The sequence below is a fragment of the Henckelia pumila genome, chromosome 1 (genome assembly GCF_033568475.1).
Source record: "Henckelia pumila isolate YLH828 chromosome 1, ASM3356847v2, whole genome shotgun sequence".
Lineage (NCBI taxonomy): Eukaryota > Viridiplantae > Streptophyta > Magnoliopsida > Lamiales > Gesneriaceae > Henckelia > Henckelia pumila.
The window spans coordinates 118,890,513-118,962,601 of NC_133120.1; the positions used below are offsets into that span (position 1 = coordinate 118,890,513).

General features: G+C 36.8%; 2 protein-coding genes and 1 long non-coding RNA gene across 3 annotated transcripts; 1 reads left to right on the forward strand and 2 right to left on the reverse strand.

The window, feature by feature from the left end:
* The first annotated feature begins 30,606 nt into the window (after positions 1 to 30,606).
* LOC140876424 (uncharacterized) lies at positions 30,607 to 31,526 on the forward strand. Its single transcript, XR_012148787.1, has 3 exons — positions 30,607 to 31,131; positions 31,264 to 31,364; positions 31,464 to 31,526. It is a non-coding gene; the product is annotated as an uncharacterized lncRNA (long non-coding RNA).
* Positions 31,527 to 31,666: 140 nt separating this feature from the next.
* Positions 31,667 to 33,732, reverse strand: LOC140875305 (uncharacterized). Its single transcript, XM_073278967.1, has 2 exons — positions 33,489 to 33,732; positions 31,667 to 33,057 (listed from the first exon to the last, which is right to left on the reverse strand). Exon 2 carries the CDS (start codon positions 33,031 to 33,033, stop codon positions 32,023 to 32,025), a length of 1,011 nt encoding a protein of 336 aa, XP_073135068.1. The 5' UTR covers positions 33,034 to 33,057; positions 33,489 to 33,732; the 3' UTR covers positions 31,667 to 32,022.
* Positions 33,733 to 34,262: 530 nt separating this feature from the next.
* On the reverse strand, positions 34,263 to 47,682 carry LOC140882904 (alpha-xylosidase 1-like). The gene is made up of 3 exons (XM_073289154.1): positions 47,344 to 47,682; positions 46,445 to 47,142; positions 34,263 to 36,344 (listed from the first exon to the last, which is right to left on the reverse strand). The coding sequence occupies exons 1-3, from the start codon at positions 47,583 to 47,585 to the stop codon at positions 34,468 to 34,470; spliced, it is 2,817 nt and encodes a 938-aa protein (XP_073145255.1). The 5' UTR covers positions 47,586 to 47,682; the 3' UTR covers positions 34,263 to 34,467.
* Positions 47,683 to 72,089: the final 24,407 nt, after the last annotated feature.

Here is a 72,089-nt window from a genome sequence, read left to right on the forward strand (position 1 = left end):
TGGGCTACCTTGTGGTTATTAAATATCTAATTGGCTAACTTAGCTTTACTAGTAAAAGTAACTGCGTTGCACGTGGAAATGCTTTCTATTATCGATAAACGTTGTTAAATAAATGAGTTGAGAAGAGAAGAGATAAATATGCAGTTAGTTAATAATTTTCATGATATTTAGTAAATATTAAATTCAATGTAATATGATATTTACAACATGTATTATGCCATGAAATTTCCTGACAGTGGTGATTGTGTATATTCTGTTGATATTATGGATTACTTGGAACAAGATTATTGTGAGCATGCAGGAAAAGATGAGATAGAGGTGGCTATTGTTGCACCCATTCAGCAGGATGATGGACTTGGATTCAGTGAATAAGTGAAAGAGATTGAGAGTATTCTGAACAATGCTCCTGAGCTACCTCAGTCAGGTAATGTCTCTTATTTATCTTTACCAATCTCTAATACTCGGTGCCTTCCATTTGTTTTGCAGGCACCAGTGGTCGAACTGAAGACGCTTCCAAAACATCTCAAGTTTGTTTTCCTTGGAGAAGGAGAAACATTATCAGTCATCATCTCCAATAGTTTGGAAGTCGGCCAAGAGGAACAATTAGTCAAAATACTACAGGAGCACAAGACTGCTATTGGGTGGACCATAGCAGACATAAATGGAATTAGCCCTTACACATGCATGCACAGGATTTTGATGGAGGAAGGAGCGAATCCCTCACGTCAGCCGCAAAGAAAGTTGAACCCACCGATGATGGAGGTGGTGAAGGCTGAAATTTTGAAACTCCTTGAAGTTGGAGTCATCTACCCAATTTCTGACAGTCAATGGGTCAGTCCAGTCCAAGTGGTACCCAAGAAAACCGGGATAACTGTGGTGAAGAACAAGGATGACGAATTGGTTCCCACCCGAATTCAAAATGGGTGGAGGGTTTGTATAGATTATAGGAAGTTAAATGTTGGAACCCGAAAGGACCATTTTTCTTTGCCCTTTATTGATCAAATGATTGAACGCTTAGCATGGCATCCTTATTATTGTTTTCTTGATGGCTATTTTGGTTATTTTCAGATTGCTATTGCGCTAGAAGATCAAGAAAAGACGACGTTTACTTGCCTGTTTGGCACCTTTGCATATCGACGGATGCCCTTTGGACTTTGCAATGCACCGGCCACTTTTTCCAACGGTGTATGGTTAGTATCTTTTCGGATTTCATTGAGCATATCTTAGAAGTTTTTATGGATTATTTCAGTGTCTATGGTGATTCATTCAAAAACTGTTTGTCTAACCTTGCTCTTGTCCTTAAGAGATGTGTCGAAACCAACCTAGTCCTAAATTCTAAAAAGTGTCATTTTATGGTTGGGAAGGTGTTGTGTTGGGTCATGTCGTCTCATCTAAGGGAATAGAGGTAGACAAAGCTAAAATTGATATTATTCAGTCTCTCCCTTATCCCACATGTGTGCGGGAAGTGCATTCTTTTCTTGGCCATGCAGGTTTTTACAGGAGATACATTCAGGATTTTGCCAAGATTACATCCCTCATGTGCAAACTATTGCAGAAATATGTCTCATTTGAGTTTGATGAACCATGCAAAAAGTCTTTTGACAAACTCAAGGACTCATTGACATCTGCACCAATAATCCAACCGCCTGACTGGAGCAAACCATTTGATATTATGTGTGATGCCAGCGACTATGCTGTGGGCGCGGTTTTGGGTCAAAAAGTTGGAAAAGCATCGCATGTTATCTATTACGCTTCGCGTATTCTGAACGATGCCCAATGAAATTATTCTACCACTGAAAAAAAAACTTTTGGCTGTTGTTTTTGCATTAAAAAAATTTCGCTCTTATTTACTTGGTGCTAAAGTCATTGTTTATTCTAACCATGCAGCTCTTCGCTTTCTGATGGCGAAGAAGGAGGCAAAACCAAGACTAATACGATGGATACTACTCTTGAGCAAATTCGATGTGGAGATCAAGGACAAAAGAGGAACCAAGAATCGAGTCGCAGACCACTTGAGCTGTCTAGTTCACATCGATGAGGAGCTGAGCTTGCGTGAAGAATTTCCTAATGAGCAACTGTTTTTAGCGAGCACATAACTACCCTGGTATGCAAATATTATAAATTATTTAGTTACTAAAGGGTTTCCCTCTGAATTTTCAAAGGAGCAAAAGGACAAAGTGAGAAGCGATGCTAATTATTTTGTGTGGGATGATCCATACTTGTGGAAACACTGTGCTGATCAAGTCATACGACGATGTATACCAGCAAGCAAGGTAATCCCTATTCTCACGTTTTGTAATTCATATGCTTGTGGTGGCCATTTTGGAGCGAAAAGTACAGCAAGAAAGGTGTTGGATTGCGGATTTTTCTGGCTATCCTTATTTCGAGACGCTTACGTTTTCTGTAAGTCGTGCGCTCAATGCCAGAAGACAGGTAATATATCTAAGTGCAAGGAGATGCCCCAGAGGAACGCACTTCTGCAACCGAACTATAGCGAGTTTGCTAAAAAAGTACCATGTGACGCACAGGATCTTAACCGCATACCATCCACAATCCAATGGTCAAGCTGAGTTTTCAAACAGAGAAATCAAGTCCATCCTAGAAAAGACCGTGAATCCTACAAGAAAAGACTGGAGCTTGCGTTTGGATGACGCTTTGTGGGCTTACCGAACCGCATTCAAGACGCCAATTGGAATGTCCCCATATCGGCTGATATTTGGGAAACCATGCCATCTGCTAGTGGAATTGGAGCATAAAGCCTATTGGGCTATCAAAAACTTTAACATGCAGATGGATGAGAGTGGCAAGCACCGAAAGCTGCAATACAAGAATTAGAGGAGTTACGCAATGATGCATATGCCAGTTCAAAGATTTACAAAGACAAGACAAAGGCCTTCCACGACAAGATGATTTCTAGACGGGAATTCTAAGTTGGTCAGAAAGTGTTGCTCTATCACTCACGACTTCAGTTATTTCCAGGTAAGTTGCGTTTCCATTGAAATGGTCCGTTTATTTTCACTAATGTCTTTCCCCATGGTGCAGTCGAAATTCAGAGCTTGAACACATCCAAAACATTCAAGGTGAATGAGCACCAACTTAAACACTACTATGAAGGGGTCCAAGCAAATGTAGGAGGGGACGAGCATGATCTCACTCTAGATGCTTCGCCAAATGTCGAGTAAATCGCGGCATGCATTCGAGCTATAGACTGACTGTAAATTTAGCGTTGGCTGAAAGGCAACCCAGTGTTCTTCATTTTTCCTTTCCCTCGTTGTTTGTTTATTCTCTTGTTTATTTTTGTTTTTCAGAAAATAGAAAAATCCAAAAATATTTTGATTTTTTTTATCTCGCTCGATCGGCAACATCTTACCGATCGAGAGAGTGCTGTTTTTGTGCAGGCAGAAAGTTGTTATTTTTTGGCTCGCTTGATCGGTCACATCCTACCGATCGAGCAAGAACACTTTTATACGGAAGCAGTAAGTTTGGATTTTTTGTCTCGCTCGATCGGTCACATCTTACCGATCGAGCGAGAGCACTCATAGTGCGGGACAGTAAGTTGGGTTCTTTGTGTCGTTCGATCGATCACATCTTACCGATCGAGCGACACCCCTTTTACACGATTTAAATCGTGATTCCCCTTCTCCCCCTCTCATTTTCTATCTTATCACTCTCCTCTTGTCTCTAAATCCCTAAATCCCCAGAACCTTGCAAGATAAATTTCTCACAAAATCTTCATCTTCTATCGCAGGGAATTACTAGGCGGTCGCACCTCTACACTCCGGTCACCATCATCTCCGATCATCTTCTCTGGCCTTCTCCTTTATCGGAAAACTCGTTATAGCCGCCCCATCATCTCACTATCTACTCCACTTTGGTCATCATCTCAGTTTTCTCTTTTGCACAGATATCTACCGTCACATCATCAATCTTGGCTCTGTTTCACTGCCTCAGTTCTAGAGCTTCACCGCACTGTTGTTTGCACGCCAAGTGTTTGCCGAATTTCCTCCACTACTATTTGTGTCATCTTTATACTTCTACGTAGGGCCTAAACGAGCTCGAGTTACAGGCGAGTCATCTTCTCAAGGTGCGGTCATGGCTCATTCTTCCGCCAACCTCGCCGGACACTTTTTCAATGAAGCGGCTCGTGATCGCTACGTGATTGCTAAGGTAACCCGCTCTCCCATTCCCGAGCATGGATTCGAATTGGAATTTGGCGATAGTGAAATTTTTTGGTTTATTCAAGAACGTGGATGGACAAAAGTTTGCACGCAACCTCCTCCCGCTGTCGTACCCATTGTCCTTGAATTTTATGCTAATGCAGCGGAGAGGACGGATATTAAGGCGTTTGTCAGGGGGAAATTGGTTTCTTTTCTGCCCCAGGAGTTGAATTCCTTGTTTGAAATATTGGAGGTCGATGATTCTCTATATCAAAGCATAAAACTCGACCCGGATTTGGACGAGTTGCTTGGAAAACTGGCCTATCCTGGAGTTGCGTGGGTTGACCCAGTGTCTTCATTGAATTTTAAGGAGCGCTATTTGCATGTGGTTCCTGCCACATGGTATGCTTTTCTGACTCGGTGTCTGATGCCGATATTACATTCTAGCGAAGTCAGTCTTGAGCGTGCTCTCCTCCTTTACGCTCTTGATATAGGTTAGCCAGTTAACGTGGGACGCGTCCATAGCGAGATTCGTCGGTCGATTACTTCTACCGCCGTGGGTCTCTACTTTTCGATGGTCATCACTACCTTGTGCATACGCGCCGGGGTTTCCGTTCGTAACGATGAAGAATGGTTGCAGCCTAAATGACCTATAGACTCAGCTGCTATCGAGGCTAAGAGGGCTTATCGCATTAAGAACTTTTTGCGAGACGGCCGGTTTTATCATCCTCCGATACCCCAAAGACCACCTCAGCCTCCTCGTCTCTCTCAAGCCGATGCTATCCGTGAGCTTACCGCCTTCACCCATCACCAAGATGCTTATAATACTGTGGAGGCTCACAACGCTCAAGCTATGGACTCTCTAATCTGAGGTATATCTATGCATCTGGGCATTGACACCTCCATCGTTCCTGCTGCTCTTCCTGTAGCGACCCTACCCAGATCCGCTACCTAATCAGAGTTAAGAGCATAATTAAACATGCATTAAATAAGTCGCTTCAGAAGACTTAAGTAAAAATAGACCGGCAGAATACAACCGGTTAAATAAATTCGATTTATACAACCAAATCGAATAAATAGCCTAAAGGCAAAATCTACAGCTAATCCTGCTGTCTTCAATGGTCACTGGCGACTCCAATCTCCAGGTGCTCAATCCTGCACCTACACCTGCTCCGTCGAATGGTGTGTCCAAATACATAGAAAATACTGGACGTGAGCTCTAAGCTCAATACGAAAGCACTGGGTAAAACATACAAATATGATGCATGCAAATGATAGGGTATCCATATCTGGGATAACTGTATATAACTGCTCAGTAATGGCGCCTAGGACATGAGTGGTACGACCCGGGGAGCAAACCCTGTGTACACTGCTCATTCCTATAGGACGTGGACTGTGTCCCCAGATGCTAATCACCCATGACCCGTCAGTCACTGAGCACTAGACATCAACCGTCCAGACAGGGCTGAGCGGCCCTACATGGCTCATCTCACAAGATGGATAGGCACAATATGATATGCACATGCTGCATAATAAATGACATACAAAATGCAACATATAAGCATGCAAAACCCGCTGGCCATCTCCGTCTGTACTTACGTACCTTACTACAGGCAGTTCCTAGCAGTCCTACTCTAGGTTCCAAGCCTATATCAGCTCTACAATGCAAATACCCATACATCAATAATTAAGCTCTAAAAGCATTAACTAAGCTATTGCATACTCCTAAATAATTTAAGGAGACCATAGCTATACCTGCGTCCGTCGTCAGCCCGCTGATGACAATTGCCTCAAAACTAGGCCACAGCTCCGCTACGACGCCTGGATCGCTATGCCACTTCCGGATTCCCAATAGGATGCCTAGAATTCCCTAGATCTGAGTTAGAAGGCCTAGGAATTGAGAGAGGAAAAGGAGAGGTGCGAGTTGAAAATGAAATTTCGGACCTCTATTTATAGGCAAAGTTCGGGCCGTCCGAACTCGACTTCTGATCCTCCGAACTGGTTCGGATCCCCCGTTCCTGACTTCGGAGCCTCCGTTCCTGTTCGGAGCCTCCGATCCTGACTTCGGATCCTCCGAAGTCCCATCAATGATGTCATCCATGACGCATTATCTTCGGAGCCTCCGATCCGAGTTCGGATCCTCCGATCTTTGGTTCGGATCCTCCGATCCAGTTCCTGGTCGGAGCCTCCTAACCCGGTTCGGAGCCTCCTAACCATCCGAACCCTCGGAACCTTCCCGACCATTTCCGAGTGTCCTGAATCCATTTTTGGACTCCGTTAACCCATTTGAAATTTCCTTAATCATGTTTTACTTAATCTAAATATGATTACACAATTAATATACTCATTAATCGCTAATTCTGGATACGGGTCACTACATTCTCTCCCCCTTAAAAGATTTCGTCCTCAAAATCTAGGGTAAAACCTCGAGAATGTACAAGAAACCCTTGCTCATGCGTCTGGTCGAAATATCCTCCGACACACTCAAACTCCCGTCGAATTCTTTGCAAACTTCATTAATGCTGAACCGCATTAACATTTTCCCAGCTGAAAATTACTGCGCTACTGGTCGACAATCGAACTTTCCTAGCGCTAGCGTATTGTAACACTGATACATCTTTCACTCGGACCACGATCTTCCTGACCACGAAGGATACAATACCCGCTTGATCAATATCATCGTCCCAAAGTAATTTTAGACTAACGAAGACCAATTCATAACCTGACTGGTTTACGACATTTGTAGAATTACTTATCGAATCCAACCATCTAATGGTTTCAAAATTTCTCGGTGCTCAACACCTCTAGTCAGGAAACACTATTTCCAACACTGTGCCGACACAACAAAGTCCAAATTCTCCTCAAGAGAATCTAGTTGTTCAAGTCTATACTTCAACGTAACTGCTCACAATGTTCCCTAGACTGGTTATCCTCCCCACTCTCCCAGAAAGACAACCGGCTTCCCAAGGAATACTGGGAACTTAAACCATCATGTCTAGTACATTCTGCTGTCCACGTTTCTTAGTATAACTTCAACACTGTGCCCTGATGATAATTATCATTACTTGCAATTTATGACGCTACGTCATCTCCTAGCCATTGGCCAGCGAAATCACGCATACATTGCAATAGAAGTCATCATGCCTATGATGATCTACATCATCTCGATCATAGGTTATTCACCTCATGAATTCCAATCGTTGGACATCCTCCTGATAGTTATACATACTCGCAATCACTGTACGCTCATCAAGACTAAGGCAAGCTCCCACCAATATGCTCGACTGGGACATTCCATAGTGCACAGACATATGGAAACGCTTCCTATTCCGTCTCGAAACTCGACAGTCATTGCACCTGGTATAACTCAACTCAGATTCTCTGATAATACCATCAGCTCATACCAACCTCCCAAGGTTGAACATATTGATCCTGGAACTAAATCCCAACGAATTCTCAATAGTCAAATCGCTCCCTTGCCGAACGTATCAGTCTCAGCACTGAACGATCTAATTCGTTGATTCCCTAGTCAATCCTGGGAAACACTTGTACTTGAAGTAACTTGCCACACAATGCGTCTCTGATTGTCGTTTATTTCTACAACGCAATATCTTTGACAAACAGTCTGCATAGATGTGACTCACTGACTCGAAAGAACAAACTCGATCCATCACGATCTTGCGAAATCTTCGACCCCAAAGGCAAACCTCGTTGGCTACTAAGTCGTTCCCTGACTATCTCTGTCATTTTAGAGACATCGTTATTCACGCTAGAAGACTAGTTACACATCTTGCTAGATCTCGAGGATCAGATCCTAGCTAATGTCACACAGATCAGATAACTGATGTTTTCTTGCTAATGTCCATTAGCATTTCCAACTATTCGTCGGATCCAACCACAACGGTACACATAGATGTCCTCACAGGAACACTTCATCGAAATGTCCGGTTGACACTCTTCACTATTGTTTGTTCAATGTAAAACTCTTACATGAAACAACAACATGATCCTTTCCTGATCTATCGCTATCACTAAGCAATTGATTGAATCAATATCAGCTTCTTTCTTAACAAGAATGCACCATACTGGAAACTACCAACTCCCTGGTTTGTCTCCACTGTCAAGTTATCACCTAACTTGATCATACAAGTCAATTGGAATCTTTCAATAGATTCGTCTCTGGCAAACCTAGAGATCCTAAATCATCCGAATTGTCAAATACTCTGAGATGGTATCCAGTACTCATCCCATAAGCACTATTCAAAAAATATTACTCCAAGTATTTCTTAATTGCTACATCCTGATCAACCCTGATTGGCTCAACCAATCGAATTCATCGATCTACTTAAGCTCGTACTTATCAGATCAGACCACTACTGATCATCCAACCTACATGGCTCGGTCAATAACCATGACTCAACTGCCACAAAGAACTATTTCCAAACGGTGTCAGATCACGGTACATAAGTAGTTTACTTGGCACAAGTCCTGCGCCTTTTCAGCACTACTAACCGCTGCTTCGTATTCTGAACTTAATCATCCTAACTCTGTCAGAGTTATCCAATAACCACTAGTAGTCACTAGCACAGATCCCGTGCCACCTTAGCACTACTAATCGTTGTCTTGTTCACCTAAGGCAAACATCAAGAGAAACTAAGCCCATTTCCATTCCATGGAAAAATCCTACGCTCAATCTCTGAAAATATCAGACAGTACTTAGCGAAACCACTGCACTAACTATCCTTGCTTCGTTCATTCAAGATGAATATCACGACTCGTCAAGTCCAAGAAGAATAACTAAAGAATCTCAAAGATTTCCACAATCTTCGGACACAATCTTGATTATATCCCTCGCTTTAAGATTGTTCAACAAATTAAGACTGAGGTAACTTACCACGATAACCCACCTGGACAACCACCAAGGTTTACTGGTATCACGCTTCCCTCATGCCTCAATTAGTTTTATACAATCCTTAGCATACGGTATAAACCATCACAGATGAAGTCCATCATCATGAAGTAATTCTCCTATTCGATTCTAAGTCTTGAATCAGTATCCCATCCAAGTTCTTGGATAATTCCTATCACAGGAAAATTCTAACCACAACTCTGATGACAACCCCTATTCGTCGCTGGTAGAAATCCGTCCACCTACTAGATCCACACGTCTAGCAGTAACTCAAAGGTTAAGACCTAACTGCTCAAAATACACACTCGTCAAGGAAATCCCTCCAAGACTGGTTCCCACAGCAGAACATAAACAATATCTCTGGCACACCAGACGATATCGAACCATCGATGTCAAACCTGATATCTAATCCAAGGTCATACCCTGTCATGACTGCTACCAAATCCCTAGACTGAATAGCCTTTCCACCGCCAATCCTGAAGCACCAAGGCTCCCAGATAACCTCTGAAGTACAAGGACTCCCAGAGTAACACTGGCATAGGGTCGCGCCCCATCACGTCTGGTCATGGTCATAGTCCACAACTCTCGGCATATACTGGACCTGTTATCCCTGATGAAAAACCCATCATCACAAGTCTACACCTACAAAAGGTCAGAAAACCTACTATTCTAAGGAGAAAACTTAGAATAAAGCCCAAATGTTCTAAACCGAACAATACCCTTAATGCCTCTAGATGAGTCCACTCATCGCTGGCACTAACATAGTCTACTGACTAACTAGAAAAATCCTAGGAAAATGCCTAGACTAACCGCATGTCACACTGTCACAGTTGGCCCACTCAAATCCCATGATCTGCAATAGTTGAACGCTAATCAACTAAATCCAATCCAAACTTCTGCACAATCATGCAATTATCCACGAATTGCTGGTTAAATACAACATGTATCACTTATTTCAAGTTATGTACAATTTTCTTTATTACAATCTCATGTAATAATACAGTATTCAAAATACAATGAAATGTACAATCGACTTGAAATGATACAACCAAAGTATGATGATTCATTACAACTGAAATACTGTTTACAACTACATCAATACAGTATTTAAATCATCGTACTGGTCTTCGTTTCTTGAGCATGAAGCTTTTAATCGACACATGCATCGATACAAGCATACTCCCGACCAAGTCTCTCTACACGTCCTCCTATGAAGAACTCCGGAGAAATGGCTCGTGATAGCTATCCAGCTATGCTCTGTGTTAGTGCATGTCAGTCGACCCCTTCTGCTCACGATCTACCATCAGCGTTCTTCTTGTAACAAAATCATGCTTCTGAACATGAAGTTTCCCGTGTGCCTATCGAAAGCATCGATATCAGCATACCGGCAAAACCATGTTCTGCATGAGGTTAAAGACCTCACGCTCGAAACCTGTCATGCTTTAGGCACTCGAGACATTCTCTGGTGAAGGGACAATCTCTCCAACTACTAGTGGAGAATCTTCAGAGTAGTGTCATCATGGTAATGACTGTACAGATGCAAGCATCAAGTAAGTCCCCACCAATCCTCTGCCACTTCCTCTGGCATCCGGTACTCGATCCAAAGCTAGGATCCACTTGAGTAGAAATCCTGAAAACTCGGACACGATCCATCACTCCTGCCCGCACTTGCTGGTATCCCATAAGCCAAATCTTCAGAAATCCTGTCGATGATGATAGTCTCTGGGCAAACTAATTGCCGCATCATCACCTCTTCCAAGGTCTCATCAATCCTATAAGGATAACCCAAAGTCTTATTACTATATCCCAAGTCTCTTGCATGCATATGCTCTGATACCAATAAATGTAGCGACCCTACCCGGATCCGCTACCTAATCAGAGTTAAGAGCATAATTAAACATGCATTAAATAAATCGCTGCAAAAGACTTAAGTAAAAACAGACCGGCAGAATACAACCGGTTAAATAAATTTGATTTATACAACCAAATCGAATAAATAGCCTAAAGGCAAAACCTACAGCTAATCCTGCTGTCTTCACTGATCACTGGCGACTCCAATCTCCGGGTGCTCAATCCTGCACCTACACCTGCCCCGTCGAATGGGGTGTCCAAATACACAGAAAAGACTGGACGTGAGCTCTAAGTTCAATACGAAAGCACTGGATAAAACATACAAATATGATGCATGCAAATGATAGGGTATCCATATCTGGGATAACTGTATATAACTGCTCAGTAATGGCGCCAAGGACATGAGTAGTACGACCCGGGGAGCAAACCCTGTGTACACTGCTCATTCCTATAGGACGTGGACTGTGTCCCCAGATGCTAATCACCCATGACCCGTCAGTCACTGAGCACTAGAAATCAACCGTCCAGACAGGGCTGAGCGGCCCTACATGGCTCATCTCACAAGATGGATAGGCACAATATGATATGCACATGCTGCATAATAAATGACATACAAAATGCAACATATAAGCATGCAAAACCCTCTGGCCATCTCAGTCTGTACTTACGTACCTTACTACAGGCAGTTCCTAACAGTCCCACTCTAGGTTCCAAGCCTATATCAGCTCTACAATGCAAATACCCATGCATCAATAATTAAGCTCTAAAAGCATTAACTAAGCTATTGCATACTCCTAAATAATTTAAGGAGACCATAGCTATACCTACGTCCGTCGTCAGCCCGCTGATGACAATTGCCTCAAAACTAGGCCACAGCTTCGCTACGACACCTGGATCGCTATGCCACTTCCGGATTCCCAATAGGATGCCTAGAACTCCTTAGATCTGAGTTAGAAGGCCTAGGAATTGAGAGAGGAAAAGGAGAGGTGCGAGTTGAAAATGAAATTTTGGACCTCTATTTATAGGCGAAGTTCGGGCCGTCTGAACTCGACTTTGGATCCTCCGAACTGGTTCGGATCCCCCGTTCCTGACTTCGGAACCTTCGTTCCTATTCGGAGCCTCCGATCCTGACTTCGGATCCTCCGAAGTCCCATTAATGATGTCATCCATGACGCATTATCTTCGGAGCCTCCGATCCGAGTTTGGATCCTCCGAACCCGTTGGGATCCTCCGAACCCGTTCGGATCCTCCGATCTTTGGTTCGGATCCTTCGATCCAGTTCCTGTTCGGAGCCTCCTAACCCGGTTCGGAGCCTCCGAACCATCCGAACCCTCGGAACCTTCCCGACCATTTCCGAGTGTCCTGAATCCATTTCTGGACTCCGTTAACCCATTTGGAATTTCCTTAATCATGTTTTACTTAATCTAAACATGATTACACGATTAATATACTCAGTAATCGCTAATTCTGAATATGGGTCACTACACTTCCATTACCGCCGCCATTCCCATTCCAGTATGTCGCTCCTGTTCCTCCGCCCGAGCTTGAGGAGGAGGAAGCAGCCGACCACTAGACCAGGGGAGTTCTGTTTTTAAATTTTTGCATTACATTTTTTTTCGTTGTTGTTTATGTCGTGTGTTTTGAAGCATTGAGGCCAATGCTTCATTTAAGTGTGGGGGGGGGGGGGGTGTATTGCATTTGCATGCATGAAAAAAAAAATTAAATAAAGATAATACCAATTCCATCCGGGCTTGGAATGTGAATGAAATCTTATCACTATTTCATAGCTAAGTTTGCGGGTTTCATGTGATTGAAGTTACATTTGAGCTATAGACAAGGGGATTGAAATTCGAATCCTATCTAGTTATAGCTATGTATGTAGTTAATTATTGGAATTTTATTTCAAGAGAGTCTGTGTTTTGTTAATTAACTGGGGTAACATATCACACACACACGTTCGCATTCGACTGAAGGTGTATCATTGATGATCGAGCGTACATGTGCACTTGTTTTTATGGGAAGAATTTTCTGAGGCTATATTATGCATGCTCGTCCTTGCTTATGTGTTTGTTCTGTTTCATTTTGTTTTGCATGACTTACTCGAGGGCGAGTAAGGAGTAAGTGTGGGGGAATTTGATAGTTGTGTTTTTTTTGCATTTTTAATGTCATTTTGCTGTTGTTTTGCATTCATTTATGTGTTTTAATTATGTATTTTGTTCATATTTCATATTCTGTGTTTGCATGATGTGTTTCCGCATTTTGTGGTTAGGTTGTGTGTTTTGACGGATAAATGGATGGAACTTTGGAGCATTGGAAATGCTGGAATTTTTATGAAGAAAAGTGCTCGATCGATCTGCGATATTTAACCGATCGAGCGGAGGATGTGAAGTTGAAACCAGTAGGCTAAGGAATTTTCGGCCTATCGATCTGCAAGATCTAGCCGATCGAGCGGCTGCCGTATTTTGGAAACAGTAGGATGCCATATTTTGGAAACTCTTTTATTTTGGACTTTAGCTTTTATTAGGCTTTTATTCCATTTTTCAGAGAGTTTTTTATCAGACTGGGATATTCTCTTTGGCGGCTAGGTTTTTTATTACAACTCTCTCTCAAGATTTCTTCCTTTCTTTTAATTTTTCTTGAGTTTTTCATGAATCGTTGTAGCTAAACTTTTATACTTGGTTGAGGAAGACAAGCCCTTGATTTTGTTTATTCATGAGATTCGATTTTCATGCTTTAATCCTTGTTGAGTATCAATAGTTGATCCGTTTTATTTCATGATTGTATGTGAGATTTTCGGATTGGCCATCTTAGGATTTCACTATATAATCTATAGCTAAATTAGAATTCAAATCCGTAATTGTTTGAATCAACTAATTTGCGAAGCAACTACATTTTATATTTTCTGCTGTTGAATTTATTAAATTGTAGGAACAACTTTTGACTAGATTAAATACAATCGCTGGTATTTGTGTTGTCTAGATTCATCAGTTTTACTCATTTGAATGCTACCTTAAATTTAAATCTAGATCGCTGGAATCTGAGTTAATTTATTGGTAAGGGTTAATCTAGAACGCTGGTGTCTAATTAACTAAGATTAAGGTGAAACAGGAATTTAATTTTCAATGATGAATATTTGATAGGATTAATTATTTTTAGGGAATCGATGATTGAATGAATGAATATCAAGGGTGTAATCGACCGATACCAATGCTTGTCTCTTATTGATTTCTTCAGTTTAATTCTCAATCTTGCATGCTAGTGATAATATTTCTCTTTAATTGCTTAAATTTTCTGTAGTTAATCCAAAAACTCAAAAACCCCCTTTGTTTTATTTAGAACGCATTAAATTTCCATTTCCTTGTGGGAACGATTCCTACTCACACTACTACGTATTCTTGGTTATCTGATTGAGTTGGATAATTTTGGCGTGATGCAACTTAGCGCTACCACCCAGTGATCGGAAGTACCGAGTAGTTTGGAAGCACCGAACTGGAGATCGGAAGTTCCGATCTTGTGACAGTCTCACAGGGTATGGATTTTGATTGGGTGATTAGACTGAATAGAGTTCGGAAGTTCCGAACTAGAGTTTGGTAGGTCCGAACTGTGTCGACAGTAGTGTGTTTTCCAATCAGAGATACGCATTAGGTAGAGAGAGTTCGGAAGGATGATCGGTAGTTCTGAAGTGCGTTTTACTTTTGATCCTGGTCTATAAATAGGGGCCGAGAGCTTCACTTTTATTCACTCATTCCCTCAACTTTCCTATCGTTTTCTAGCTAAATTTTGGGTTTTCAGGCAATGTATTCAAGGGCCATATGATAGTGAGGCGCTATCGAGATCGTAGCGGAGTTTTTCCTAAGTTTTAAGGCCATCGCCATCAAAGAGATGGCTACGGGCGCAGGTATATCGCTAGACTCAGTTTAGCTTCAGTGAGTAACTATTACTCTAGTTAAGGCTTTTATTAGACGTTTAGTGATACGGTGATTGCCTGCTTATAGGCTTGGACTAGGAGCCAGTATCGCTTGATTGTTTTTCTGAGGTACGGATGTACTATCCGAGATACCCTGGTTGAGTATGCATGTTCTATGTTTACTTGGTTTATTTGGCATGACTTATGCACATTTATTATATCACGACTATTACGTTGCATGCATTATCACGTTGAGCATATACCTTGATATTACCTATAGAAGGGTCGTTCAGCCACATGATATCTTTTGTGGATAGAGTCATGGTTTTGGATCCGTATATGTCCACGGTTGATGGTATGGGAGCCACCTCATCATGCGACGACTCAGCGTGCTACATACCATGACTCCTATAGACTGAGCAGGTTTCCTTTACCATGATAGATTTTCGTTATCCGATCATTTGCATTTAGCATTCATAGCATGTGTATACTCATATTTTTGTAATGAGAATTTTTAGCTCACGTCCTCGGTTTTGGTTCTGAACACCTCATTCCACAGGGTATGACGTAGGTTGGATGAACCGGGTGGTAGCGGTCTTTGAGCAGCAGCAGGGTGGATTGTACTGTACCAGGTTTCTTTTGTGGTGTTCTAGTACTGATTCGATTGGGATGTACAAACATTTATCAGTATTTGTTTTGGGACCGATTGTATTTCATGCCGGTAGTTTTTAGTTGAATTGATTAAGTTTTCGTTGGTTTATCTGATTATTGCTTATTAATATATTTTTATGCACAAGCTTTGTATACTTAGTGATTCCGAGATGGGTCACTACACCTATACATATTGCTATATGCGATAAAAAGATGGGTAATCATCAAGATTCGATACTGGGAACTATCTCAGGAAATATTTGTGCAAGAAATATTTTAGGAGTTATTTATCCAAGAATTGCCTACGATTTGGCATAACGAGAATTCAGCTGTGACGTCCCATATTTTCGACAATTACATGAATTTTGATAAGTAAAATGTGGGAAAATTTTTCAAATATAAAAGTGCAGGGCATGTATCGCGCTAGCAAGTTCAACATCTCGTGATTCAAATTAAAATCTATGTACACAACACTTAAAAATCTAATGGCTCTAACGTGCATAAAATATTTGAAATGAAGGATGCAACCCTACAATCAACGACCGATTTTTATACGAGCATGCCAAAAAATACTATTACTAAGCAACCTGAACCGACAATTAAAATCTTTAGAAAAGCAGACGAAACGTGAGTTTCAATAAAATATACTAAGTGCAGAAAGATATTTAATAAATATTCGTAAAACTAAACATAAAACCATCATAATGAAATAAACAACATAAAGGATAAAAACTTAAAATCCTTAAAATCCATCACCACGAGACCTTTATTGAAAATACTAAATCTAAAATTTTCTTTAACATTGAATTTTAAAGGTCGTGCATCAAAATAGTATAATAATAAAAGAATAATAATTATATGCAAAACTTCTACCTTAAAACGCTAGAGGTTCGACAGTCGTGTCATGGAATGGCTTCGCCTCTTGGACTCTTCAGCCTTTTCACCAAAGCTTTTAATTCATTTACATATCAAATCTAACTACACTAATCAAGCATAGTGAGTCTAAATACTCAATAGGAATATACATACATATATCGTATATGAAACATTTAACTTAATGCAATGACATATCATAAGCATATAGTAAAAACTTGTCATTTAAGGTGATGAGATACATGCAATTGTGACAACCATCATTATGAGCACATCATTGGTTCTCTTGATCACGATTGTTGTACAACAAGCATATGACAGCAGCCATTTAAACTCTTTCATTCTTTGAAAATGCCCCTTCGGAGCTCATCTCGAAGTATCAGTCCCGTATTTCCGTCTCGTGAGCACATAGTTTGGAAAGACCCCTCCTGAACTCATTCCAGAGTACCAGTTCAGTACTGCTACCACAAGAACACATACAACATCAAAATATTTTTCATGCATCATCTTACTTTCTCATCATAAACATCGTTCTCATAAGCATTTTCTTCATAAACTTTCTCATAACTTCATCATTCTCATCATAAAACATTCTTAAAACTTCATCATACTCATCATAAAACATTTGCATCATAAAACTTCTTATATTTCATGAAACATACTTAAAAATATCTTAAAATCATCATTTCATCATGAATCTTGAAAATAACTTGAAACTCAACATGTCATGCTCTTGAAATTATATTATTCTTGAAAATCAGCGTGCTAATTAAATAAAAATAAGTACATCATTTTTACATTCATAAAATTTCATGCTTTCATAATTAACATAGTTTTGTAAAAACATACTAGCATATAATGCTTTACATAGCTAAATCGATCCACGTGAGTCGTTCTTTTCATTCTTGACATTAAAACTTAAAACATTTTTCATAGGACATCTTAAAAATACTTAAAACAACTAAAAATATCATAAACATGAATTTAGAACATCAAAATGCGATAGGAAAATTTTCTGGCAGAACTATACCGGCTAGGGCGCGCTGGACGCTCGAGCACGCAGAAACGTGCGCTCGAGCGCACAAGTCTCTTCCTGGGCAATCGGGCAGCGCCGCGCAGGGTGAAAACTTGCGACTCTCGGTTCTTTTTCGACCCTTTTTGATCTCTTTTCAAACCTAATCACTCATCCATTGAAACTTATGATCAAACACATGAAAAACTTTAAAATCTCGAAAAGGATTCATCCGAAAACAACCATCTTCAAAAGTTTTGCATCAAACTTTACGATCAAAATACACACACACCAAAAATTCTCAGATTCATACATCTTTTTCATCAAATCTCAAAACTATTTACACGAAACAGTCACTCGTTGAAACCTTGATTTCTCACATGAAAATCTTCAAACCTTGAAAGGATTCTATCAAAAACACCACAACTTCAAAAGCCTTAAACTAAAAATGCATACATAAAAATACTCATATTCATCTTTTCTAAAAAATCTTTAACTAAAATATCAAGAACGATTTACGTTTCACAGCTCTATATCACGCTCTTCAAAATATCTTAAAATCATGTAATATACATTACATACACAACAACATACATATTTTACATATCAAAATACATATATTCTCGATTGGTGCTTTCAAAAATATTTAAAACTTTCCTTTCTTCTTGGTAAGGAGTAATCGGTACCTCAGGAACTCAATCTAGTATTGTCATGAACGGATCGTTGAACAAAATTTCTCCATAGGTACAATTGGAAGATTGGGGAGAAGGGAAGGGTATGGAGTTGGCGGTTAGAGAAGAAGAGGATTATCCCTTGTACGCTAACTTCATCTTTATAAAACTAATGGGCTGAACCGATCCATTAAACAAAATTTCTAACTTTTAAACTTTTTCCTTCAAATATATTTTAAAACTTGGCTACCAAGCTCATTTAAATAATTTGCATCAAAAATACTTTTAACTTAAAATTTAAATAACATTTATCACTTTTTAATCAGAAACTGCATGATGGTCATTACCTCTTTAAAATATTTAAATCTCGTTCTTAGACTAGTCTTGATTCCTTCGTTATGATAATTAAACATATACCTAAAACGCATTAAAACTAACTTGCAACCATTAAAAATCAAACAAATTACATAACATTAAATCATTTAACACAATAATTAAACATATATTTTAACACCTACAAAATTCTCAACTTTGAAACATAAAATCTCACACAAAATAAATAGCATGAAAAACCTTTTAAACACAATATTTTAAATTATTAACGCATCACATAAAAACATTTAATTAAACATAACTTTTAAATCATAAATAAATAAAATCATTTAAATTTCATTAAAAAACTCCCTTTAATACTCGTGAATGGATATATGGATTTTTCGGTCATTACAAATGAACAAAACCTCTCGCCTTTAGGATGAACAAAATCAAATCTTTAACTAGAGTTGTCAAAAAGTGCAAGCGGGGCCGGCCGGCCCATAACCTGTCACAACTCACCATTAGACGAGGCGGGACGGCCCATTTTTTAGGCGGGTTGGAAAAACACCGACCCAACCCACCTATTTAAGGTGGAGGGACGGGCTAGCCCAGCGGGTCTACATGTAATTTGGTGGGTTTTGGCGGGTCAATTTGCAACCTACAATTAGGCGGGGCAGCCCAAATTTTAGGCGGGTTGGAAAATTATCAACCCAACCCACCTATTTTGTATGGCGGGACGGGCCAACCCGACGGACCTAACCCATTTTGATATCTCTATCTTTAACAATAAATTAAAGAAACAACCTTAAATTTTTCCAAAAAATAATAATGAATCCATTTTGTTCAAAAATGTCTTCCTTGTGACAGAAATAACCTAATCGCGCAATAAATCAGAACCTGATAGAAAATCATCATGGCCACAAGAATTTGTCAGAAATGGGAAATGTCTTGAGTAGAATACAAGTTGATGTAGAAAGGGTGAGACTAAGCCCTTGGATCAATAGGGCCCACATGAAACATGTGGACGTGTGGGCCCTCCCATGATCCAAGGGCTTAGCTCTACCATAGCACACCTGGTGGAGCATAGTCTCACTCATGTAGAAACAAGGTAAAAGGGTCATACAAATAAACTTACAAAATACTAAGCACGTTAATACTTTCTTCTCCATGCATTCAAGAGATATTAAACTCACCATTTTCTTCCAATTCATCCGTATATTATTGTAACATTCCCTTTAGTAACCTTCCGCATATTAAATCCTACCTGAATGATAAAAAAAAAATTCCGACTCGGATATTCAAAGCCAATCTAGAAGATAAATAACAATAACTAGATATCATCACTAATTTGAATTCAGGCAGAAAAGTTACCATAGGGAACATGTCTTCGCTATATCCACCAGTCTAACAAAAAAAGCGAGAGAGACAGTAAATGCAAGTGCATTTATTTACTTATAACTTGACAACATTTACAAGTGAATTTTTCCTGCCATTTTGAATACCTATCAAAGAAAGCTCAAGAACAGGCAGAAAGAATTAGGGAATGATTAGAGAAACTACAAAATACAAGACCAAAGTAAATGAGCAAAATGATTAACATATCCTGATATTACTAAGTAAAAAAATGCATTTAGTGACACTCTTGAATCGCATAAACAGGGAATATCACCGGATATTTTCTCCTTCTTTATTGGTTTTACACGATTTTTGAAAAAGAATATATGTTTCAGATTGTTCATGCACTAACTTCAGCTTTTTATTAGAGAGAACAAATTATTTTGTGTATCAACACATAAAATCGATTAACATTAACTTTCCAAAGTGATTATTATAAGAGAATTAAGACGTCCTTGTAAACAAGGATAATAAGGCTTACGGAGTTTTCACATCATTAGCTGGCCCCGGACTGCGGAGCTTTCGCAGCCGCACTTAATGTTTCATCCTTTCATGACCTCAAATTCTCTTCTCTTGCATATGTGACAAAAATGAATTATCTATAAATAGAGCTGTAAGACGTGTCAACCCATGGTGTGACGGGCCGACCCACCAAAAACCCAATCTTTGATGGGGTCGAGAGCGGGCCAGCCAACCATCCCGATGGATAGGAAATCCTCAACCCAACCCAACCCAACCCAAGGTGGGTTGTGGGTTAGGCGGGCCGGCCCACGGGTTAACTCACTACAAATAAAAATAAATAAATATAATTATAATTAATTAAAAATTTTATTTCATTTCATGAATATTAATAAAAACATATTAATAAAATTTTTAATTATTGATTTCATATGTATAAATTTTATATAAAAAAATTAATATAAAAAAATTCACAACTTTCATTAAAAAATATATATATCACAATAAAAGTAAAATAAAAATAAAAAATATTCTCCAACCCACATGCCAACACAGGCCTACCGTGGGCTGACACTCCTAGGCCCACGACCTGCGCGGGTTGGCCCACCTTTAGTTGGGTTGAAAAAATTTCAACCCAACCCAATTAAATTATGCAGGGGGCGGACCGACCCGACGGACCTAACCCAAATTGACAGCTCTACCCATAAAAAAAAGAGAAAATTTAATCAATATAGAGTGTAATATAGTCAATCACAAATAGTGAGAACAACAGTTAGACACAAATCAAATTTCAATTCCGATAATCTACGGCTATCCATATATATATATATATATAATTGAGGTCATTGTCTTATGGATAGCCGTAGATTATCGGAATTGAAATTTGATATATTATATATAACTTTGTTCCACTGCACCCAAGGGTGTAGGAGAAATTGGGGCGCCAACCATGTGTCTTATTTTTTTTTTATTAATTATTTAGAGTTTTATGTGGAAATAGGTACGAAAATCCCCCCTTTTCAGAAACACAATTCCCACATTTGTTCTAGGGAGCGATCAGATCGCGAGAAGAAGAAGAAAGCGAAGACTCCAGCCCAGCGCACCCTTCGCCACCATCGAATTCCGGGAACCAGTATCAATCCGAAAATGACATGCAGCTTTCATCCCTCGAGCTCGATACTCTCAATACTGGAATAGAATCTCGTTTAGTGATTTTATCCTGCCCAGCGCATCCTTCGTCCCTCGAGCTCGATTCTCTCAATAATGGAATAGAAACTCGTTCAGTGATTTTCTCCAGCCCAGCGCACCCTTCGTCACTCGAGTTCGTTCACCAGGTGATCTCTGGTGCATTCTAAACGAGCATATGCTTTATACGTGTTATATATGATTCCATCGATTAGAATAATGTCATTGTGGTATCATTTAAATCTGATTTGTTTGTTTCTATAATAGGCAAAGCACAATAATTCATTCTAGTTGTGGGGGTGATTTAAAATCTGATTTGTTTGTTTCCCACTCACAGTCAATCAAAATTTTTTTCCCACTTTGTATGTTGTTTAATGAGTCATTATATGCCAATATGATTGTTTGATTAGTGAATTTGGATGGATATATAACAAATCAATTGGCCAAATTATGAGTTGTTGTGCTTCTTTATTTCAATTCCCTTTTCCATTAACCTATCAAGAATAAAGGGGGAATAAAATTGTTCAATAGTGTGATCTTGCCATTTGTAAGATCATTCTCGGACAATATGCAATTGGGTTCGTGCCTAATCCTTTCTCTCCTTCTCCGATATGAGCCCACACTTCAAAATCTATGGGTCAACACGCTAGAGTCAATTAATTTATTTGGTTGCACAAGTAATTGAAATGGTTTTCTTGAAAAATAAGAATTTTAGCTCCCCAAATATATTGAAAAATATGCTTAAACTTGTTCAGAGGTGTATTTTTTTATGATCACTACTTTAGAGACGATCAATATATTATAATGTGTAGAGTAATTTATGGTAATTGTTATTATTATTATTATATGGTTTTATCTTTACTAATAACCGCATTTGTTCATTTTTGGATTTTGCAAATGCAAGTAAATTCAGAATAATTAAAAGCAGTGGTTCGTTTTCATTCCATGAATTATAGTAACTTGCATTCAATGATGACAGGTATCTTTCAATTATTATTATGATTGGTTAATTTATTTGTTTTGTGTATTTGATTAAAAATTATTATATAAATATATATGATCGTCATATTTTACAGACATGGAAGAAAATAGCGGCGATGATCAGTCATACATCCCTCAAGTGGGAGACAATCGAAAGCCCAAAATTGGAATGAGATTCGAATCATTGGAGGATGCATTTTCGTTCTACAACCAATATGCACGAGAATCCGGATTCAACGCGAGAATGAGCAATAGTAAGAGAAGTAAGAAGACGAATGAAGTTATTTGGGAAAAAATTGTATGCTTTAAACAAGGGCAGACAGATGAAATCCGATGGAGTAAAGAGGCAAAAACTGATCAACCAAGAAAGGAAAGAGCTCGTCGAGACGTTAGATCTGGATGTAAGTCAAAGATTTCACTTTTTGAAGGAACAAACTGGTCCGGGTTGGGTTGTCAGTACTTTTGTGGAAATCCATAATCATCCACTTTCTACTCCTTCAAAGGTTCATTTGTTACGTTCACATCGTAGTGTTTCTGCATCAAAGAAAGCACTGAGTCAACAATTTGCAGAAGCTAATGTCCCAATTTTCCAATAAATGCGATTATTTGATATAGAATGTGGAGGGCCTGAGAACGTAGGTTGTACAGAAAGAGATTTGAGAAACCATCAGAGAAGTCTAAGGGAAGAGCATATGGGTATGGATGCTGAAACATTCATTGATTTCTTTCAATCTGAGAAAGACAAGTGTTCCACTTTTTTCTTTGATTATGACAACGACCCAGACAACAGATTTAGTAGGTGTTTTTGGACAGATTCTGTGTCAAGGAGGACAAATATTGTCTTTGGCGATGTAGTGGTGTTTGATACAACATATAACACCAACAAATATGGGATGATTTTCGCACCTTTTGCAAGAGATAATCATCACAGTCAGACCATTCTCTTTGGTTGTGAATTTCTGAGTGGCGAATAAATAGAAATCTTTTGTTTGGTTTCTAAATAAGTTCCTAGAAACATTGCCAAATGGTGTACCAAAATTGATCATTACTGATTAGTATCCTGTCATGACCAAAGCCATAGTACAAGTTTTTCCCCAAACAGTGCATCAATATTGTCTGTGGCACATTTTAAACAAATTTTCAGATAAATTGAGTCCTGTGATTTTCCATGACCATTAACAAAACATAAGGAATGTCATTGTACATTCAACAACAACTGATGAATTTGAGGAGTCATGTAAAAGGGGTTATGGAGTCTGCTAAATTGGTTCAAAATGATTGGCTAAATTTGATGTATGAGTTGCGACATAAGTGGGTGCCAGCTTATTTCCTACATGTATTTTATGCAGGGATGTCAAGTAGTCAAAGATCAGAAAGTTCACGTATTTTTTCAAGAGGTACATAATAAGAATGCATTGATGAATTTTATTATCCGTTTCAATAAGGCACTCCGGAACCAAAGACACGATGATTTAGTCGCAGATCATATTGATATGAATGAGAATCCCAAGATAATGTCAAATTGGTCAATGGAATCTAAAATGGTAAAAGTTTACACAAAAACTAAATGGTTGGAATTTCAAAAAGAAGTCGGTGAGAGTCATCGTTATTATGTGGAACAAGTATCTGGTGGAATCGTGTTTGGATTTTACAATGTAATGAATTTTCAAGGTTCTTCTTCGTCAAAAACAAGGGTGCTTACCCATGACGTTAAGAGAAATGATATATATTGTAGTTGTATAAAATTTCAATTTGATGGTATTCCGTGCAGGCATATGTTAGCATTTTTCCGTGTCAACCAAGTGTTCCACTTGCTTGATAAGTATATTCTCAAACGCTGGACACAAGGTGCAAAAATTTTAGAATTATTTCATCCATCTGAGCAAAATGTGTTAGACGATCCGGAGAGATGTTTGATGTCAAGAAATTGGAATTTATCTTTTAGATCTTCCGCTTTAGTAGATGTTGCATCTTTGACTGAAGAGGGGACAAAATTCTTGAATGAAAAATTTGATCATATTGACTACAAAATGAAGGAGACGAATATTAACATACCATCAAGAAATGCAAGTGAAAGTACGAGAACCGTAGATGGGACCATTAGTATCATTTATCCTTGTGAAATAAGAACAAAGGGGTGTGGGAAGAGATTGAAATCATCGAAGGAGATCAAATAAGAACAAAGGGGTGTGGGAAGAGATTGAAATCATCGAAGGAGATCATCGAAGGATCAATGATACTAATGGCCCCATCCACGGTTCTCCTACTTTCACTTGCATTCCTTGATGGTATGCTAATATTCGTCTCCTTCATTTTTGCTGTCAATATGATCAAATTGTTCATTCAAGAATTTTGTTCCCTCTTCAGCCAAAGATGCAACATCTACTAAAGCCAAAAATCTAAAAGATAAATTCCAATGTCTTGACATCAAACACCTCTCTGGATCGTCTATCACATTTTGCTCATACAGAGGAAATAACTGTCCAACTTTTGCACCTTGTGTCCAGCGTTTGAGAATATACTTATCAGTCAAGTGGAAAACTTGGTTGACACGGAAAAATGCTAACATATGTCTGCACAAAATACCATCAAACTGAAATTTCATACAACTATAATATATATCATTTCTCTGTACGTCAGGGGTAAGCACCCTTGGTTTTGACGGAGAAAAACCTTGAAAATTCATTACATTGTAAACCCCAAACACGATTTCACCAGATACTTATTCCACATAATAACGATGTCTCTCACCGACTTTTTTTTGGAACTTCAACCATTTAGTTTTTGTGTAAACTTTCACCATTTGAGATTCCATTGACCAATTTGACATTATCTTGGGACGTTCATTCATATCAATATGATCTGAGACTAACTCATTGTATCTTTGGTTCCGGAGTGCCTTATTGAAACGGATAATAAAATCCATCAATGCATTCTTATTAGAGACGTATCTCTTGAAAAAAACATGTGAACTTTCTGATCTTTGACTACTTGACATCCCTGCGGAAAATACATGTAGGAAATAAGCTGGCACCCACCTATGTCGCAACTCATACATCAAATTCAGCCAATCATTTTGGACCAAGTTAGCAGACTCCATAACCCCTTTCCATGACTCCTCAAATTCATCAGTTGTTGTTGAATGTACAATGACATTCCTTATGCTTTGGTAATGGTCACGAAAAATCGTAGGATTCAATTTATCAGAAAATTTGTTTAAAATGTGCCACAAAAAGTATTGATGCACTCTTTGGGGAAAAACTTGTGTTATGGCTTTGGTCATGACAGGATCCTAATCAGTAATGATCAATTTTGGTGCACCTTTGACATTGCTTCTTTGAACTTATTTAGAAACCAAACAAAATATTTTGTTTTTTCGTCACTCAAAAATTCACAACCAAAGAGAATGGTCTGACTGTGATGATTAACTCTTACAAAAGGTGCAAAAATCATCCCATATTTGTTAGTGTTATATGTTGTATCAAACACCACTACATCGCCAAAGAAAATGTTTGCCCTCCTTGACACAGAATCTGCCCAAAAACACCTACTAATTCTGTTGTCTGAGTCAGTGTCATAATCAAAGAAAAAAATCGAACACTTGTTTTTCTCAGATTAAAAGAAATCAATGAATGTTTCAGCATCCATACCCATATGCTCCTCCTTTTGACTTCTCTGATGATTTCTCAAATCTCTTTCTGTACAACCTACGTTCTCAGACCCTCCATATTTTATATCAATTAATCGCATTTTTTGGCAAGTTGGGACATTAGCTTCTGCAAACTGTTGACTCGGTGCTTTCTTTGATGCAGAAACACTATGATGTGAACACAATAAATTCACCTTTGAAGGCGTAGAAAGTGGATGATTATGGATTTCCACAAAAGTAGTGACAACCCAACCTGGACCAGTTTGTTCCTTCATAAATGAAATCTTTGACTTACATCCAGATCTAACGTCTCGACGAGATCTTTCCTTTCTTGGTTGATCAATTTTTGCCTCTTTACTCCATCGGATTTCATCTGTCTGCCCTTGTTTAAAGCATACAATTTTTTCCAAATAACTTCATTCTTCTTCTTGCTTCTTTTGATATTGCTCATTCTCGCGTTGAATCCGGATTTTCGTGCATATTGGCTGTAGAACGAAAATGCATCCTCCAACGATTCGATTCTCATTCCAATTTTGGACATCGATCGTCTCCAACTTGAGAGATGTATGACTGATCATAACCGCTATTTTCTTCCATGTCTGTAAAATATGACGATCATATACATTTATATAATAATTTTTAATCAAATACACAAAACAAAAAAATAACCAATCATAATAATAATTGACAGATATCTGACATCATTGAATGCAAGTTACTACAATTTCTGAAATGCAAACGAACCGCTGCTTTTAATTATTCTGAATTTACTTGCATTTGCAAAATCCAAAAATGAACAAATGCGGTTATCAGTAAAGATAAAACCATATAATAATAATAATAACAATTACCATAAATTACTCTACACATTATAATATACTGATCGTCTCTAAAGTCTATTTTAAAGTTCATTATAGTTTCTAAAAATTTAGTGAACATAAAAAAAATACACCTCTGAACAAGTTTAAGCATACTTTTCAATATATTTGGGGAGCTAAAATTCTTATTTTTCAAGAAAACTGATTCAAGTACTAGTGCAACCAAATAAATTAATTGACTCTAGCATGTTGACCCATAGATTTTGAAGTGTGGGCTCATATTGGAGAAGGGGAGAAAGGATTAGGCACGAACCCAGTTTCATATTGTCCGAGAATGATCTTACAAACTGCAATATCACACTAAAAACAATTTTATTCCCCTTGATTCTTGATAGGTTAATGGAGAAGGGAATTGAAATAAAGAAGCACAACAACTCACAATTTGACCAATTGATATGTTATCCATCCAAATTCACTAATCATACAATCGTATTGGCATATAATGACTCATTAAACAACATACAAAGTAGTAAAAAAATTTTGATTGGCTGTGAGTGGGAAACAAACAAATCAGATTTTAAATCACCCCCACCACTAGGATGAATTATTGTGCTTTGTCTATTATAGAAACAAACAAATTAGATTTAAAATAATACCACAATGGCATTATTCCAGTTGATGGAAGCATATATAACATGTATAAAACATATGCTCGTTTAGAATGCAGCAGAGATCACCTGGTGAACGAGCTCGAGGGACGAAGGATGTGCTGGGCTGGAACAAATCACTGAACGAGCTTCTATTCCATTTGTAACATCCTCTTTCTTACTTTAAAATAACTTAAAAATAAATAATAATGTTTAAAAATAATAATAATAATAATAATAATATGTTGCTGACTAAAATTTGTTTTTATTTAAAATAATAGCAAAGAACGGGGTCGGATAAAGTCTAGTGAGCCTAATTGCTCAGCAAGAAATATTCGGACATAACAAATATAAATAACTCTATAAACTTTAATTTCACACTTTAACATCAACTTTCTTAAAACTTTAAGCATGCGCATACAAGTACACATTCCTCAACACAACCTTCAAACATTCAAACACATCGCAAAAGAGACACATTAACCTTCAACTTTACACCTCAATACATGTCAAACACATCGCAAAGAATACACCTCAACCTCATAAAATAAATTATTTTCTTGCGACCTGTGGCTCATAAACTTCCTCTTCCTTTTTAAGTTTTGAAGGGGCATTATGACTCAAAGACCTACATTCACACTCAGTTTTACTCTTGGGAGGGACATCATGACCTTAGAGCCTACATCTACACTTCGTCTAGTGGAGGGGCATCATGACTCAATGACCAACATCCACACTCCGTCTTTCTCTTGGGAGGGACATCATGACCAAGGAGTTTAGATCCACACTCCGTCAACCTCTTAGAAGCTTTACCATAAGCCATAAAAATAATTTTTCTCACTTCTTTACCTCAATCCTCAATTCAGGAATACACACGCATACGAACGAAAATACTCACACACCCACACACGAAAATACACACACACACTTGAATACACACGCACTCATGTACAGCAAAGCACACCACAAAATCTCCAATTTCAAACCCACGCACACCAATGAACAGTGCACACATCACACCCCATTATTTATTATTTATTACTATATAAATTTATGTAGTATAATAATAAATATCCTATGCACACAGTAGCAAAATATATACTTTACTATACACGTTCTCACACACACACACATAGTACACACACCACACATGCACGTATAAATACGTGTACTGTTCACATATATGTATAGTATACGTGAATAATAACCCTATATCAACCGTATTATTGCTTATATATAAACTCCCCTTTACATCTTCAAACTTTCATATACGTGTAGATCTATCAAAATAACACTTTTTATCAGCCAAATCGCATCAAATACACTTTGAAAAATATATAACTTTACCGATGAGTTAAATAAACGGATTAAAACTTACCTTAAAACGTAGAAATCGAGGATTTGAAAACGATTCGAGGATTGGAGCGTGCCCAAAACGCGATCGGAACCAATTTTCCTAGCCCTAGCCACCTCTTCTTCACGCCTCCCCACTTTTTCTCACGTTTCTGCCACCCCCCACCCCCCACCCCCCCTTTTTTATTTTTTTTTCTTCTGATCGTTCTTCTTTTTCCTTTTTTTTTATTGTACGTTTTCCTTTTTTTTATTCCTTAATTATCTAATAATGATATCCCTTAATTATAATTAATTATCCTATTTACTATTTATTCCCTTAATTTACGAGATATATATATATATATATATATGTATTTATCAAATTCCAATTATCTAATCCATATATTTTATTAACTGATAAAATACACTATTTGGTCTAAAATTTATAAAATCATACTACTAATTCAATTTAATTATATTTATATCTGGTCTATTCTTAAATGAATTAAAAATAAACCATGCTAATTAAAACCCCCAAAAATTTGTAAAACACTAAATTTTACCTTATATCATGTTCGAGTATCTCTTCACTTGAAAACCTCCAATCGTCGTCCTCTAAAACTTAAAATTCGTCAAACGTTAGAAATAAAAATAATTTGCTTATAACCCATTAAAATAACTTTAAAATAACTCAAATAATTAAAAACATCACATTTAATATTATGCATGTTGTCAGGTCTGTCACTTATAATTTCTCATTTCTCGAAAATAAATAAACTTTAACAATTAAAAATATTTATAATCTAACACCTATAAAATTACAACTTTTAAAATCAAATAAATGAAATTCATGCGGGCTGATCGGCCGTTTAAATTTTGGAGACGTTACACCATTATTGAGAAAATCGAGCTCGAGGGACGAAAAGGTGCGCTGGGCTAGATCAAATCACTGAACGAGCTTCTATTCTAGTATTTAGAGAATCGAGCTCGAGGGCATGGCCGACTTCAAGGGGAGGCGACCTAGGCGGCTGCCTAGGGCCTCCCCTTGGCATGGGCCTCAATTTTTTTAAAATTCTTTTTTAGTATTATTTTTTTATGTTTAAAATATTATATGAGTCTATTTATTTTATTTAAAATCCGAAATTGTGGTCAATTTTTTGAACTTTTTTCCCATCATTTATTTAGTAAAAAAAATGTCTCTTTCTATTTAAACAAAAATCTATTTTTTCGTCAAATTGATCCATTCAGATGAGTTAAGTTATTCAAATTGGGTCAATCATCTTTCGTTTATTTATTGAATGAGATTTATTTTTGTCTATTTTTTCACTGTGGTTGATTTTTTTTAATTGATTTAAATTTTGGTCTTGATATACTAAAATCTTGTAATTTGATTATTCGACAATGAAAATGATTTTTATATAAATAGATTATAACTATTCCTTGTTTATGTTAATATTTTAATATATATTTTTTGTCAGATTTGTTGTGACAAAAATATATTATTTATTCTTCCCTAATTTGAAAATTCTATTTATATTATGCATTAATTCATCTCTTACTCATGAAATTTGAGTATTCGTCGAGTTCTTTTTTAGTTTTAGTTTTATTTTTTATATTTTGATTCAATTGTTGTTTATGTCATTATTTTTAGTTACAAAAATTTGAAATTTTGATTTTTAGACGATGAAGTGATTGTATCGATATTTAATTAAAAAAAATTATATAGCCCTTTTCTCGAAATAATTATATAGCCCTCTCCTCTGAATATTTGTCTAGGCCTGCTGCACGCCGTTTCCGGATTGACACTGGTTCCCAGAAGTCGACGGCGACGAAGGGTGCGCTGGGCTGGAGCCATCGCTTTCTTCTTCTTCTCGCGATCTGATCGCGCCTAGAACAAACGTGGGAATTGTGTTTCCCAAAAGAGGGGTGGGATTGTTTTTGTTCCTGTTGCAGATTGATTTATGTGCAGATATATCTGATTTACTATCTTGTCATCTCGTATCTCCATCGCTATCCCTTCACCATTTCGATGTACGTAGTGGACCCAATATTTCCCTCTATGCGCGGCACCCGATGGAGGCGGCAAACTTCGATCGATCACGAATGCTACAACAAACCATCTGCTATCACAGGCTAACCAACTGGTCCGTGTTCGTTTCTTGGGGCCTGGGGGGCTACTCCGCGCAGATATACGAGAGGATCATGCCTCGGAGCTACTTGCAGATTCCTATATTAAACTACAAAACAAATAACAGGTAGTTTCCTGGCATAAACTCCTCAATGCGTTCAAAATTGTGGTGGACGTGAATAGATCACATTGTAAGTAAGATATGGATTGATGCTGCACAATTTTTACCCATCATTTCACCTTTTCGAAATGATGAATTTTGTTTTCTGCCATGTATGATATATACGAGGCTAACACAATCCTTTCACATTTTCTGGGGCTAGTGTGCCCTAGAGCTACTGAGGACAGTGACACTATCGCGGATCGCCTACAGGGAAAGTTCCAATACCAATGGCTGCATGAGTCAAGGGGTGAAAATGGAGAGGTAGCATATCACTTTTGAAATAAACCAGCAAGCTGTTTGAATGCTTCAAACATCACCTATACAATTTTGTTGATTTTGATCTTGTATTTCTTTTTCCAGATGAAAAACTGTTTCAGATGCAGTGGTGCTTTAGAACTGTGGTCTTATAACTTTGTATTCCTACAGCTAATATTTGAAAAATAAAGAATTTGATTCTTTTTGCATTTAGCCTTCTGCTGTTTCATTTATTTAATTCGAATGCGAATGGAATATATTTGGAGAATAAAGAAGCTTTACATGCCAACAATCTAAGCTACAAATGGATACCATTACAATATCAGAATCCCAAGTTTCACGAGATGAATATTCAATAATCTCAATTCAATTTTTTTTTTTGTTAAACTCGATAAAATACTGTCTTTTGCGTTATGCCTCAATATTGAGTGAATATTTGTGCAGTGTATTATAAGATGTTGCATCCAATGAAAGGACTGCAAGTTAAAAATCCAATAATTTTAAACAACTTGGAATGTATAAAAAGGATAAAAGCATCGCAATCTTGGAGGCTAGGCAAATCTACTGTAGCCAAAGCTTGAACGTGTGACTAACGTAGTGTTTGGGATTGCTGTGAACGAAAAGCTCCGAGTTTGTGATGCTTAAAACCAGACTAAATTGTATGTCACGCACCAGCTTCAGTGGGGTTACTCTGCCGCCTCAATTCTTCATCAGCATTCCTCAAAAACTGATCCCACCCACTTCCAGGACTTGTATCCAAATAATCGTATGGAACTGAGGTTTTTAAACCCGGGCGCATACTGAGATGACTCTCCACAATTCTGAACTCCAAATCATGATCTTCTTCCTTCATCTTCTCTTCCAGTTCCTCCCAAGTAAAGAGGAGTGGGAGGGTGAATGCACCCCAAGGGTTGAAATCCAAGAGCTTCACGCGTTCGTCCCTTGTGACATAGATGTCAAATGTGTAACTTTTAGATTCAAAATTTTCCCGCACCTTCTCCATAAAGAATTCCCGGATCATCATTTTAAGAAGAGGTTTCCTCGCAAGAAGAGCAGGGTAAAAGCTAGTAACTTCTCGTTGGCAAATTCCAATGAGGACTTTATTGCAAACAAAGCACCGAAATTCCATCTCAGGCAGCATCGATGGATACCATTTACGGAGAGCGAGGAAGAAAGATGCTGGCCTTGATGCACTCTTATCACTACACGAATCATATGCATGGCAGAGGTCGGTCACAAGAGAATCAGACGACCTAAATAGAAGTGCTATTTCATTGAAAGTTGTACACCTTAGGCTCCCCGTTGGACTGATCCAAGAAGAGTCTTTAGGTGCGCTCCAATTAAGCTTAGGAAAAACAGCACCCCCTAGTGATTCAATGGATGCTTTGATCTCCATTTCCAATTCAGGGAAACAAGGGGCAGAAAAAGGTTGTTCTGCCTCATCATCAGATCCTTCAGACACTACAAAGTCTTCTTCATCTTCAGGATTACGTACTCTATTTGGAAGTGCATCATCATTTGAGATGGAAACAGGAAGCAGGAATGGACCAGAGTCATCAAGAAGATAATCGACAAACGACTCCGGCAGATCATGGATGATGGATTTTATGGTTACGGATTTGAATTTGGGGTACCATTCTTGGATTTGGCATCTATTTATTTCTTCTTCCTTCATCACTAAAGCTAAAAAGACTTCAGCCTATACAACAGAATGAAAACAATTACGTCAAAAGAATTGCTTGTGCATCCTAAGGATTACGTACTCTATTTGCGAATGCTAAAAAGAATAAATTTCCAAATAGATAACACCTATAGTTAATAGAAAAGCAATCATAGAGCTTCAGCGTAAACCAAAAGTGTGCCCTCAGAATAAACCGCTCTCGACATAACCTCAAATTGCAGACATTCTATCAAACACGTTTTAGGCATGATAAATCTACAAAATCAAAAGGTAAATCATTCAATGATTTAAATCTCATTTTATCAATACCCATCGAAACAAGCGATCAGAATCAGGCATAAATCCCTTGTTGAGATGCTAGATGACTCTGAAGTATGCAGCAAATTTCAGTCATAGCCAAATCAGAGAGAAATTCACTTGTATCTAGCAATTCCAATAATGTAAATTACCCAGAAAAAACAGGTTGTTCCCTTCAACTGTCACGTTGATGTTTGCAGCCACCGCCGCCGAATCCAAATGCAGAGAAAGTTTGATAATGGATTGGGGAGAAAACCAAAACCCAGTAGAAACTGAAAATAATGTTTTGATTTTGTTTATTTTATTATATAATTATAATTGTAATTATAAGGTGCATCTGAATTGGTGGATTCAAATTATGGGAGGATTCATGAGCTTTTCGGAAGAAAAAAGTTTTCTTAAATTAATTCTAAATCTTAAAATACCATAATTCATGAGCTCAATTAGATGTGGTAAATATTTCCGAAATCTCATCCTTCCCGAATTTTCAAAAAAAAAAAAAAAAGTACACTAATAATGTCATAAGTGTTTAAATTTCCCCAATAATTATTATTTTTTTAAAACATGTGCAATGGAATTTTTTAAATTTTATATTAATATAATAATAAGATAAAGACAATAAAGTTTTTTTTATATAATTAAACTAATATTCATTTCCTTTATAAAAAAAAAACTTTCAAATAATAAATTATTAATTTATCGATCAATTAATATCTCTTTTTTAAACATAAATTTTTATGATATTGACTTAATTAATCTATAAAACTTTTACTCTGTTTTTTTTTCACAAGATAATCGTGCTTTGTTTTTGGGGATAAGAACATTAAGTTTTATGGATCAGAGCTAAGTTGGCCAAATTTGAACAATTAATTCGAAGGTGGCACGTCATGGAATTGGAATATTCTTGAAAGTTGAAAATAGCTTCACTTTATTCAAAAACTACAACGAAAGGAGACTGAAAATCAGCATGTCTCCTGCATGGGCATAATTGAAGCTTCATATTCCAACCAATTTCCGACCAAAAACCTAGATCAACACTAAAATTTTAAAAAAAAAAATTGAAAAGAAAACTACAAAATCATAATAATTTAATGCTTATGATTTCATCCCAAATCACATCTTCTTCAAGCTTTAATTAATTCCCATTTTCCATGACACAGAAAACTTCTTCCCCAAAGGCAACTCCAACCCTCCAATCTCCACCATCACATTCTTCATCTTATCCCCTCCATCTTCCAATCTCTCCAAAAGTTGATGTTCCCTTGTCGTAAATTCGACTTTAGACGTATCTTTAAGCTCATTTCCATCAACTTGGATCGCCAAAGAACTCTCGACCCCAGTCAAACCGAGCACGGTTACCCTCTCGATGGTCCATCCTCCCTCTAATGCAAACTTGCTTTCTTGAACAGATGACCATACCTTCACCGACCCTTTACTGACCGTCGCATAGAAATCGATGTAAGTAGAGTAGCCACTCCCAAGTTTCATCTCCAGCTTCTCATCGTCGTCTAAGAAAAGATTCCCCTTCGCCTCTCCTTGACTTCCCCCCAAGGGGAAGGTGACTACAATTGTAAAAGGCGTAGTTCTTGCTTCTTTAGAAATCAATCCGCCTTGTTGCATTGGTATAATCGCGTTTTCATGCACATGGACATTGACAACATGTAATGGTGCATCAAGCGTGAGGTAATGTGTCTCTTTGGAAACAATAACCTTGGTCATATCAAACATATTGTACCAAGACCCCGGCGGAAATAGGACTTTCACTTCGGTTTTGTTCTGATCTAATACTGGAGAAACCATCACACTTTTCCCGAGCAAGAATTGAGTGCTCAAATCATACAACTTCGTTTCAATAGGGAATGTGAAAAAGAGGGGTCGAGCTATAGGGGCTCCAGTAGTATGAGCCTCATAGTTCAATGTATAAAAATATGGCAAAAGTTTGTACCTCATTCCTAGTGCATTTCTTGCAGATATGGCCACTGTTTCCCACTGATAAAGCTCTTGCCTTGGAGAGTAAAAGTTAGCATGATCCCTTGAAAAAGGATAAAATGCCCCGAGTTCAATCCAACGGTTGCAAAGCTCTTCTGTGGGAGCTGGATAGAATCCACATATATCCGAGCCAACCATTGGAACTCCAAATATTCCGAAATTCAACATCGTGGAAATCGAATACTTTAAATCTTCCCACGTTCCTTTGTTATCCCCTGTCCAATGTGCAGCATAGTGTCCCGACCCGACATAAGTTGAACGCGAAAGTATAAAGGGACGTTTTCCCTCAAGCTGCCGGAGACCCTTGTGAGTCGCAACTGATTGTGAGAAACCATATATACTATGTGCATCATATTCCAAAACTCCATTATAATGATATGCACTAGTTGCCATAGTTTTGTACCCTATAGGAGCTTGTATCCCAGAAGCATTGATCTTGTATGGTGGATCGTCCCATCTCGTTTTCGTTATGTTCTTGCAATCTAGACAACAAACCCAACCTGGTCCTGTTCCATTGGGGCAAATCCTCCCCTCCGGAATAGTACACAAACCAGAGCAAAAGTTTGAAACTTCATTCATATCGATCCAAAGCCCATCAACCGGCACAAGCTCGTGGAAACGTCGGATCTCATCACCCCACCATTCAACAGTTTTCGGGTTGAGAAAATCAGGGAAATTGACTGCTCCCGGCCAAACTTGAGCCAAGTAGGGCTTGCCTTCATACTTGATAAAGACGTCGTTCGCTATGCCTCTTTGGTAAACACCATAACTAGCGTTGACACCAATTCCAGGGTCGATTATGACAATGTATTTCATGCCTTGGGCATGGATTTTTTCCAAGAATGCTAGGAGTTTGGGTCGAGGGTAATTCGTGGGGTTAAGCGTGAAATCCTTGTGTCCGTCCATGTGATCATCATCATTCCATATCACATCAAGTGGGATTTTGGCGTTCTTGTAGTTTTCTACTACATCCTCAACTACCGATAAGTTGTGGTACCCCCATCTGCATTGATGGAATCCTGTGGAATCATTGAAAAAAGAAAGCAAGCAAGGTCACCATATATGGTATATGCTAGTAGTTCCTTCTTTATTGGCCATAACAAGCTAGACCTTCTTGTACCTAATTTATTATAAGATGCAACTCACAATTCCTCCATGACAAGTATTTTTATGATGATAATCATGTAAGGAAAAACCATTATTTGGAGTTGCTCTGATTAACATTTCTAAGTAAGACAGACGATCGAGATGATGATTAAAAAAAAATGGAATTATAGGTATATTATCTTAAAATGTGTTTAAAGAACGTGAGGAGGCTCCACTTATGCCGTAAATGTAGCTGGTTTGCACACTCTTTATAGTACGAGATTTTACTCGGGATCACCGATTAATAGTGGCTGAGGATTCCTACTACATTAATTAGAAAAGAAAAAGGAAAAGAAAAATTTTCAAGCTTGATAGCAAGAAACCAAAGCACAAATAATAATGCCTAGAAAAACTTTTTTCTCGACTTTTTTGACTCTCGAATCCCATGGGCCTTATATCACTGCATGCTTTCTACCTTACAAAATACAAAGTACCACCACTTTCTTGCATTGATGTCAACATAACGTGTACACAGTGGATACAAAACTCAGTCCTACTAGTCCCTTTAAATAATGCAAAAACCATAATCTTTATGCACCGACGGTAAGTGAAAAAAAAACAATTTACACAAAAAAAAAAAAAAAAAAACTAGCGTGCAAATAAAGTGAATATTAGAATTTTATTTTTTTAAATAAAAGGAAAATACATATGATGGATGTCTTTAGCATTCCCCTAAAATACATCCCAAAAGAAGGAACTAGGAAGGCTTCACAAGGAAAAGGAGGTATGCACAGTGCCAAAACTGCCAATAGCATTTTCGCGGGTAAATCAGCTTTGCGCCAATATTTTATTATTATCATTAAATTGTGTATATAGTGACCACTTTTAAAGAGAGAAAAAAGTAGAAAAATCCAAAACGAAGGAGCAAACAAAACCATTTAAGCTTGATTGTTACACTTTGTTTTCATGTGGGCCATATCAAAATAACTGCTAAACATTTCCAAAAAAATAAAATTGTTTACGTAAGAATCAAAAGGAACAAAAAAAAACACAGTTATTAACGAAAATAAAATTTAACTTTTATTAGGTCGTTAATTAAAAATGTTGGTAAAAAGACAGAAAAATATAAACACGTGAAAGTGAAGAAAAACGAGTGGTGACGTATTCTTATTGATAAAGTAATAAACATTTGATCAATAATCAGGAGTTTCACTCTTCTTACTAATATTTTTAATGCAAGTCTCTCGTATATAGTTTGCCCAATGCATTTTGTTTGACTAACATATTTCCCGAAATAAAAAATAGCGATCGAATTGGATCATGATGAAAGGAAAAAAAAAGAAAGAAAACAAAGAAGGTGGACCAAAAAGCCACTTTTTTTAAGCACTATCAACGGAAATCAAAGAGTGTGGATCACAAAATGCCACGCATAGTTAATTCCACAAGCCTGAAATTATGTACCATCAATCAAGATATATGTACATTTTGTTGAAAATATATATAAATATATATTATTATTTATTGTTGAATGTTGAAGGTTGAAAGTTGAAAATTGAGTTGTAAAATATTGAAAATTAGTGTGTGATGATGTAATTAATGATGTATTAATTTTTGACTAATCTCCAATTGAGATCTATAAATAGGTCTCTCCATTTGTGTAGAAAAACACAATTGTGAAGAGAGAAAAATTTTATAAAGTGTAGAATTTTGAGTTTTTGAGTTTTTACTTTTTACCGTAAATTTTTACTTTTTCACAACACGTTATCAGCACGATCGCTCGAAGGTTCTCTATATTTTCCGACGCTCCAAAATACAAGAAGAAGTCAAAAATATTCAACAAGTAAGAATTTTTATTTTACTGTTTATATATTTTTATTGTGTATATATTAATATATAATATCATGTTATGAAAAAAATAAGTTTTTTTCAAAACTTGTTATAAATCCTGGGAGGATGTTAAGACGACATCTCACACTCCCGGTAAGGGATACGACAAGTATAAAAGCCTCTAAGGTTTTTAAACAATAACGTGATATATATTTATTATGTATATATATTAACTATATTAATATATAATTTCATGTCATTATATAAAAGGCTGTCTACGACACCGATCTTATAATAATGTGATATGATATACTATACCTGACTTTATACTAACTATATTGGTATAATTTCACAACATTATATAAAAGGCTGTCTACGACACCGATCTTATAATAATGTGATATGATATACTATACCTGACTTTATACTAACTATATTGGTATAATTTCACAACATTATATAAAAGGTTGTCTACGACACTGACCTTATAATAATGTGATATGATATACATAATTATTTAATTATGATTATCATTATATGCATTACATGATTATCACGAATTTTTATTCAACACATACTCAATTTTTTCTTTACCCCCAACGGTCACAAACGGTAACAAAACGGCTAGTTTTTGCCCTATAAATTTGTTCACTCAAATTCATTTTCAATCACACCAAATTCATTCTTTCTCTCAAAATATTTTATCCTCGGTTTTTTTCGAAGATGGAGATGATGACATTTATAAGGATATTTTTCATAACGACTATGATCATCATGCTCACGAGTCTTTTACTCACCAGCGATTTTCCAACACATATTTTTTTTCTATTTGTATACGCACTTGTAATTTACGTTCTTCCATTATTTTGTATTGTCATATTTATGGAAATTAACTAATAAAATGCATTGTTATTTTCTAGTACCACCATGTCGAACTTGGCGAAACTCGAATTCATTGCACTTGATATAACCGGAAAGAATTATATGCCATGGACCCTCGATGTAGAAATGCATCTCGAGTCATTGGGTCTTAACGAAACTATCAAAGAAAATAACATATCATCCTCACAAGATAAAGCAAAAGCGATGATATTTTTACGCAGACATCTTGATGAGGGGTTGAAATGTGAATATTTGACCGAAAAAGACCCAATGATTTTGTGGAAAGGGTTAAAAGAACGTTTTGAGCATATACGGGAAGTTATACTTCCGACCGCACGAGATGAATGGAATACTATAAGATTCCAAGATTTTAAAAAGGTGAGTGATTATAATTCTGCGATGTATCGAATTGTCTCACAGCTGAAATTTTGTGGGCATAATATTACTGAGATGGAAATGCTTGAAAAGACATTTTTCACATTTCACGCATCAAATATAACTCTACAACAGCAATATAGAGTGCGTGGATTTTCAAGATACTCAGAACTCATCGCATGTTTACTCGTGGCGGAAAAGAATAATGAATTGCTCATGAGAAATCATCAGTCCAGACCTACTGGTTCAACGGCATTTCCTGAAGCAAATGTCGTAAGTAAAAATGAAAACCAAAATCAAAGATATAGACAAGATTTTGGTCGAGGTCGTGGACGAGGACGTGGGCGTGGACGTGGGCGTAGAAATGATCGCGGTCGTGGTCGAGGCCGTGGATTTGAAAATAAAAGAGATAGTTATTTCAATAACTCATCTCAAAGGAACGTCACGAACCACCCACAAAAGAGGCAGCATGATAATACGGGTGAAAATGAAAATCATCCAAAAAGAACTGAGAGTGTTTGTTATAGATGTGGCACTCCAGGACATTGGTCAAGAACTTGTCGAGCCCCTGAGCATCTGTGTAAGCTCTATAAAGATTCAATAAAGGGGAAAGAAAAAGAGACCAATTTTACTGAAAACATTGACCATGCAAGTGGTTCAATGAATTTAGATGCTGCCTACTTTTTGAATGATTTCGAAGATATTGATTAAATGTACTGGTGGGAAAAGAATGTAACAATGTAATTTTTATATTGTAAAACATATTATATTTTGCATGTATTGTTTTATTCTGAAATTAAATTGTAACATATTATAATTTGCATGTATCTTTCTTAATTCATTTTATTGCATATTGTTTTTGAAGATCATTATGGAAAATGCTATGATCAAAGATGGAAATAATGCACTGGAAGTTTGCATATCAGATAGTGGTACAACGCACACTATCCTCAGAAATGAAAAATATTTCTTGGAATTAAAACCAACAAAAACAATGGTGAATACAATATCAGGTCCTGTAGACTTGATTGAAGGATGTGGCAAAGCACAATTTTTGTTACCTAATGGTACAAAATTTTTGATAAATAGTGCTTTATATTCACCACGATCACAAAGAAATTTGTTGAGTTTTAATGATATATATTCTCATGGTTATGATACGGAAACAATAACCGAAGGAAATGAGAAATATATGTGTCTTACTACATATAAATCAGGAAAGAAATATGTAGTTGAGAAATTATCAATGCTCCCTACTGGATTGCATTATACACATATAAGTCCAATCGAATCAAATATGGTTATTGGAAATTCTTCAATACTAACAAATTGGCATGATCGATTGGGACATCTTGGTTCAATAATGATGCGAAGGATTATAGAAAATACAAGAGGTCATCCACTGAAAGACCAGAAGATCTTTCAGAATAATAAGTTTCAGTGTAAAGCATGTTCTCTGGGGAAACTTATTATAAGACCATCACCAGCTAAAATCCAAAAGGAATCACCCATATTTCTTGAACGTATTCAAGGTGATATTTGTGGGCCAATTCATCCACCATGTGGACCATTTCGATACTTTATGGTATTGATCGATGCCTCTAGCAGATGGTCACATGTATGTTTATTGTCCACTCGAAATGTGGCATTTGCAAAATTGATGGCTCAAATAATAAAATTGCGGAATCAATTTCCCGAATATACGATCAAGAAAATAAGACTTGATAATGCTGGAGAATTTACTTCCCAGACTTTTAACGACTATTGTATGTCGATGGGAATTACTGTTGAACATCCTGTAGCTCATGTTCATACACAAAATGGATTAGCTGAATCATTGATTAAACGTCTGCAATTGATTGCTAGACCAATGATTATGAGAACGAAACTCCCTATTTCTATATGGGGACATGCAATTTTACATGCTGCTGCATTGATTCGCATCAGGCCAAGTGCATATCATAAACACTCCCCATTGCAGCTTGTATTTGGCAAAGAACCAGATATTTCTCATTTGAGAATTTTTGGATGTATGGTATATGTGCCTATTGCACCACCTCAAAGAACAAAAATGGGACCTCAAAGAAAGAATGGTATTTATATCGGCTATGATAGTCCATCAATCATTAGATATCTTGAGGCTCAGACAGGCGATGTGTTTACAGCACGGTTTGCTGATTGTCATTTTGAGGAAAATAACTTCCCAATGTTAGGGGGAGAAAAGAAACACATCGAAAAAGAAATCACATGGTATGTACCATCATTATTACATTTGGATCCTAGAACTAAACAATGTGATAAAGATGTACAGCAAATTGTGCATTTGCAAAGAATAGCAAATCAAATGCCAGATGCATTTGCAGACACAAAAGGGGTAACAAAATCATATATACCTGCTGTAAATGCCCCTGCTCGAGTTGAAATTCCAAAGAAACAAAATGAAGACATTCATGATGTCATAAAACGCCTGAAGCGTGGAAGGCCAATCGGTTCAAAGGATAAAAATCCTCGGAAAAGAAAATACATAGAGAAAAATGATGATCAGAAAATAGAAAATGGTGTTCCAGAAGAAACACACGGTGATGAAAATATTTTGTCAGAACCACAAACTGACGAGAATCATGAAATCTCTATCAATTATATTAATACTGGAAAAATATGGAACCGAAAGAATGTACAAGATATTGATGAGATATTTTCGTACAATGTGGCATGTGACATCGTAAATGAAGATAATGAACCAAAATCTTTTGGTGAATGCAAAACTCGAAAGGATTGGTCAAAATGGAAAGATGCCATCCAGGTTGAATTAAATTCGCTAAATAAACGTAGTGTTTTTGGACCTATAGTCCTTACACCTAAATGTGTTAAACCTGTTGGGTACAAATGGGTTTTTATTCGAAAGAGAAATGAGAAAAATGAAATAGTGAGATATAAAGCTCGACTTGTTGCACAAGGTTTTTTTTCAAAGACCTGGAATTGATTATGAAGAAACATATTCTCCTGTTATGGATGCAATTACGTTTCGATATTTGATTAGTTTGGCAGTGTCTGAAAATTTGGAAATGTGTCTTATGGATGTTGTTACAGCTTACTTATACGGATCACTTGATAGTGATATATACATGAAAATCCCTGAAGGATTTAAGATGCCTGAAGCACAAAGTTCAAAACCCAGAGAATTTTATTCTGTAAAATTGCAAAGATCATTATATGGGTTAAAGCAATCTGGCCGAATGTGGTATAATCGGCTAAGTGAGCACTTGATGAAAAAGGGATATGTAAATGATCCAATATGCCCTTGTGTTTTCATCAAGAAAACAACATCCGGATGTGTAATTATTGCTGTATATGTTGATGATTTAAACATCATTGGAACGAATAAAGAAATTCAAGAAGTTATGATGTACTTGAAGGAAGAATTTGAAATGAAAGACCTTGGAAAAACCAAGTATTGTCTTGGTTTACAAATTGAACAAAAAGAATGTGGAATTTTTGTTCACCAGTCTAATTATACAGAGAAGGTCCTTAAACGTTTCAATATGGATCAATCAAATCCTTTAAGTACTCCAATGGTTGTCAGATCATTGAATATAGAAAAGGATCCATTTCGTCCATGTGAAGATGATGAAGTTGTTCTTGGTCCTGAAGTACCATATCTAAGTGCCATTGGTGCCCTTATGTATCTTGCAAATTGCACTAGACCAGACATATCTTTTGCAGTAAATTTATTGGCAAGATTCAGTTCATGTCCAACGAAGAGGCACTGGAACGGAATTAAACATATATTCCGTTATTTACGAGGAACGACGGATTTGGGACTTTTGTATCCAAAAGATACAAATCAGAGAATAATTGGTTATGCTGATGCTGGATACTTATCTGATCCACATAAGGCACGTTCCCAAACCGGATATGTATTTACTCGTGGAGGCACTGCAATCTCTTGGCGATCACAGAAACAAACACTTGTTACAACTTCATCAAATCATGCCGAGATTATTGCACTACATGAAGCAAGCCGTGAATGTGTCTGGCTTAAATCAATGACTCGGCATATCCAAACTTCTTGCGGATTATCAGTGGACAAGAATCCAATCACACTGTATGAAGATAATGCCGCATGTGTTGCCCAAATGAAAGAAGGATACATCAAAAGTGACAGAACTAAACATATTCCTCCTAAATTCTTTGCATACACTCAAGAGCTGGAGAAGAATAAAGATATTGATATCTGTTACATTCAATCAAGTGAGAACTCATCCGATCTCTTCACAAAGGCACTTCCCACGGCGATATTCAGAAAACACATTTATAATATTGGGATGCGCAATCTACGAAATATGTGAAGAATCATTCATGTTGACATCAGGGGGAGTTTACGTGGCTGCACTCTTTTTTCCTTACTATGGTTTTTGTCCCAATGAGTTTTTCCTAGTAAGGTTTTTAACGAGACAGTATACAACACGTAATGGAGATAGTCATTCTATCATGATCATCATCACAAGGGGGAGTGTTGAAAATATATATAAATATATATTATTATTTATTGTTGAATGTTGAAGGTTGAAAGTTGAAAATTGAGTCGTAAAATATTGAAAATTAGTGTGTGATGATGTAATTAATGATGTATTAATTTTTGACTAATCTCCAATTGAGATCTATAAATAGGTCTCTCCATTTGTGTAGAAAAACACAATTGTGAAGAGAGAAAAATTTTATAAAGTGTAGAATTTTAAGTTTTTGAGTTTTTACTTTTTACCGTAAATTTTTACTTTTTCACAACACATTTCCATTTTTTAAGATTGTTCTTACAAGATTTTTGACTCGAATGTGCCTTTTCACATTAAAATATTGAGATGTGTATTAATGACTTATAGTAATTATTAATTCAATAAAACCATCACATACGGTCTATCCCTTTCACGCAAGATTATGTAGAAACTTGCCACATTTACCAAGACATTTGTATTTTATTTACTGATATAAATATTGTTAAGCCAAAAATTTGGTTCGAGTTACAAAGTTTTATATATATGTTAAAAAAGCAGGATATGGCCGTTCAATCATTTTCTCATCCTGTTTGTTTTGTAATCAAAGTCTGATTTCCGAATCCCCAAATTGTCCTCACAGAGTGGACAGACTTGCTAATTCCTTGTGGTCCTATCGTGTTTGTATTCCCTCGTGTGTGACATATACACATATATATATATATATATATATATATATTTACTATTCTGTTCACCTATTATGCCCACGATGTTGCACTATTCTATTGGACCTACAATTTATCACATATTTATTACATCCAATAGAGTAGTGTCACATCATTGGTGGGCATGATAGGTGAGCATCATAATAAAACTATATATATATATATAAATATATATATATATATATAATCAAAGATTATTATAATTTATCCGATGATTGAGAGTAGTTGTGATTTTTCGGTATACCTTACTACAAATATTGGTATGAAAAAAATTCATACCGATACCGATAGTAAAATTCCGAAACTTTGGTATAAAAAAATTTATATTGATATTGTATAAATACCGAGAAAAAATTCGATATACCAAAAAAATGTCTGTATATCGAAAAAATTTCAGTACAGTATGCCAAAATTCCTGTATTTCGGTACGGTATGTCAGCCCTAACTGGGAGTACCATTGAGGAGTCATCTCATCTTGCACGTCTAAAAGATAAACATTTTAATCTATAATCACTTATTTTTAAAATTTTCAAATATTATCTAAATATTTATTGTATATAAACAAATAGATACTTTTCCATGGTATAAATGTAAAATATTGGTTGGTAATAATAAATAATTAGAGCCGACCCAATCATTAATTGAGAATAACTCCCGAGACATAATAATGCGCCATGCACCTAACCAGAGCTAAATTCAAAATAAATAATACACGAGTCATATACACACTCCCTTAGCCAATTAGCTAGATTATGTGATTAGGCGGGACCTTAATCCAATAGGTGTAAATAATACACGAGTCATATACACACTCCCTTAGCCAATTAGCTAGATTATGTGATTAGGCGGGACCTTAATCCAATAGGTATGAATACGAGTACTTGGTGTTGTGTTAAATGAACACGTGAAGTCTCAATCTTGACATAAATTGTAGGTGGTCACAAAAGTCGTCTAATGTAATTGAAAACTGGCACATTAAATATCAACTAGGAGTGTGAGTTTTTAAAGAGGAAATTCTAAAAGAGGAAATTCTGTTGAGTAATCCCCTGTTTACTTCTTCATACGAAAACAAATTTCCAACTTGAGGAACACTAGATACTTGATCATGTTATAGAAGTATGATAATTTAAGAATAACCGTTATATTTTAGTATAGAAATGAGGCTTTTCTAATGTCAATGAATCTCACGGTCGTTATATTTCGATATGCATTATATAAACCTTCAACATAACGCAGTAGTTTGTAAACATCGCTACTCAGTTAAACCGCACTGAGCAAACTTTTTTTTTTGCGACGAATTAGCTCTAAAAAGTGTTGAAAGAATCGTACTCTTAAGCATTAATCAATTGTTCATCTACTCAACTAACTCGAACAACTTCATCTAAAATAAGATAACATAATTAAAGATCCCTTTTTACAAAGTTCACTCACAATCAATACCCACAAGAAAGTATAAAACAAACCTTCATAATTGGTGACTAATCAATTCACCCCAATAGGTATAAAACAAACCTTCATAATTGGTGACTAATCAATTCACCCCAATAGCAAGTGTCTTATTCCTAAGGGTCCAAATCCTAATTCGACTTTCTATATTCAATTGTGGTGAATAAATTTCGATTAAATAACAAAAATGAACCCCAACCCCAACAGCAAAATGATAAAAAAAAATTTGAAAAAAAATTTTAATTGCATGATTATTGATTAATTAAAAGAGGAAAAAAGATTAGTTACCAAAAGCCCAGTAAGGCATCGCAGCAGGCCGTCCGATGAAAGCAGTGTACTGATCGACAACATCCAACGGCGAAGGGCCAGAGAAGAAGTAAAAGTCGAAAACACCCCCGATCACTTTATACGTCAACGAATCCCCTCTGTAGAACACATCCATCCCGTTGCTGTTGAGCAGCAAAACTGCGTGGGCAGAGGCCTCCCCATCCACGTTTCTCAAATCCATGTACACTGGATGCGACCCGTACAAATCTGCATTTAGATTTATGGCCGATATATCTGTTGTGTAAAGGGTGTAAGGATCGTAGGGATTGAGCTTGATTCCATGGGGCTGCGTGTTCTCTCCCAGCCCGTACAGGGAAGAAGTGTTCTTGGGGAGTTTTGTGGAGATTTCGAGGTATTGGTCTTTGAATACCAATGGGTTGTACGGGTCGGCTTGTTCGGAGGTGGAGTCGAAAAGGGTCTGCCCGTTTGATTTCCTTCTCACGGAGAAGGTGAAGGGGTCTGTTTTGTACGAGAATATGAACTCGTTCCCCGGGTAATCTGCGGGTTTGGGTGTGCTGATAGTGTCTTTTCTTGAAGAGATAGCGATGGATTGTTTGGAGATTGGAGGGGTTTCTCTTGGTAGAAGATTGTAAGGAACCTCCCATCTTTGCTTCTGTGCGTCTGTGATGTGAACCCTCAAGCGGGAATCCGTTTCGTGCCTGAAAAAAAAAGTGGGAAATTTGTCAGAAAGATGAGATTTTGGTTGAGAATTTAGTTTAAGTAGTTGAATGTATGGATCCAACGAGATAAATTAATAAACTTTATTCATATTTTTATTGAATACGTACGTAACTAACTACATTGACACATTGTAGAATGTGAAATGGTTTGCAAAATTGAAATAGAATGAAAAATCTTACTTGACATAGAGATGCAAGAGGGGGATATCAGGCCCATAAGTGTCGGTTTTCTGATTCAGTTGAAGAAAGCCAACAAGGCCGCCATTGGAGGACTCTTCAATGGAGATCAAACGGTAGCCATTGCCAATTTTGCTTGGGCTTTCCGCAGATACAAAATCAACTTGAAGAAGAAGATTAAACAGAGCTAAAAAGGTTAGCAAAAGCTTAAGGAAAGAAGATAATAATGGAGGGAAAGAAAACATGGTGTGTGAGTGCTTGGTAGAGGCAATTGGGCAGTGGACTGATGGATGATTTCTGGTATATAATGGCAGAGGAATGGCACAGATGCATAGGATACATGTGATGTGGATGAGGGTGACATCACGTAAATTTTTTTTTGTTCACATTCCGTAACAATACTATTGCCTCTAAATCCTAATATGAGTTTTATGAAAAAATTCTGATAAAAAAAAAAGATAATGTGCAATTTTCGATTGAAAAAATTTCCATTTTGGGGAAGATTTTCAATCTTCTTTCCTTGAAATACCTGCCATTTCAGTCAATAATGTGTCTGGCAAACTCCTTGCTTGAAAAACGTGCATTATAATCAAAATTTATTCACATTCTATCAACATATATGTTTCATTTAAAAAAAAAAACGGTGTTGGTTTAGAAAAGCATATCACGAGACTTGATGTTGCACTTTGCATGTGAGGATGGGGTGTTTGTTTGGGCTCCAAAAGGACCAAAAACCAATATGACACAGCACATTGTTGGTGAGGTTTGGTCCCATCAGCATGTTATCACTTATTGCAAACATTTTCAGCAAGTCTTTCCTTTAGGACGGCTTGGTTTGGTGTCTCTTCTAGATCCATATTTATTGCTCATTCATTTGGCCACTTTGCTCTGTATCTGCCATTCATTCAACGACGTGGTTACATCATTTTAAAGTTTTTTTTTGGAAACGGAGACTAATTAATTCACAAATAATATTTAGTTCTTTTTAATGTGTCATGTTTACACAGAATGTACTCAATGGTGAAGTTTGCAAAATCATAAAAGGTCAATTGGAGTTTTGCCTAGCTAGATGAAACACCGAAATCAAATGGGGTCGTTAAAGACCAGCATCGAACATCTCCTCCTCAATGAGGTTAGTTCGTGTTTATGCAAAGATTAATTCATTTAGTTTCTATCTTTGTGTGTATCTAACAATCGATTGATTATAATTTATACACTAAATCGTTCGGTTTGATCAATAAGAATATGGATCCAAGGGTTTTTATCGGTCGATTCGATTTGGTTTTTAGTTTTTTATTTCGGTTTTTTCGGTTTTAGAAATATATAATCTGATATCCAAACCATTTTTCTTCAATTGATCAGTTCGGTTTTCTACCAAAATGGTTCGGTTATTTCGATTTTTAATGCAATTATTTAAATTAATAATATATATATATATTGTAAAATATAAAATGTTATCTTGTTACGATTTCTTAATAAAATTTTTAAATATAAAGTTTAAATAAATTACATAAACAACAATCAACTAATAAACTATAAATTATATAAACAATAACAATAAATTACATAAACAAAAATCAACTAAAAATTATTCAAAATGATTCTTCATTCACTAAATATAATCTCATGACATATATAATATAAATAAAATTATTAATTCAATGACATTTTGTTTTTTCGGTCGATTGATTTTGACATATATAATCCGAAATTGAAGCAAATAAACTTCAGTTTTAACATTTATATTCGAATAACAAAATACTATTTTCGATTCGGTTTGGTGTTTGATTTTTCTGGTTTGGATTTATGGTTTTTTCAGTTTTAAATTTGAACACCCCTATATAGATCCATTGTATGTATTCCAACTAATATTCAAAGGAGTACGTCTCTTGTGAGACAGTTGTGTATTCAATTAAGTATCTTGTGATACGGATGAGTCATTTTTAATCATATTTACAATCAAAAGTAATATTTTTGACATAAAATTTATGTCTCATATATTTAGTCTTATTCGTGTTCACACAGATTAAAAAAATTACTGGATAAGAATTTTTTTTAAAAAAATAATTTTACATTTATTTAATGAATGTTTTATTAGGGGAAATATATTTGATATTGAGATTATTTGATATTGAGAAAGTATTTCAAAAAGTTTGGGGAAATATATCAGGCAAAGATAATAAAAAATAAAAAAAAGTGTATGGTGTATCATATTTGGTCTTTGCTTTGAGGCAGAAGATTGTTACGGGAATGACAACAAACAGACCAGCCATCTATAATCTATTTTTAGAGGATGAGAAGTTTGGGTCAAAATATAATTTAGTCAATTAGTGGACAACAGATGCAATTATTTAGCTTATATATTCGCTCATTAATTAGGACAGTGTCTTTTTTAACTTCCTCAATATTCATAAACATGAATTCTTTTTAATGAAAATATTAAATCATTTAAGGATCAGAATGTTTAGAATAAAGAGGGTGCAAGTGTTCTCCCAGAATAGATGGCAAATTTTCTGTTATTATAAGGAATGAGGGATGAGTTGCTTTTTGGGTTTATCATTTTTTGTTCTTTTTTTTTCAGTAAACTTAATAAATTATTCACTTTTGTGATCAGATAAATTAAGAATATGTTTGGCTGAGCTTAGAAGCTCTATAAAATAACTTACAAGCTGTTAAAATTAGTTTGGTAAATTCAAAAGGCTTATAAGGTATCAAAATCAGTTATTTGACATTAATTTTTTAAAAGATATCTTACTTTAACATTTTATCTCTCTAAAATATAATTGAATATTTTATAAATTCTTATCATATCATCCACCCATTAATATTAACTATTATTTTAAAAAATTTCAAATAACATAAATTTTTCTAAATTAAAATATAAAATATTTTTATTTTTTTAATATACGTTTTTCTAAAATTATTTTCGTATATGTATAATTCGTTACATTTTCTTCATAGCATTATACGTTTTTTGGTAATTGACAATAAAAAGATCTTATAATACCAAACATATCAACATCTTTAAGTTGTTTAAAATAATTTTAATCAAACACTATATAACATTAGAGGTGTCAAAATGGGTTAGGCCCGTCGGGTTGGCCAGTCCCGTCATACAAAATTGGTGGGTTGGGTTGACAATTTTTTAACCCGCCTAAAAGGTGGACCGGCCTGCACCGCCCCGCCCCCCCTAATGGTGGGTTGTGATGGGTTGAGGGTTGGCCCGCAAAAACCCGCCACTTTACACTTGAGCCCGCCGGGTTGGCCCGCCCCACCACCTAAAATAGATGGTTTGGGTTGGTGGTTTTCCAACCCGCCCGCCTAATGATGGGTTACGACGGGTTGTGGGTCGGCCCCCCCGCTGGCCCATTTTGACACCTCTATATAACATCTTATTTTAAAAATAAATCTCGTCATCTTATAAACTCCTAAAACAGCTTTTGAACTCTACGAACTTATAAACTTTTTTTTATAAGTTTAGCCAAACATTCTCTAAGTGTGAGGACGAAATAAACATGTACGTGATTATTCTATGGTACAGTTGAAGTATTTCTCACCTTATGATCTAGTCAAATGTTAGTTCTTAGGTCATCAATACATATGTCAACTTCCATAAAAACATGAAGGAACCACGCGATCTAATGATATTGAAATAGAAAGAGAAACATTCTCGATGTAGCATAGAACAACTCATAAACCCTCATCCACCATAGTATTAGAATTCTTTTTTAAAACATTTCCATTTTATCCAAAATTGTCATTTGTCCTAGCAACAACAAAAAAACACAAACAAATTATGGTTAAGGTTTTCATATATATTACATGTTAGAAAGGTAATTTGGTCAAAAGGTGCAAAGATTCTTTTTCTATTACAACAAAAAAATTATATCAAACAAAATATTATTTTATTATCATCATATATAATACGTTTTTTATCAATCAATTTTTATCATTTATAATAATTACTTAATAATCTCATCATCCGAATCAAGTGTGTCCCAAGAGTGTATTTAAAAGCGGATATTTATTCTCACCTGCAAACCTTAGATACACTCTTGATATAAACTCTTTAGTTTACCATCTCATTAACTCAAAAAGATATCACATATACTTCTATGATACTTCACGGGTCAATTTCCACAGATTAACCTTCGACTCAACCTGACTTGTGAAAAAAATTAATGTTAAAAGTATAAATTTTATTAAAAATATAGATCAGTTCGAACTGTGCACAGTAGACCTACTCAATAAAGATTGAGAAGTGTTATTAGTAACCAAATTTTTTATGTTCAATTTTTTTATGACGATGAAATCCACACCTGATGAGTTATTACCCAGTTTGATTTCTCCCGGGCCCCAGCCCAATGACTCAATTCATATGGGTCCCATATTACTCCGATATTTATTTGGACCTTTATCAAGGCCCATAAATACCTCAAAGCCCATGAAACTCTCTGACTATCTATAAATAGCTCAAGTTCTCTCATTATTAAGATACCCTCTCTATAGTCACACGCTCTAGTTCTCTAGAACTTTTATTGGGCAAATACTGACTTGAGCGTCGGAGTGTCTTCGCCGAGCAACCCCCGACGCCACTCACTTTGCTTTGTGATGTAGGTGACAACCCACGAAGTTCGGTCTTTGGAACAGTTCGAGTATTAATCCGGCTATCCAGATCTCCACAAGTTACCCAGATTTTTTTTAATCGGGCAATATCAATTTTTTGCTACATCAGCTTGGCGCCGTCTGTGGGAAACTTGTTCACTGCGTCATTGAGAATGCATACTCCATCACAAACATCTCAAGGAATTAATCGCAATGGAGACTCACCTCCCATCTCCGAACCACCGCCTGAATTTAGTTTAACCCAAGAAAATTTGACAGTCTTAATGGAAGGAACAACCGCACGTGCAGAGACTGAAGCGGTCGCTCAGTTCGTGAAAAACCCCCAAAAATTATTAGGGTAAAAACCACGGGCAAGACCAAAAGATTCCACTATAATATTTGGAGAATTACAACCTCTCTCTGTGTTTCCAAAGAGACATTCACTCTCTTAATACAAGAGAAAACCTATCTTACAAATATATATAGAAATAATTAAGAAAAAAAAAGAAACTCAAGACTCAGATGAAATGCTTGAGAATGGGATACTGGAATGAGAAGCGGAGAGATCTATTTATAGAGCTCCTCCTCAGTGTAAACAAAACAAAGCGAATTCAATTTTCAATTCGTTTTTTCCCTGCCACCTATCTAATTAATGAGGTAGGTACGTGGCAAGACTTTTCTTCCCACATTTACCGACACGAAATTCGAAAGTAAATATACGATTGGACTCCTCGCGACAAGAGCTAGCCATTGACACCCATTTTGAATATTTTTAAAGCGACTGGGAGAAACCCGAATTCCACCGGCCGCCACTTCTCGCCGTCGTTTGGCGGCCTCCGGTCGCCGAAACACAAAACCAAATATACCGTTGGAATCTTCTCGACGAGACCTATCTATTGATACCAATTTTGCGAAGTTTTATTGCGATTTCCAGAAACCCATTTTCCAGCCGCCTGTTGCCGCCGGCCGCCGGCCAGTGTTGGGTTGATTTGATTTAGTTGTTAGGACTTGTTTTGAAGTTTTGGTATATAATTTCTACAACAAGGGTTTGACATCAACAGGCTAACTACGGACGAAGGCATGGAATCTAGGTCTTGACGTAGACTCGAACTAATACGTAGAAGGTTCCGCTAGATCAATAGGCATGTTAGTATTTCACTTCACCCCCAAAAAGGACAATACCTTATACCAGAATGGATACCCCACCAAATATATATATATTTTTGAAATATATATCTAGTACACCTTTTTCACTACCACTCTGTAGTGACCCTTACCCGGATCATCTACTAAACAGAACTTAGACATGCAATTAACTTAATTAAACAGAGATCAGAATTCAACTACGGAAACCATAACATTTATACAATCCCAAGAAAAGGAATCTGTAAATATCCAAAATAATATAAAACCAAATCGAATAGCTGTATAAACCCAAAACAACAAAATAAAAACCTAAACGAAGCTCCAGCTGATCAACCACTGCCTAGCCCCTCTTGGATCCACCCGTCTCGTCCAATCGCAAACCTGCCCCATGGAATAGGGTGTCCAGAAATACAGAGTACGAGACGTGAGCATAAAACGCTCAGCATGAGAGTATGAATATACATGCATGCAAAGTGAACTCCCTATAAACTCGAGGTCAAGGATCATATAACAGAGACAGACCGGGCCCTGGTATGTAGCACGTTGTGCCGTCGCTGCAGGAGGTGGCTCCCATACCAAATACCAGTGGATATGCCAGACCCAAATCGATGGAAGTCCAACCACTAACAGGATAGGGTAAAACCCTACTAATAGACATCTCGAAGGAGATAGCTCAATATGAAAATGTATGCAGCATAAAATCATGGCATATAAATCATGCAGTCACATAATACATGCATACTCAGTCAGGATATCTCGAACAGTACTTTCGTACCTCAAATACTAGGCAAGTGCTATCAGCCCTAGGTCCACGCCTATAATCCGCGCTACACTGCCAAATGATACTACTATCATTATAGTGTTCTAAAAGCTTAAATAAGTTAAAGCATACTCCTAAATATTTTTAGGAAGCAAAAGCTATACTTTCGTCCGTCGTTAGCCCTTTGCTGTCGATTGCCTCAAAACTAGGCCACAGCTCCACTACGAAGCCCGGATCGCTATGCCACTTCCGGATTCCCGATGGGACGCCTAGAATTCCCTAGATCTGAACTAGAAGGCTAAGGAATTGAGAGAGAAGAGGTGATTGGTGTGTCTAAATCTGAATCTCGGCCCTCCTATTTATAGACGGAGTTCGGATCGTCCGAACTGGACTTTGGAGCGTCCGAACACGATCGGACCGTCCGATCTCGACTTCGGATCGTCCGAACCCAATAATACGTCATTGCTTACGTCAGCACAATGATGTCATCCATGACGAATATCGGCATCACGTTCGGAGCGTCCGAACCACTCTTCGGATCGTCCGAACCTTGACTTCGGACCCTCCGAACCCTGACTTCGGAGCCTCCGAACTCGACGACCCTCAAACCATTTTCGAGCATTTTGAATCCATTTTCGAACTCTGTTAATCCATCTGAGACTCCTTTAATCATGTTTTATTACCTCTAAACATGATCGTATAATTAATTACTCATAAATCGTTAATTCTGGATACGGGTTACTACATTCTCCCCCACTTAAGATAGTTCGTCCTCGAAATCCGATCTTAAGTACCGAATGTAAAACAAAAATCCAAAACATTCTTTATTCAAATCAAATGTTTACAGAGTTTACATCTGAATACAAATCTAAAATGAAATCAAAATAACTCAGGATGTTATGCACGCATCCTTTCCTCAAGTTCCCAAGTAGCTTCCTCAGCGCCTCGGCGCTGCCACTGAACTAAAACCAAAGGAATGACTTTGTTCCGCAAGACCTTATCCTTATGATCCAGGATACGAATAGGTCTTTCAACATACGTCAAATCCTTATCCACTTGAACTTTAGACCGCTGCAGAATATGAGACGGATCTGCCACATACCGTCACAACAGAGATACGTGGAACACGTTGTGAATACTAGACAGATACGGTGGCAAAGCCAAAATATAAGCCAAATCGCCAATGCTCTCCAAGATCTCAAACGGACCGATAAATCTGGGAGACAACTTGCCCTTAAGGCCAAATCTGAGAATCCTGCAGAAAGGTGACACTTTCAGAAACACTTTCTCCACAAAATCGAACTGCAAAGGCCTACACTTAGTGTTAGCATAGCTGGCCTGACGATCCTGTGCAGTTTTAATCCGTTTCTTGATCTGATCAACAATATCTACTGCCTGCTGGATAAACTCCGGTCCCTCAGCCTGTCTCTCCCCCACTTCTTCCCAGAAGAGTGGAGTACGACAACGTCGCCCGTACAACGCCTCAAAAGGTGCCCTCCCAATACTAGTATGATAGCTGTTGTTGTATGCGAACTCAATCAATTTCAAATGATCCTGCCAGGCTGTACCAAAGTCCATAGTGCAAGCTCGAATCATATCCTTTAAAATATGGATAGTGCGTTCTGACTGACCATCTGTCTCCGGATGATAGGCAGTACTCAAACTGAGAGTAGTACCCATCGCACGCTGAACACTCCCCCAGAACCTAGAAGTGAACCTGGGGTCTCGATCACTGACAATGCTCACAGGCACTCCATGAAGTCGAACGATCTCCTGAATATACAACCGTGTCATGCGATCCATAGAGTACTCGCGGCTATAGGCAATGAAATGCGCTGACTTGGTGAGTCGGTCCACCACAACCCAGATAGCATCACAATTCCTCGAGGATATCGGCAAATGGGTCACAAAATCCATCGTGATAAACTCCCATTTCCACTCAGGAATAGGTAGACTGTGAAGCAAACCTCCAGATCGTCGGTGTTCTGCCTTGACTTGTTGACACACCAAACATCTCGAAACATACTGATACACACTGCGTTTCATCCCCTTCCACCAAAACCGAGTACGTAGATCCTTGTATATCTTGTTGCTTCCCGGATGAATACTCAACTTGGTGCGATGTGCCTGAGACAAGATCTCCTCTCGCAACTCTTCATCCTGCGGAATCACAAGTCTACCAGACAAACACAGAAAACCATCTGACTGATAGTGAAATTCAGAAGAGCTACCCTCGTTAGCTAGGCGAGCCAAACGTTGGGTCTTCGAATCAGACTTCTGAGCATCCCGAATCCGCGAATACAAAGTTGGCTCAGATAATATCGCAAACATCTGGATACTCTGAATACCTTTCTTATGCTTGAAGGTATACCCCGAAGTACAACAGTCACTGATCGCACTAGACATCGAATAAGTCTGCAGTGCGGATAGCCGCACCTTGCGACTCAAAGCATCAGCGGTGAGATTAGCAGCTCCCGGATGGTACTTAATCTCGCAATCATAATCCTTAAGCAAGTCCATCCAACGTCTCTGCCTCATGTTCAACTTCGCCTGAGTGAACAAATACTTGAGACTCTTGTGGTCAGTAAAGATCTCAAATTTCTTGCCATACAGATAATGACGCCAGATATTCAAAGCGAACACAATGGCTGCCAATTCCAAATCATGGACTGGGTAGTTGTCCTCGTGAAGCTTCAGCTGTCTAGAAGCGTATGCGATCACATGCCCATTATGAGCCAGGACACAAACTAACCCCTGAAGAGAAGCATCAATGTATACCACATACCCTCCAGATCCCGACGGTAATGCCAATACTGGCGCAGAAGTCAACCGCCTTCGAAGCTCATATAAATTCTCCTCACATTCGGAGGACCACTCTAAATCAACACCCTTACGGGTAAGCTGCGTCAAAGGTCGAGCTAGCTGAGAGAAGTTCAGAATGAAGCGTCGATAATATCCTGCTAGACCCAGAAAGCTACGGATCTCAGCGACCGTCGTTGGACGCGACCAATTCTGCACAACTTCAATCTTGCTCGGATCAACAAAAATTCCTTCCCTGGATATAATATGGCCAAGAAAGACCACACGATCCATCCAGAACTCACACTTGCTCAGTTTGGCGTACAACTGCTCGTCCCGAAGAGTCTGCAGTACCACTCGCAAGTGAGAAACATGCTCTTTCGCATTACGCGAATACACCAAGATGTCGTCAATGAAGACCACGACAAACTTGTCTAAATATTCCCTAAAGACACGGTTCATCAGATCCATAAATATAGCCGGTGCATTAGTCAATCCAAATGGCATCACTAGAAACTCATAATGCCCATAGCGAGTACGAAATGCAGTCTTGGCTACGTCCTGATCTCGGACTCTCAACTGATGATACCCAGATCTCAAGTCAATTTTGGAGTAAACCGAAGTACCCTGCAGCTGATCAAACAAGTCATCAATGCGAGGCAACGGATACTTGTTCTTTACAGTAACTCGATTCAGCTGCCGATAGTCAATGCACAACCGCATAGACCCATCTTTCTTCTTTACAAAAAAAACAGGAGCTCCCTAAGGAGATACACTAGGACGAATGTACCCCTTGTCCAAAAGTTCCTGTAACTGATTCTTCAACTCACGCATCTCTGACGGAGCCAGACGATACGGTGCTCGAGAAATAGGCAAAGTACCCGACATCAATTCTATGCCAAACTCGACTTCTCTAGAAGGAGGAAAACCCGGAATCTCATCTGGAAATACATATGAGAATTCATCCACAACAGGAATACTCTCTATCCCAATACTCTCAGCGGGCAGATCAACTGCATAAATAAGGTAGCCTTCCCCGCCAGACTCTAGAGCTCGACAGGCTTTCAAAGCCGATACCAAAGGCATCGGGGGTCGCGCTCCCTCACCATAGAAAAACCAGCTATCACTCTCATCCGAATGAAAGCGTACTAATCTCTGATAGCAGTCCACTGAAGCTCGATAGGTAGTCAGTATGTATATCCCCAGAATACAATCAAAGTCGTCCATCGCAAGGACCATGAGATTCGCCAACAAAATGTTCCCTTCGAACTCTAAAGGGTAACCCATCACTAAACGCTTGGCCAAAGCAGATTGACCCGTCGGAGTAGAAACAGAAACTACTACGTCTAGTGCAATGCATGATAACTTATGCCTCTTAACAAAATGTGCAGAAATGAACTAATGAGATGCACCAGTGTCAATAAGTACGATAGCAGGTATACCATAAAGTAGAAATGTACCTGCGATGACCTTCTCATTCTCCTCCACAGCCTGATCATGCCTCAAGGCAAACACCTGAGCAGAAGCCCGCGGCCTCAAATGATAACTCCCAGTAGGCTGTCCCTGCGACCTCTGCTAAACGGTGGCCTGAGAACCTGATCCTGAACCAGAACCGCGCTCCCCCAGATAGTGGACAATCCCTCCGGATATGACCAACCTCTCCACATCGGAAACAAGCTCCAGAATCTCTACGGCACTTGTCTGACGGATGGTTCTTCCCGCAATGGTCGCACTTGTCCTTATTCCCAAAGCGAACAACACCTCCAGAACCAGAGGAAGAAGTACATCCGGACTTCTTGAAAGATTGGGCACGGGGACCCAAAGAACTAGCAGGCCTCGACAGAGAGAAAGACTTGTTCCGCCGAATTTTGTCCTCTGCCTGGTGACAACGGCTCACCAAACCCTCGTATGACATGTCATCACCGACCATCACACGGTCATGGATCTCAGGGTTAAGGCCCTGAAGAAATAGATTATACTTCATCTCAGAGCTGTTAGAAATCTCGGGGCAATAGGATAGCAGATCAAAGAACTTCTGCTGATACTCGTTAATAGACATGGCTCCCTGTCGCAGACTCACTAGATCGCCCGCCTTTGACTGACGGAGTGCAGGAGGAAAATACAGCTTCTGAAAAGCTGTGCAGAACTCGGCCCAGGTGGCCACTCCTCTCGCCGTAACAAAAGGTGTAGAAGTAAACCTCCATCACCTACGAGCTCGCCCATACAGAAGATAGCCAAGGGTCTCCATCTTCTGTTCCTCGGTGCAGTGGTAAGTCTGAAAAGTCATCTCCATGCGGTCTAACCAGTTCTCCGCATCCTCCGGAGACTCACCTCCAACCAAGGGCTTAGGTGCCATCTGCAAGAATCGGCGCATGCTAAAACGTTCCTCATCACGATGACAATGATGATGGTCCCGACGACGCTCACGATCGTCATCTCCCCAGTGCCCACCTCCACTACCATGGCTACTCTGGTCATCGTAGTTCGCCATCTACAAAAGTACCACACGGTTATCTTATGTAGAATCTAAATCCCAAGAATATTATGCATGCTCTGATACCATAAATGTAGTGACCCTTACCCGGATCACCTACTAAACAGAACTTAGGCATGCAATTAACTTAATTAAACAGAGATCAAAATTCAACTGCGGAAACCATAACATTTATACAATCCCAAGAAAAGGAATCTTTAAATATCCAAAATAATATACAACCAAATCGAATAGCTGTATAAACCCAAAACAACAGAATAAAAACCTAAACGAAGCTGCAGCTGATCAACCACTGCCTAGCCCCTCTTGGATCCACCCGCCTCGTCCAATCGCAAACCTGCCCCATGGAATAGGGTGTCCAAAAATACAGAGTACGAGATGTGAGCATAAAACGCTCAGCACGAGAGTATGAGTATACTTGCATGCAAAGTGAACTCCCTATAAACTTGAGGTCAAGGATCAGATAACAGAGACAGACCAGGCTCTGGTATGTAGCACGCTGTGCCGTCGCTGCAGGAGGTGGCTCCCATACCAAATACCAGTGGATATGTCGGACCCAAATCGATGGAAGTCCAACCACTAACAGGATAGGGTAAAACCCTACTAATAGACATCTCGAAGGAGATAGCTCAATATGCAAATGTATGCAGCATAAAATCATGGAATATAAATCATGCAGTCACATAATACATGCATACTCAGTCAGGATATCTCGAACAATACTTTCGTACCTCAAATACTAGGCAGGTGCTATGAGCCCTAGGTCCACGCCTATAATCCGCGCTACACTGCCAAATGATACTACTATCATTATAGTGTTCTAAAAGCCTTAACTAAGCTAAATCATACTCCTAAATATTTTTAGGAAGCAAAAGCTATACCTTCTTCCGTCGTTAGCCCTTTGCTGTCGATTGCCTCAAAACTAGGCCACAGCTCCGCTACGACACCCGGATCGCTATGCCACTTCCAGATTCCCGATGGGACGTCTAGAATTCCGTAGATCTGGACTAGAAGGCTAAGGAATTGAGAGAGAAGAGGTGATTGGTACGTCTAAATCTGAATCTCGGCCCTCCTATTTATAGACGGAGTTTGGATCGTTCGAACTGGACTTCGGAGCATTCGAACACGATCGGACCGTCCGATCTCGACTTCGGGTCGTTCGAACCCAATAATATGGCATTGCTTACGTCAGCACAATGACGTCATCCATGACGACTGTCGGCAGCACGTTCGGAGCGTCCGAACCACTCTTCGGATCGTCCGAACCTTGACTTCGGACCCTTCGAACCCTGACTTCGGACCCTCCAAACTCGATGACCCTCGAACGATTTTCGAGCGTTCTGAATCCATTTCCGAACTCTTTTAATCCATCTGAGACTCCCTTAATCATGTTTTATTACCTCTTAACATGATCGTATTATTAATTACTCATAAATCGTTAATTCTGGATACGGGTTACTACACACTCAATGCAAATAACCAAGTCATAATATTTTTAAAATATTAAACAAAAGTTGTAAAAGTGAGACAATAAAAATTCTCACGATTTTATGGTGACAAAGACCATGAATTTAAACACAAATAAAATAATTATTATCAACAACAAATAACATGCGTGTATGTGCATATGCGTGTATATACATGCATCTATCCATCCCTCTCACGGCCCAAGGAATTCATCGTCGCTTCGTTGCCGCGCCATTGCCGTCGCACTATCATCGCTGCCGTACCACGGTCGCCGTCGCGCCGTAACCACCGCGCCCAGATCGAGCCAAGAAATGGAGCATCCATCGGCGGTGGACGTTCCATGCTGGAAGTCAACTCCAGGCACTGTTTTTCTCCATCTTCTCGCGCGGCCATGCTCCTTGAACAGAAACGCCACGAACGATGCCGCCTCTGTCGAGCCAGATTAGGAAAGCTTGGAAGCTAATCCATGGCTGGAAATTGACATGAGCCGTCGCCACCGTCACTACCTCTTCTTCTCTCCGTCGTGCCGCCACCTCTCAACTCATCAGCGATGATCCATGGTGATGGTGGAGGATTGCATAGATGGGGATATACACATATTTGCAAGCTTAGATACACATATACATACAATACATATTTTATCTTGGGAGAGGAGAAGAAAAGATGAGAGAGAAAAATAGATTTGATTTGTTCCTATCATGATATTATTTTGACTCTCTTTGATCTGTTAATTTTCCATCCGCGGCTGCTGCAATAAAAAAATTTAGAAACAATATTGAGTTAGTAAGTTGTGATGAAAACACTACGGTGTTGAATTTATAATAGTAATACAACCAGAGTTCTACTGAGTTTCTACAATTATTATTCTGGCAGGACTTTGATTCATATCATATTACACCACAATCCTACTGCAATTCTACGATCATTATTCAGACAGGACTGTAAATCCAACAATTTTTAATTCAACTAGGACTTTGCTTCCTACTATCTGCGATTCAGTTGCAACACATTCCTACTACAATTACTCTGTAACGGTATCTAAATTTTCTACTCTCGGTCATCTCGCCAAAACGACATACCCGAGAGTGGGGGGCTTATGATGAGTTATTACCCAATTTAACTTTTTCCCGGGCCCCAGCCCAATGACTCAATCCATATGGGTCCCATATTACTCCGATATTTATTTGGACACTTTATCAAGACCCATAAATACCTCAAAGCCCATGAAACTCTCTGACTATCTATAAATAGCTCAAGTTCTCTCATTATTAAGGTACGCTCTCTATAGTCACACGCTCTAGTTCTCTAGAACTTTTATTGGGCAAATACTGACTTGAGCGTCGTAGTGTCTTCGCCGGGCAACCTCCGGCACCACTCACTTTGCTTTGTGATGCAGGTGACAACCCACAAAGTTCGATCTTTGGAACAGTTCGCTATCCATCGGCACACACTAGGTAAATCCCCGGGTAAACCGTATTGGAAAAAATTTATGCAACAGGCTCGTCCAACAGTCCATAAAATATCGACGGGAGGAATCGAACTCTTAACCATTAACTAAAGTCTAAACGATCACCTATTGATGTTCAATTTTGTTTTAACATGAAATGGATATAAGGAATATGGGCTAATTGCATCTACACCCCCTGTGAAAAGTCTAAAAGACATAAAATCCCTTAAGAAATATTAATAGGCTAATGCATCCCTCAGTTTTTTAAAATGTAGCACATTTCACCCCTATGTTATACAAACTCGGGCACATTTATACCCTCTCATAGGGGTTTTTATGCTAATTTTTTTAAAACATAGGGTCTAACATGCTATTAATTTTACAGGGGGTTTTATGCCTTTTAGACTTTTCACAGAGGGTGTGGATGCAATTAGTCCTAAGAAATATTGATCGAGTTCGAAGGGGGAGAGGTTAATTTTTCATTGCCCCAAAAAAATTAATTAAAAATTGAATTTTCGACAGTGGAAATTTTAAAATCCGTATTTGACATCATGGATCTGCCTTTGTTTTGTATTTCTGTGATGCAGTTTGATAGTATTTAGTTAACATGCCAAGTATTTTCAAAAGCTAGAAAACTAAAATACACTTTCAGTTATAAAGTTACATAAAATAATGATTTACTTAATAAAAAATAGACAAAAACTCCAATGACACGGTCTCAATAATCATTTTTTTTAGACGGGTCTCTTATATAGGTTATCCATTTAAAATTATTACATTTTATGCTAAAATTATTACTTATTATTATAAATATGTGTAGGATTGATCCGTCTTACGGATGAGACCGTCTCATAAGAGTTTTGCTCTAAAAAATAATAACATTTCAATTCAAAAATTGAAATAGTTGACTCGTGAGATGGTCTCACGGATTTTTTGTATTTGCTTATATCAATGATCACTTAAACAAACTTTCCTTATATTTAAAAATTTTGATTTACTTTTTAAAAAAAAAACTCAAATACAATTTTGTATATCAACAACTAAAATTAAATATTTTAAAAAACTGTCAACATTTTTTTTATCATACCTAAATAAAATATGGAATATCCCTCATTTTTTTTATTTTTTATTTTTTGAAAATATAGAATATCAAAAACAAAATTTTAATTTAAAAATCTGATATTATACATATTTTATATAAAAAAAACTTGTTAAAATTTAAAACTTAGAAAAATACACATTAGGTTACAATTTGAGATTAAAAATAATATTGTATGTGTATTAAATAATATTTAATAAATCTATCAAGAGACTATCAACGTTATATTAATAACGAAATTTATTATTTTAACTCTATCAATTTTATGTAAATAAATAATAAATACTATATTGAATTATATATATATATGTTAATAATTTGAAAAATATTTAAACTATAAATTTTATGAAGATATATTATTTTTAATTTTTTTTAGCAATATATCATTTATAAGATATTAAGATTAGAATCTAAGCAACATTACTTGTTTCAAACAATCGTAAATAAATAAAATAATACGCTAATTAAAATTAAAAAAAAAACAATAAGTAGTTAAGTGAATCATACTTTTAATTTTTGTCTCGAGTTTTTATTTCTTTGAGGATACAAATTACACGATAATTTTGGGTGGTTAATATATTTTAGGTAACTTAGTTTAGAAATTAAGACTATTGATTAATTTACTAAAAATAAGAGCAATCAAATAGAGGGTACAATTGTCAACTAATGTACAACAATAAAAAAATGGAGTCTATTTAACAAAAAATAAAGTGTAAATAATACTCCCTATAATAAAAAGATACCAAAACGATCTCTTACTAAACCAGTAAACCATTTTTAACTTTTCCTCAAATAATCATCTCCATTTAAAATAAAAATATTAATTCTTATCTATCACTCTTATTTTCAAATTGTCTTCATATAGTTGTATCTCAATGAACAATAATTTGTATACAAATGTGTACCTTAATTACTATCACACATAATTTCAAAAATATTGGGAAAGAAATAATATTCATATGTTAGCTCGGGATTTTATCGATAACCGATGCGATTTTATCGTCATAACAAATAATAATAATAATAATAATAATAATAATAATAAACATGCATGCATATCGGGAAGATCCAACTATCCAAGGTCCAAACGGTTACGTTACTGATTGGTCTAATTGAAACGGATTTCCTCGTTAACAATTTGTCACTCAATAGTGGGCATGAAGATCAGTGAGCCTATGAAAATGGCAATAAAAGTTTGGTTAGTTGGGCCTTTTATTAGCAAATAGAATGGCCCATACCCGTGCTTTATAAACTCTACGAGTGAGGGTGTACAATGAACTGTGAAGATCAAATTTGGAAACACATTTTAAAAAAGATCATGCTACATATACGGATGAGATTATACACAAACTTTGCATATACTATATTTAAAAAGATTTTATAAAGTGCGAAAAAATATGAGTCTGTTTGAATACAGAAGTTGTAGCTTAAAAAAAACATTTAAATAATCTCAGCTTTTTAAAGAGTTTTTATTGAAAAAAAAAATAGAAGCAGTTTTGACGTTCGGATAAATATTAAAAAATAATGCTTATAGGATTTTAACTTTTATTTAAATTTTTAAACATTGAAGTAACTGATCAAGCACACATCTCAAGTCATATTTGATAAAGTATATCGAGTTATAAAGTACTCATTATTTTAGATCGGGTTGAGTGTTTTGTCAAACACTATTGTTGTAAGAGAGTTTATTCGAGTTGTAATTCTGATCAGGTTAAGTCTAGAAGTTCTGAGATAGGCAGCGATAACTGATAAGTCCTAGTCTTGAATCGGGGTGTTGCAAGCTATTGTAATACTCAAATCTTCTAGCGTGAATTTTTTTTGAGGTGGAAGAAGGGGTCTCTGAACATCCATAAATAATTTTGGTGTTCTTTACATTTCAGTCAAGCACTTTATTTATGTTGGACTAACACATTTGATAATTGTACAATCTGTTAGTTGACCTCTTTCTACACATACTTTTGTTGGTCAATTAACATCGACACACCGAGAAGACAAGAGTCCAGTTGCCAACTACAACTGAACTCACAACTTGAATAACTACCAGTCGAGGTGTGAGAACCTGATTTTTTTTAGGAAAAGCCCATAGAAATTGGGATAATGCAACCCAAAAATTGGGACAAATTCGGCCCATATAGACTTAATTGTTGCAGCCCTATTTTTGAAACTTGCATATCAAGGAAATCAGAATTTTGAAAAGGAAATCAATCATGATTAATTAGTTACGTTATTTCCATTCTTTAGGAGTGTAACCACCACTCTCCTTACAATTAAGAGATTTTGATGACACCAATCATTATGATCAGCCATAATGAGGTTATTAAAATACCATATAACCAAGTTTAATGACCCCTTTTAAGGACCATAAAATGTGACCATCAAGGTCATTTAAGTGGAAAGCATCTATATACTTTTTTTCCTCCTATAAATACCATACCAAGGTGAAGGCATGAGCACACCAAACACAAGACTTATTTCTCTACAAATTCGAGCAAATAAGGTTTAGGGTGCTGAAAATTTCGTCTAATCTTAGAGCCAAGTTCTGCCCAAGAATTGAACAAGGAAGTGTTGCCCGATTTCAAACAAGGTTTCGGCCAAAGAACAGTCAATTGAATCCCCTTATTTTTGTGTGAATCAAGTAAGTGGGCTTCTATGTGTTTTAAAATATTGTATCTATGTGTTAAAATATGATCTTATATCATTTGATTCGTTTCTTGATATATATATATATATATATATCTATGTGTGTGTGTGTGTGTGTGTGTGTTTCATCCATTCCATATGTTTTACGATTTTGTAAGTGGGCTTATTATGCTTTTAAATGATTATGTAATTGCTTTAAAATCCTTTGTACACCATATGATTCATGTTTTGCTATGTATAAGCTTTATTCTACTTCCACATGATTTTTCGCATGTCTTGAGATGTTGTTTGAAAGAGTCGATCGTAAATCAACTGTTTCGCGTCCTCTAAATATATGTGCGTTTCATTCACTCCTTTTGATTCATTCGTTATTCTTCGATATTCTTAATCGACGCTGTTATGATTTGATTTTGAAGTGAAAAGAAATATGATATGTTATGGTCCTGTACGGTGGGTATAAAATCATACCTATGGCCATGTACAGTGGGTATAAAACTATACATATGGCCCCTACACGGTGGGTATAAAACCATTATATGGCCCTCACACGGTGGGTATAAAACCGTTATATGGCCCCCTTCAGTGGGTGTAAAACCAAAACAATGGTCTTGCCCCTTAGAGGAGTAACATATAGGGGACATAAAATGAACCAAGAATAATTAAATGAAGTTTTAGTGTCATCTATATGTTTTGTTCTGTTTCTGATGCGATTTAATGCTTCGTTTTGAATTTTGCTGCTATCATATTTTGACTCATGTCATGACACGTCACATCCAAAATTGTATTTATATGTATATGACTGTTATGAACAGTGAGATATCTTCCAGAATCATGTTTATACATTCATGTTCCTTTTCTGGTATGATTTAATGTTTCGTTTGAGTATTGTACCTATACTGTCTTGACTCGTGTTGTGACATCCACTTGCTGTGTGTTTCCTAAAACACTCACCCCTTACTTTCCTCCCCAGTTAGGAATGAATACCAAGTCGACGAGGACGAACAATACATGTTTTGGGGTTAGTGATAAAGTTTCAAGACAAGAAGATTTCTGGATTTGCATTTGGTTGGTTTTCCTTATGTTATTGTTTCCGCACTCTTATTTTGAGTTGTGAAAGACAATTTCGTTTTATGAAATAGACTGGTTTGGCAAGAATTGTACTACGAGGCTTGTTGTTTCAATGTTAAATTGTTAAACAACGCCGATGTCAATTAGGCCCAGTTTCGGGGCGTGACACGAGGATCCAGTCGAGGTCCAAAACAAGTATATTCGACCCAACAAGTGGTATCAGAGCGAAGTTTCTTTTTTGTTACTGAAAATATTCCAATGCCTGCATTTGGAGAAATTGCTAAGAGCTTTTGGTACAACACACTGCTAAGAATATTTGGCAACAGCTAATCAAGCTAGGTGATGAAGATGAGAAGACCGAGGAGAGAAGAAATCCACTAATTGAACCCATTGAAGAACCTTGCTACTCAAACAGTTCTGATCCAAATGATGAGGAGAACAGGAGTCAACCAATCCTGTAGACTGACTAACTCAGACTATGCTCAATTGAATCAATTACTCTCGTTGAAGAATCCTATTGTTCAGTTAGCTCATCAAGCTTCTTTGATGAAGAAGAAGATAGCTGTAAGAGACCTTTAGTTTGGTATCTTGGTATGCCCACAAAAATAAAACATAAATTGAAAAAAAAAACCACACACATACACACACACACTCAAAAACCTCTTCCCTCTACTATCTCAATTTTTTTCCTCAATTATGATTTTTTTTCATTTAACTATTTTTTATTTTCTCCCCAATTTTTTTATTTAATATTATATGCAATCATTTTATTTGACAATTTTAATTGAAATATAATTCTATTATAAAAAAACGGATCATTCAGTACATAATTCATGCAACAAGAGACTAGTCTTAATTAGGGCCAAGCAGTCAACTCAGTTAAACTCGACTAGTGTTTGATTTAACCGAGCTCGAGTAGCTTGAATTTTTACTCGAGTCGAGTTCTATTTTTAATTATTAATACTTTAGCAACTATATACATTAGTGATTGGAGCACACATAACTGCGTTTTAAGTATTATTCTATAAAATCACGATTTTAAGTTTTAGTAGTTTTCATTATTTTCACTTTGCATGAAAATTTATATGGTATTTTTGAAATTATGAAAACGAATTCACCAAAAGGTGGTTAACTAATAGGCCTCTTGTTTTATTAATAGTATGCGTGTGTATAGGATATATATTTTGAGAAAATTTCTGCCAATATAAATACAAAATTTAAACTCTAAAATTATGCTACAAACCACATTGAGCTTTTCGAGAATGAGCTTGAAATTGACAACTGATCTAGTTCAAGTCGAGTCCGATCTTACATAATTTAATTGAGTCAAGCTCGAATAATATACTCGAGTTCAAATTGACTCGTGTGCATCCCTAATCTCAATTCTCTTACTTTTCTAGAGTTCTCTCGTTATATATGTTTACTATATTTCCAAAAAATATTTACTCTAAGTTTTTGGAAGATGAATTGCGGAATATTAGGGTTCTTTTATACATTTACGTTGAAATATTTTTAGTGTTTTATAAGTAAAAAAAAAAACTTAAAGTATATATTTTAAATTTATGGGTCAGTGTTCGGCCCAAAATTTTTATGTCAAAAGTGAGTGTCAACATTCATATAACAATCACGTAAGGGTTCAAGAGATATCTTGTGTGCATGAAGTATGAACAGTTGTTGAGAACATGGAGAACGACTTTAAAAGATCGTTAAACTGTACATAATGCATGATGGTACAAGTGTTTCTTTCATGAAAATTATTTTACATATGAAAGAATGATATCTTATGCAAAGTTATGGGACATGCTTGATTTTTTTGCATATGAAACGAATGATTTTCAAACATGAAAGTTTATAAGCATGATATGATTAGCATTAAAACGTTATTTTGATGTTCATGTGTACTTGTGGTGACAGTATGGGACTAGTACTCCGAGATGAGCTCCGGGGGGTGCCTTTCCAATCAATGAATGGATAATACGCATATTGTCTTTGACTATTATGGACTGTACCAAATAATATCTCTAGGTTGCGCAATGGTGGTTACAATACTTGCATTATAATTCATCACTCAAAGAAAAAAATGTTATACTTTTATGTTATGATCACGTCCTACGCATGACTTATGATTTTATTATGTATTTTAAGTATTTTAATATGTTTGTTGAGTCTTTAGACTCACTATACTTGATTGGTGCAAGTGAGGAAGATACCACAAATGAGTCTGAGGATGGACAAGGTGCAAAGAAGCCGAGGAAGCGAGAAGTTGCATGACACATTGTCCGAGAACCATTACCACATGTTCATGAAGCTAGTTTTTGCGTCCAGATACATTATGAATAATTTCATTTTGTTCATGTTTGTTACATAGTTGGTTAATACATTTTATGATCCCAATTTTTCATGTGAGAAGATTCAGAGTTTATGAAGTTTTGAAATTCAGTTTTGAATGCACGATATTTTATATTTACCAGCACGACACATGTTCTAACAAAAAAAATATTCTGCATTTTCCGCATTTTATGTATGATTAAGCATGAATGAGACGTCCGGAACGTCACAATTTATTTTCCATATAAATCCAAATTTAAATTCTAAAAGTATGCTACAAACGTTGTTGAGCTTTTCATACGTGAACTTGAAATTGAATAACTGATCTAATTCAAGTTGAATTTGAGTTTACAAAATTTAGGATAATACCTTAATATATATATATTTTTTCATTTTTCCGTTTACGTCCCTTCAATTTTTCTTGTACTTATTATGTCCCTTATCTACTTGTATACCTGAAATAGAAAAATTCTAGATTTGTTATTATCAACCTTAATTTTCATTTGTCAGTTTGATGTTTAAAGTTGATCTCTCACTCTTCAACCCACGAGGTGAAAGGTTGACTTGATGTCTCGAGATAAGGATCTTTATCCTCAACTTTTTCTTGGGCCGACTCTTCCAAAAATGATCATGATTTAGTGCTTGTTCTAGGGATACTTGAATCTCCCGCTCCAGGTATAGAACTATGTACTTGAAAACTCTCATTTTGGAAAACCAGTGGTTTCTCAATAGCCTAGAGGATTGGCTTCTGAAATACAGACCTCAACCGAGTGTAAGCCTGTAAGCATCATGTGATTTGATCAGAGACGGTTCTCTTTTCCAATTTTTGTAGCCTACTCACAACTTTTGCATTTAGGGCAAGCTTCTTGAACTTATTTTGAAGTATTTTACGGTGTTCCCTCAAATGTCTCTTCATTTTCATGATGACATTGACATCACCGCTGTCCATATCTTGTTAAAAATCTTTAAGAATATTTTCATGAAATTTGATAATAACAATATCAAAAATATAATTTTGAGATAAAGCTTGCCTTCTAAATAACCTACCCTTCTATGGTTTAAATTCAAGTTTATTCTTTAAGAAATCTTTAACATGTGTATTATCAACTTTCAAAGTAGACTTCTTAGCAAGTGAAAATAATGGTGATTTTTCAAAAGCTTTTTTCACCGCAAAGAATTTCTTTTCATTGATATATCATCTTGTTGTCTCTACATCTGAGAACAGACCACTGCAGTATATGCATAGTTGTTCTCCTTCTGGTGTCAGTTTTGTAAGGACCGCTGTCCACAAATGGTCACTGGCTTTCGTGTATAACACCAGTCCATCTTCATCTTGAGGGATAGCCATTTTTAGAAGATTATTGAAAATCTCTTTTAATTGGCTAAGGTCTCTTGAGTGATCTTCTGTCCATACAAATCTAGCATCTTTTTTTTTAGTAATTGAATGGATATTTTCCTGTAAGTTTCTAGATTTTAATGAACATTCCAGCAAAATTAACAGCTCCTAAGAAGCTTTGGAGTTGTTTATTTTCTTTCAAATTCGCCGAAAAATTATGCACCTTTTTAACAATATGTTCTTGCAGAATTATTCCTGATTCATCGATTTCCACTCCAAGAAATTCAATTTTCCTTGTAGCAATTAATGCCCTTTTTCTAGAAAAAACAAGTCCTTATTTACAAACTTTAGAGAAAATTTCTAAATATTTAACGTGTTCATCAATATTTTTAGATGCTATTAAAATGTTATCAATATAGAAAAACATAAAATAAAGATAATATTTAAAAAAAATATCCATTTTTAAAAAAATATTTTAGGTGCATTAGTCAATCCATCAAAAATACTTCCTATATAAAATGACTTTATGGTGTGGACAAATCTGTGAATTTCTTGCTTTCTTCTTTTATCTAGATCTGATAGAATCCGAACTTACAATCAAATTTAGATAACACTTTTGCGTTGCGTTTATAACTAATTAAATTATCTCTACTTGGTATTAAATACTTTCCAAGATTTTATTTATTTCTTGGTAATTAATGACTAACGTAGGTTTATTTCTTTTAATCTCACCATGATTTCTTACCAAAAATCTCAGACTGTTGTATGGTGATACCTCTGGTTTGATTAAATTAAGGTCCAAATGTTCCTTGGTAATAATCTGCATATCCTTTTGATCAATTATGTTCATGTTTGCATCTGACAAATTCATAATCTTTGTCTTCCTTGATTTTAAGGCTAGCTTGGAGTTGGTTTCTTTCCCACCATGCCAAAGAATCTTCATTCTAATTTTCTTTGATCTTTTTCTTGACATCTTATATGGATACCATTGTTTCTAGCTCCACCTTTTTTTTTTTTCCTAAATGCTATCTTAAAGAATTTCATTTCTTCTGATCGGAGTTCTTGCTCTATTCTTATTTGAAGCATTGTCTCCCCAAACCTTCTGGAGTCCTTAATTTTTGGGTGTAGAAGCTTTCTTTCATCACTACGTTTACAAAACTGGATTGGAATTTTTTTTATATAAAATGATTCTCTTAACCTCTGGGCTATGATTTTGTTATCACAAGATATTGTGAACATTAATCTTCTAGTACCATTTTCTTGTGTATAGGATTTAAAAATTTGTAGGAAATTATTTCCTAACAAGATTTTTGCTCATGTATCATGAAAATAAATCGGTGGTATCTTCATCTTATACCTTGGTGTTTGGCTAGCCGCACCGATTAAAATTTTAGTTTTTTTAATCCCTTTACATAAGATTAAGATGTTTTTTTGAGAAATTGCGTCTATCTATTTGAGGTAGTTCTTCTTCCAATTCATTTGGAAAAACTTTTTTTTTGCTGTATGGATTTCAGCTCCTAAATCAATATATGAAACAAAGTATTATGCTTTATATTGTGC

Excerpts from the sequence above, each read along its gene's own strand:
- LOC140875305 (XM_073278967.1), bottom strand. The coding sequence starts at position 33,033 with ATGAAGGAAGAAGAAATAAATAGATGCCAAATCCAAGAATGGTACCCC.
- LOC140882904 (XM_073289154.1), bottom strand. The coding sequence starts at position 47,585 with ATGTTTTCTTTCCCTCCATTATTATCTTCTTTCCTTAAGCTTTTGCTA. Across the intron at positions 47,143-47,343 it reads CTCTTGCATCTCTATGTCAA|GCACGAAACGGATTCCCGCT; the intron begins GTAAGATTTTTC and ends TTTTTTTTTCAG. Across the intron at positions 36,345-46,444 it reads GATGCCTTACTGGGCTTTTG|GATTCCATCAATGCAGATGG; the intron begins GTAACTAATCTT and ends ATGATTCCACAG.